This window comes from Lepeophtheirus salmonis, chromosome 12 (assembly GCF_016086655.4).
Source record: "Lepeophtheirus salmonis chromosome 12, UVic_Lsal_1.4, whole genome shotgun sequence".
NCBI lineage: Eukaryota > Metazoa > Arthropoda > Copepoda > Siphonostomatoida > Caligidae > Lepeophtheirus > Lepeophtheirus salmonis.
In genome coordinates this window covers 8,972,925-9,045,013 of record NC_052142.2, presented here as the reverse complement: position 1 = coordinate 9,045,013, position 72,089 = coordinate 8,972,925, and the positions used below count along the sequence as shown (strand labels likewise).

The window sequence follows — 72,089 nt, the reverse complement described above, 5'->3', positions numbered from 1 at the left end:
CTTATTTGGTACAGGAACAAAGTTTTTGTGGTCTTTATTGGATACTTAATTATACTCGAGTACAAATGGACAAAATTTGCTTGTGAAACATCTGACATCATTAATCATTTTCTTCGAGATAAAATATATGTATATATATTGATCATATGTTATCTGCCAACATAGATACAATCTTGAACAAAAATCAAGGAAAAGATAAAATCATAATTTATTTGTTTCCTTCATGTATAAATACATCCCAATATTTGATAGACGTATTTGAGTCAATGGTACATGGTTCTTATTTTTAAAAAATAGGACCCCTAATCTCTTGGAGATATGATGTGAACCTTTTGTAAATTCGAACTATTACATAGTTACCCCAGGGTGGTCCCCTCCGTAAGGCAGCAGAAGGATTAGTATTAATTGCTTCTGGAGTGATGATCTCGGAGAGTGACTGGCTCATAATGATGAACCCGGCAGTGGATGAAAATTTGAAATTGGAGTGCATCATAACAGACTTCCTACTTTCAATTTATGAACATAAACAGAGAAGTAGCTGTCTCATGCCCCTCTTAGTAAAAACATAAACATGATGGCCCTTCTTTGATTCACTACGCTTCTTTTAATGTCAGAATAGTTTTATATTATTTTATTTTACACCCATCCACTAGCTTTATTGTGCTTTACCAGATAATTTTTCTTATTTATTTTTGTAATGTATTAAATTATTATTGTTTTTCCACTTTTAATTGAATTATAATTGTTCTATTCTTACATTAATATTATTAATTTATTATAACTGTTTTGTATCAAGTTAAAGTTATACCTAAATAAATGATACTTAATAATGATAAACAATTACATTTTTATAAAAATAAAAACATAATTATAAAAAGTCATCGTGATTTTTATTGTTTGTCTCCTTTGTTTATACTCAACAAAAACTTAAAAATGATTCATTGATAATAAATATGTAATTTATTAATATTTTTAGACGTTTGAAGTAAAAGGATCTCCATGCCCAAAATTTATATTAATCAATTAATATTAAACTTGTTGTGAATCCACAATATGTGCAAGAATAAGAATAACAACTGAGACTAGGACTGGTTTTTGCTTGGACGAGGATTAGCAAGGATAAATGTTCGGGCCTATATTCTTTCTGTCCTTTATTCAAATTTAAATATATATTAAAATCTTATTTTTTTAGCAAAAAAAATAAGAAGCAGACCCCTAAATTATTTCTAACTTTTTTTTTTGGGTATAAATTTCACTTATTTATAACATGATATTTTTGGTTTTAGGTAATTTTGAGAAACCTGTGAGATTACAATGGGCTCTGCACAATCATTAGGCCTTGCACTTTATTACTAGAAAAATATTCGTGGCCGATAATTTTGCAACGAACATTTTCGCCTCATTTAATTTTAATTACAATGTTTGAAAAATTTTAGTAAATTTCAAACCTATAATATCAACACATAAAAGGGCAGGGGATATGTCACGTGGCAATATATATTCGAGGCAAAATTACAAGCGGCCAAAATGTCGGCAGCAAAATTACCGACGGTTAAAATATTCACAGCAAAATTATCGTTCATAGATATGTTAGTAGTGAAGCAAAGGATGAAATGGAAATGTGGTCAAAGTCAAAATTGTAAACCTTTTTAGGAGGTCCTTCTCACCTCCTAAAAAGGTCAAACCATCTCCTGGACTCAAGATAGATCCTTCCTTCTTTAGGACTATGGAATATGTACAATTGGCTCATCCTTCTTCTCTCCCATCGGCTCAAGTTATTAAGCTGAAGCTCCAATGGCAAAGCAATATGATTTCCGAGCTTACAGACCTTTCTAAAGATACAGATGTCAACGGAATCAAATTTTTAAGAAGTTAGGAAACTTGGTTGACATTCTCAAATACCTGAGGTACAAGAGAATGCTATTATAAGGGACTTTATCCATTCTTGATGCAATTTCTTATGTTCCTAAAAACCTTTTAGAAGGATGCAAATCGAAAGTAGTCTAAAGGGAAGTCGCAGTAGCTACTAATCTGAGCTCTGGGTATTTGCGTTGACATCGTCATTCTACTCGATAAAAGCAAATAGTTATGTAGGAAAAACCTCTGACTTATGCATACCAGTCAAGAAGTTTCGGACATACTTTTTCACCACCTTTTTGGATATATGCCACTGTATAAAATTAATAAGGAATACGTTTGCATCTATCAAAGTTATGGTGGATCAAGATGGTAGAAGCGTCGAATTGAGGTTTCTCGAGGAGTTGGAAAAGCTTCAATAATCCGAAAGACTTCGGGCTGGAAATAAACTTAGGAAAATACACATCAACTTCCATAATATGAAAAGGAAAGTATGAAAACATGATATATTTATTAAAAAAATGATAAACATGTATATGATATTCTAACTCCCACCATGTAGGCAAGGGAATCTAAATACGTTCATCCATGATAATTTTACTTAATTACAACGAGAGGAAAAACGTTTCTGAGATAAAGTAGATTATAATTATTATCTCTAGGGTATAAAAACGACAATTGATACTCAAATATTTGTAAGGGGCACTTGGTGAACTGTAGTACGCAGGATCATCTACGTTAGACGACAACTGATGTCGTTCAAATATATTCAATAGAATCCAAGATTGTGTTGAACTTATAATTTTAATATATAACTAGCACGAACACACTATATAAAAGATAACCAATGAAAAAATTAATGTATGCAAATATAATCAAATGTGCACCCCTTTTGACACTGTAGAAAATACTGATTTTAGTCAATATAAAGCAATTTTTTGAAATGTTTGACCTAGTGATTTATATATTGTCATTGTTAACTTGTCATGTTCTTTCTTCAACCATAATGAAGATTGAAGATAACTACTAAGATTAACTCACCCATCTTCTTCCTAATTCTCTTCTTTAATTCGTATTTAATATACGTTCTGTTAGTAGAACAATTCGCGTTTTTTTTTTTTTTTTTTACATTTTCGAATCGACAAACCATGCCCTTAAAAAAAGTTTGAGTAACGGAGTAACAGCTTTTATTTTATGTCTAAAGTCTGTTTCTGTCTACGTTTTTGAAATGAATTCGTTTTTATCATTGTTTGTCTAATTTGGACAAACATCATACACAAAAACACACAAATAAATTATTATTTTAATAATATGTAGGATATATTGATATATCATTTTTCTGAAAGGCGACCATCGCTGTCACAGGAAATTATAGAAATCAAATTTCACATGAAAAAAATATTCTAAATATCAGAAGAATTGACGGATTGAGTATTTTAACTTCGAAAATTATCTTCATTCAGATAATACTAATGTTGTTTCGACAGGTCGGGGATCATCGAATATATTACATCGGTCAATAAGTCCCGACCCTAACAACCAGATGGCGCCACTAATAAAATATTTTTCCGAAGTTCAAACATTCAAAAGGTTACTGTCAAAATTTCATGACGTTTGGTTTATCATTTATCCACTTACAATGGTTTAAGTGACGCTACTTTTGTGATTCTTAAAAAAAAATGGATTCAAAGCAATTTTGTGTGTTGATTTATCATTGCTTTTTGATGGGAAAAAAACACCGTTCAAACCCAAGATTGGCTTGAAAATTTTTTTCCGGGCTCTGTCTCATCGAAAGCAACCATTAAACGATGGTAAGAAGTAAAAGTCACAGAATTATATCATAGAATGATGAACAATGAAACAATGTAATAAATAGTTTATTCCGCGGCACATTCCAAAGTTAAATTGCCCACAGGCATGTTTTCACTGAATACATATTAAGTGAGTATTTCTAATGGGTCAAAATGAAATTAAAGCATCAATGTTACATTGTTAATTTAATTGGTTAAAGGTTTAAGGTTAAATAAAGTATAAAAGTACTTGTACAATCTGCTCTTTAAGTTATGTTTTGTAAAAAATTACTACATGTACATTATATTTTTACAATGAAGTGAGGAAGTCGCGAGTCGTTTTATAATTATTTCATTCCACTCCGTGACAGAGAAGAAAATAAGCAGTATTTGCGGCTACAGGGCAGGCTAACATTTATTACAGAGTCAAAAAGTGACAAAATACATTTTTCAGAAGCAAAAATATGATCTAACCTCCTTTTCTACAACTTTAACATTTTATGCAACGAGCAAAAAAAGACACAAAAAACTTAGCTTGTGTGTCTAAAATGAGAGTATTTACTCGTAACTTGTCAAAACTTATGAGTTATGACTCTCCCCTTTTTTTGCACAAATTATAGTGTTTAAATCCTCAAAACGTTGCTCATCTACACGAGGAAGAAAGCTACTTCATCCGAGTTGGTTAAGAATGTTAATTTATCCAATGAGGATCTTATTTTTACTGATTAAAGAAGAGAAAAACAATGGTTAAATGACAAATTTGTGATAATTAGTCTGAAAAAAGTGTTAGCGAGAGTAATGAGTATTCAGTCAATTACTGAGTATTAAGTCGAGTAATTATTATAGCATGTAATTCCCTCAAGTGTTTTTTTTTTTTTTTTAGAAACTTGAAAATACCTAGCAGCAAAATTCAGCTCGTGGCACATCACTATCATATACCTTTGTTACTACAAAAGGAGAAAAATTATCTTCGTTCATGTAAATCACTGAGGGGTATCCTCAGAATTATATATATAGGGAGGGGGAATTTTTTGAGGGAAAAAATCAAAAATCAATAGTGAGTGTAAATCAAAAAAAAAAGTATATATTAATAACTTTGATGAACGACATAATTTCTCATTATAAAAACTACAAAGATCCCAGGAAATGAAAGAAAAATAGGAGTGTGTGTATAATTAAGGAATCTAGTTTTATTAAATAAAATAGTGCTTCTTGCCTCTTAATACGTTTGATTATTCAAAATAAGGAGAAATAAGTAATAAGAGCACTAATATTTCTAATCGAATGTTACATCCCCAGCTATTAGAATCTCCCATGGGTGGTGGAGGAAACTTAATTATTTCCTTTGTAACGCCAAAGGGAGAGATATTTGAGTTGCTTAATTTCCAATCACGCTTCATAGTATTGAATTCGAAATAACAATAGTCCATGGAGTACTCAGATTTTGCATGATTTTCATCACAAGTATTGTAAATTCTTTATACCATTTTTGGTTGCAACATGTACAAAATCGCCATTTTTATAGACACATTTTACAAGTTACAATTTGTAGGTCTCCTAACTCATTATTTAATTACAAAATGAAGTTATATTTAATAAAAACCTATTAGGTATTTGATGTTATCATTTCATTTGATCTATTAAAATTACACATTTATTATGTATTTACTAGTAATATATCAGTGGGGATTTGAATTTTTAAATGTACTTCATAATTTTAATAGTAATCTCATTTTTGGTTTCAACATGTACAATGTACACAATACTCATACAAATAAAAACAAACAAAAAATGGATTAAGAAGTTGCATGAAAATTAACTTTTGCTAAAACTTCATCTAGCGTCATTTATTGTAAGTAGTTATAAAAATATGTAATCGTTTCAATATCAAATAAAATTGCGACAAGGCGCATAAATAACTTAACTTATCCATGGTTAAGGAATTTGTTTTTTATACATTTTTATATTACTAATATTTATTCATATATCATCTACATAAGATCCTAAAAAATCCATGTGATTTTTAGAAGTATAAATTTTAAAATATTATTTGATATTCCACGAATACGTAGTTGTTACAACCTATCCTTTTTCACCTTGTCCCATCATGATTTGTAAATAATGTTAATGAACGGTAACTTATGAGCAAAATAATTGAAGAGAATGAAAGATTGGGAACATGAAATTAGATACACTGATGTGACTATTGACCCAATACTTAGATGAAGCTTAACTCCTTTACTTAATGGAAATTTACTTGAGATAGATTTTCATTCAAATGGATCATGAATCAAGTAACAGATATCTAGCGTAACATTAGAGTCTAAAATCGTCTTTTACTTTTTCAAATGATAGAAGAGACTCACAAATAATAAGGAAATCGAAAGTGATACTTGAAGTGTCTAGAATTATGATAAGAATTTAGCTTTATAAATGGAATCAGTGTGGTAAATATAAATGATTTGTTTGTTATATGTATCAAGGAGAATAAGGGACTCAAATCAATGAAAGAGTTTTCTTAGTTTAATTAAGTAACAAAGTGGAGTTGACTTTTGAGAAAACATATTCGTTAAATCTAATGAAGGAGCCGTGGATAGTAACTTTTTTTCTTTCTATTCTTCATTCAGTTTCTGATTATTCAACTGTTAAAAAAGTTATTAAATTTATCATGTCTTATATGAGTATACAATGATTTCATAGAAGATCTGGAGCGATTGATATATTTTTGAGGCGGTGGGGAATGCTTCACGAGTTTTGAAGTAACTCTGACTGACTGCCATTATGGGAATCTGCACAATGAATTATATTTATTTTTCTGCTTCTATATAGTACTCACAGATGCTAGATTCAAGTTTATGTTCAGCACATTCTCAATTTTGAATATTGTTTTGTATAAAATATTAGAAAAGAATCAGCTTATTGAATGGAGAAAGAGGAGGCTAATCTTAAGTAATGATCACAACCAAACTTTTCTTGCTAAATACAATATTATATTGTATTGTTAATATTTTGTTAATTGTTCAACATTATTATTTTTTTTATTAAATTAAATATCATACGCTTTATAGCACCGATTTTCAAACTGAAGAGAGGGGGTCGCCAACCCAGAAAAAGAAATTGTAAAAATAATCACAGTTAAGAATAAGAACAAGATGTTGCATAGGGGGTGGGAGGTGTGGGTGCAGCTATTCATTTAAAATCTGAATTATCCAATTATGCTATTTACAGTACACTTCAATATTTCATGACAACACATGACAGTCACTGATAGGATGCCCATTGACCAACTTTACTCTTTTGCCCAATACTGTTTTTTTTTTTACAACCTTTTAAGAGCTACTTAGGACTTTTTACATAAATCCATGATCTTACTCAGCTTTTGTCAAGATAGAATACCTTAAAGCCACTATCACTCAGTACTGGGAAACAATGACAGAAGATTACATCCGCAGCGGGTGCCAGGCCTATATGATATCATATTTGTCAGTGTTGTGTCAGTCCTTTTAGGACTGAAGCCTTTAGTACCATCCATTTCAGTTTCGGTCCAGTCCAGCTCAGTCCTGAATATCGATACTAAAACTTATAAAGTTTGGTCCTTGATAACGTCACACAACTTTATTTCTTCTTTTTTAATCAGTTCTAGTACACATAGTTCGAAAATACTTATTTTTATAAAGCAGAGGGGAAGGAATATTTTTTTGAGAAAGTGGTTATTTATATGTGGTACGTCAAGATAAAAACAATCTGTAACAAAAATCAAGAAAAAGAGGCAATATATTTTTCTACTACATATATATTTGTGAGATGAGTTAAAATTTCCAAGAATTTGAACATTATTTTAGAAGCTTAATTTCTTTTAAGAGACATATATTAGCCCTTCAAGATACAACCTGTCAATTTAACATTATTTTATTGTGACAAACAATTTTGGTTACTTTAAAAACAATTTAAAGTGCCTGTAAAAGGTTAATAAGAATAATTTGTTATTAGAATTGACGAACACTTGTCAAAAAATACACATGTTATCCAAACTCAGGGTGGATAAAAATCATTCTAGCTTGTTTTTGTGTTCACAGACCACATACAATACATAATGTAAATATTTCTTAGTCTCTCTTCTTTTACCCCAAAGACATATTTTACTACAGGACTTGAATGGTTCACGCAACTTATTAAAAGTGCATGCTATTTTCTTTAGTTACATAGTAGGTAGGTGGCAAATCCAGAGGGTGCTAGAATAAAATGGGCATACTTACTTTTAGAAGTATTTTTTGTTTTTTTAATAAATATGTGTATTTCTTCTATCGCTAATTACTCTGCAAAAAATAAATTATATCATTTTTTTTTTCAGATAACTTTTCTTCATGAACTAAGCTAAAACTCTGTGTATTTTTTTTTTTTTTTTCAATACCTCTAACACATTAAAAATCAACTTCTTAAAATGCGTTTTTTTATAGTTAATTTTCGTTAACTTTCGGAGATCTCCAGTTAACTAAGGGTATAATACGGTATATTTAGTGTTTTCTCTATTAACTAGCAAAGTTTAAAATAAAAAAATCAGCTAACCTGGACATTATTGGACTTGCAAAATCTGGTTTCGTAATCAAAAATTTAGGAGGGTAGCAAACATGGAAAAAAAAAATTCTAGACCTTCGAATACATTTTTGTGTCATCCTTAACGTTGTGTAAAAAAATCAGTTTAAATTGCTGTAATAGATTCATAATTGACTAACTAAAAATTGTATTTTAAAAAAGGTAGTTTTTTATCAACTTTCAGACATCTCCAGTACATTAAAGTTATAATCCTGAAAACTTTATGCTTTTGCCTACAAACTGTCAAAATTTTATAAAATTATTTCAGCTGACATAGAAGTTATAGGACTTACAAAAATTTGATTCTTAATAATTTATTTATTTAGTAGGGTACGAGACATAGAGAATACATTTGTCTATGGCTACAATTAAATTTTTTTGTCCTCTACAATTCTATATAATACAAATTTGATTTTAAATAGCTGAAATACATTCGAAACATTTTTAAAATTCGTGTTTTAAAAAAGATTAATTTTTTTTCAACTTTTGGACATCTCCGGTCAAATACAAGCCTAATTTGGTAGACTTTAGATTTTGATCTATCAAGGGGCATAACTTCATCAAAATGATGACCCCATCTCCATCAAAAAAAAAAACGTGCGAGGAGAAGGGAATAAATACTGATGACATCATTGATTAAATAATATACATCTTCTTCAATAAAGAAAGTTATCATTCCCGTCTTTATTATTCAATATTAATATAATATTAGATGCTGATAGTCGATAGAGAACGGAATAAAATGCCTAAAATAACGTCGTTATCCTCATCTCATATCAAGAGTATGGATATTCATCTATAAAATCAAGTTAACGATGAATACATCATATCAGACTTTAACTTTGATCTCACAAAGATGCTTATTACATGTAATATAAACTTATCCATTGCTAATCATCCTACGTTGAAAAAATTTATGGAGAAATACACGGGTAAATTCTTCCCTTCCCGATGAACCATCATTAATTAATGGTGGATGTTGGTAATGATGTCATTTATAGAAATATCCCCATTGTAAACTGTGAATATAATTTTCAGCATGTTTAGATTCATCCACACTAAATTACAAAATGGAACTCTAAATTTTGTACCATCTAACAGTAAGTATTTTTTATTTTTTTTCAATCTAATCATAAAATATGATTCTATTGTAGTTAAAATTATCAAGAATTATGATATACAACTCAATAAATGGCAAAAACAAGTGCTTAAATGGTCAAAACAACGGGGTAAGTAGCTTTGGATGGTTCGCAACTAGTTTGTCTGACATTAGTTTCTTCACTTAAAGACTTACGTAAATATATATAATAATATAATATTACACGGTCAATAAATATTACTTTTTTATCACTTAAGGATTAGCTATAGTTGATAAGCTCCAAGAAATGGTTCTCAGAAAACCCATAAAAGTCAAAAACAACGAGGGTAGTAGCATTGGGTGTAGCATTATAATTAGTAACTGTGTGTATCCTTCATGATATGTTGTTATATAAGCATAAATAACAGGGGGAAATATTTTGGGATGCTCTTAATAAGGAGTAATATCGCCGGATATTTCAATCAAGATTTATATATTTGTAATCCCAGTACAATAAATTGATAAAATAATGAGTTTTAGTTGTCTACTTTACATGATGAACTTAAATTCATTTTTTGAATGAGTATGTCATGATGTTGTAATAAATATTTCAAGGGATTTTCAGAAAAATCCTTGATTACATGTGGTGAAATAGTCATGGATGTCTAAAATTAAATATTAAAATATATTAATTATGTTTTGCATTGATAATGCATACATGCAATACATAATTAGGGAGGAACAAATTAGCTCTTATTGAATTGAGACTTCAAACTCCACGATTTGGATTAGAAAAAAGAATTTTAAGATTTGACTAGGACTCAATATGAAAATATGAAAGACTCAAACTTGTCTATAGTTCGTCGTAAAGATCGACAAGGTTAAAATTTTAATAAGACTCAAGGCTTGAAACTTACTAACTCAGGTACTCAAAAACTCACAATTTGACTAGGAGTCGTATTATATTGGACTTTACTTTGACACTTCACTCATGCTTGTCTCTTAATTCCATTCAACACTAGTTGTACTTAGCTCTTATTAAATTATGACTTCAAACTCCACAACAACATGATTTGGAGAAGAAAAATAAAATTTAAGATTTCACTAGAACTCAATATGAAAGACTCGTAACTTGTCTAGCATTTTCGTAAAGATCGAAAAGGTTAAAAAATTTTATAAGACTTTAAAATATCTAATAAGTCCTATTATATTGGACCTGACATATGATAATTCACTCGAGTTTATCTCTCAGTTCAATTCAACTCTTATTGCACTAGATCTTATTAAATTGGTACTTCAAACTCCACAACAACTAAATTTGGAGTAGAAAAATGAAATTTAAGATTTGACAAGGAACTCATTATGAAAGACTCGTAACTCTTATAGAATTCGTCGTAAAGATAAACAAAGTTCAAATTTTTATAAGACTCAAGGCTTGAAACTCACTAACTTACGTACCCAAAAACTAGCGACTTGATTTGGAGTCGTATTATATTGGACATAACTTTTGACACTTCACTCGAGCTTATCTCTCAATTGAATTCAACACTAGGTGCACTTAGCTTTTATTAAATTGGGACTTCATACTCCACGAGGACTCAATTTGGAGTAGAAAAAAGAAATTTAAGATTACACTAGAACTCAATATGAAAGACTCTTAGCTCGTATAGATTTCGTCGTAAAGATCGACAAGGTGCAGATTTTAATAACACTCGAGGTTTGAAACGCACTAACTCTTTAACTTTTGAGACTTCATTCGACCTTATCTTCTAATTCAATTAAACACTAGCTTCACATAGCTCTTATTAAATTGGGTCTTCAAACTCCACGAGAACTTGATTTGGAGTAGAAAAAAGAAATTCATGATTTGACTTGGACTCAAATAAAAGACTTGTAACTCGTTTAGAATTCGTCGTAAAGATTGACAATGCTCATATTTTAATAAGACGAGATATCTCTTAATTCAATTCAATAGTAGTTACACGTAGTTCTTATTAAAACGGGACTTCAAACTCCACGAGGACTCAATTTGGAGAACAAAAAAGAAATTTATCATTTGACTAGGACTGGATGTAAAATACTCTTTACTTGAACAGAGCTTGTAGACAAGGTTCTGGTTTTAATAATAATCAAGGCTTGAAGTTGTCTAACTCACGTGTTCAAAGACTCTAAACTCTACTTGTTGTTTTAAAAATTACTTGTGAACAGTTACTTTTTTGAATATGAATATATTTTTCTAAAACTGGGCACGAAATGACAAATTAATTAATATGTTAATCATACCACAATAATTTACTGGATAAAAGAAGAAAATAATCCCCTTGTTATATCATTCATAATTTCCATATATAGTTTAAAGCGAAGACACAAGATAGATATGCTATATGAGAAGGTGAAACTAATCCACCTCGATTATTCATGTTCAACAAATTTTCTTTTAAATAGTTGAGCTCTACTAAATCACTCTCTATATTTGATAGATCAAAAATTGGTGGCGAATCACTGATCTTTAGTAACTTATGATATTCTTACCATTTTGTGACTTTAATAATGGGCCTTGCTATATATCCGGATCTTTAAAAGATGACTCGTCTATCATCTTCGAAAATAGTGGCGTTCATGTCAATATTTGGAAGGGCTTGCTTCACAATTTGTGCAAATTGATCTGGATCTTCAGCTTTAACAGAAGAACATATTAGTTATTTTATAGACATTTTAGAAAGTGAAAAAAGACTGAAAAGTTCTATTAATTGCTTGATTGAGATATAATAATTTGCTCCTTCAAGCTGGCGATATTTCAAAAAGCGAGCTTCGATAGGATCAGAATTAATCCTTCCTATAAGAACATAATCAGGTTAAACTCTTCTTGATAAAAGGTACAGGCATAGATTATAGTTAAAAGCTAATCCCTACGTCATTAATATTAAAAATAAATAAAAGGCTAGAATACAATACCCCCCCCCCCCGCCCCTTTAACTCAACTACTCACAAAAGACGAAGTTGATTAACGTGGCTTTTTACTAGGTATTGCAGGGTTCGAAACGACCACAGCACGTTTCAAGTATTTCATTCTCTGGTCTAACAATCTATATAGGCTTTGTTCATTTTGAATTTTCCGTTTCGTCGTGAAGAAAAAAATGGGAGGAAGACGGCAGGTATTGTGAGGATTCGCCATGCTAACAACAATTCTGCAGGCGTTTTAACACAGGTGAGCGGTATCAATCTATAAGCAAAAAGTACTTGATCCGATTATGCTTTCTAGATTAATCTTAATAGAGTCCTTAATTATTCGTGCTCCTATCTCTGTTTGACCATTCGGCTATAGATGATAGGGGGAGAAAAGGAGAAGTCTACCCTCCAGTTGGACGTCTTACATTTGAAGAAGTCGATAGTGAATTGTGCACCATTGTCCGAATGCACCCTCTTCGGGAATCCACAACGCAAAAACCACTCAAATAGTTGCATAAAAGAAGTACTGACGATGTGTTCGTTATTTTTCGTAAATGTATGTCGTTTCAATCCACTTGGACCCAGCATGTATTAGCACTGAGAAATCTTTCCGTTTAGTTTTCCATAATCGACGTGGAATCTCTCCCATTCATTGCAGGCGAATCACTCTCCTGGCATGTGCGACACTCTTCTACGAAATCTTCAATATCATTACACCAGTTGGGCCACCAAATCACACTTCGAGACAAAGACTACCTTTTTACTACGCCTTGATTCGTCAAATGCAACTCTTTAATAAACTTCTTTCTGAAGAGAAGAGGACAATGAACCAGATACCCCAAAATCACAAGCCATTCTTGAGAGACAAACTGGTCCTTCTTTGGGAGTAGGCCTTGAGGATGGCACTGTCCCACGCACCCGATTTAGCAGCCCCCATAGCGTTGTCAAGCTCTTCATCCCCTTGTAAAGCAGACAAGAGGGACAATTCAAAAGAGTATGAGCTTGTAGTCGCTCTGCATTGTAGTAAATCTGTGGGGTCATCCAGATACAGTCTTTACATGGGTCGAGACTATATTGAAGTTTTTTGTGGTCCGTCTTGATCTTGAATTGGTGCACAAGAAAATGTCTTTCAGACTTCTTCAACCCAAAAATAATTTCCGTTGTTTCTTTGTCAATTTGCGTGTACTTAGCTTCACTCTTTGATAGCTTTCTTGAAGCAAATGCCAAAGGGTGCTCCATACCATTTTCCTACTGTGCTAATATGGCCTCAAGACTTACAGGAGAGGCATCGGTTGACAACACCAACGGCTCTTTTTCAGACCAAGAGAAGACTACGTACTTCTTCGTCAGGTCGTGACGAGCAGACGCTTTTACTTATAGATGTGGTACAAAATTACCATAAAATTATACAAGGCCTAAGAATTATTTTACCTCAGCAAATGATGTAGGAACAGGAAGACCAGAACCGGTCGAATTAATTTTCCCAAAAACTTGTGACTTCACTTAGAATTGTATTATATTGGACTTTATTTTTGTGACTTCACTCGAGCTTATGCTCTAATTCAATTCAACATTATTTTCACTTATCCCTTTTTCAATTGGGACTTCAAACTCCTTGGGGATACAATTTGGAGTATAAAGAAGGAATTTAAGATTTGACTAAAATTCAATATGAAAGACTCGAAAATCGTCTACAATTTGGAGTATAAAGAAGAAATTTAAGATTTGACTAAAATTCAATATGAAAGACTCGAAAATCGTCTACAATTTGTCGTAAAGATCGACAAGGTTCAGATTTCAATAAGACTCAAGGCTTGAAACTCACTAACCCAAAACTTGCGACTTGACTTGGAGTCCTATTATATTTTACTTTACTTTTGAGACTTCGCTGGAGTTTATCTCTAAATTCAAATCAACACTAGTTACACTTAGCTCTGATTAAATTGTGACTTCAAACTCCTCAAAGACTCAATTTGGAGTAAAATAAGAAATTTAAGATTTGACTACGACTCAATATGAAAGACTCAAACTTGTCTATAGTTCGTCGTAAAGATCGACAAGGTACAGATTTTAATAAGACTTATGGCTTGAAGCTCACTAACTCAGGTACCAAAAAACTTGCAACTGTACTTTGAGTTTATTATATTGTACCTTACTTCTGAGACTTCACTCCAGCTTATCTCTCAAAGATCAACAAGGTGAAATTTTTTTATAAAACTCTTAATTATCTAATAAGTCGTATTATATTGGACCTGACATATGACAATTCACTCGAGCTTATCTCTCAATTCAAATTCAAACCTAATTATACAAGCTCTTATTAAATTGGCACTTCAAACTCCACAACAACTTAATATAGAATAGAAAAATGAAATTTAAGATTTGACAAGGAACTCATTATGAAAGACTCGTAACTCGTATATAATTTGTTGTAAAGATAAACAAGGTTCAAATTTTTATAAGAATCAAGACTTGAAACTCACTAACTCACTTACCCAAAAACTAGCGACTTGACTTGGAGTCGTATTATATTGTACATAATTTTTTATACTTCACTTGAGCTTATCTCTCTATTTAAATCAACACTAGTTGTACTTAGCTCTTATTTAATTGGGACTTCAAACTCTACGAAGACTCAATTTGGAGTATAAAAACGAAATTTAAGATCAAGAGCTCAACCATTTAAAAGAAAATAATGATATAACAAGGGGATTATTTTCTTCTTTCATCCAGTAACTTATTGTGGTATGATTAACATATTAATTAATTTGTCATTTCGTGCCCAGTTTTAGAAAAATATATTCATATTCAAAAAAGTAACTGTTCGCAAGTAATTTTTAAAACAACAAGTAGAGTTGAGAGTCTTTGAAGACATGAGTTAGACAACTTCAAGTATTGATTATTATTAAGCCCAGAACCTTGTCTACGAGCTCTGTTCAAGTAAAGAGTCTTTTACATTAGTCCTAGTCAGATGATAAATTTCATTTTTCTTCTCGTAAGTGAGTCCTTGTGGAGTTTAAAGTCCCATTTTAATAAGAACTAAGTGCAATTACTGTTGAATTGAATTGAGAGATATCTCATCTTATTAAAATATGAACATTGTCAATCTTTAAGACGAATTCTAAACGAGTTACAAATCTTTTATTTGAGTCCAAGCCAAATCATAAATTTATTTTTTCTACTTCAAATCAAGTCCTCGTGGAGTTTGAAGTCCCACTTTAGTAAGAGCTATGTGAAGCTAGTGTTGAATTGAATTAGAAGATAATCTCGAGTGAAGTCTCAAAAGTTAAAGAGTTAGTACGTTTCAAGCCTTGAGTGTTATTAAAATCTGCACCTTGTCGATCTTTATGACGAATTCTATACGAGTTAAGAGTCTTTCATATTGAGTTCTAGTGAAATGTTAAATTTCTTTTTTCTACTCCAAATTGAGTCCTCGTGGTGTTTGAAGTTCCAATTTGATAAGAACTAAGTGCAACTACTGTTAAATTGAATTGAAAGAGAAGCTCGAGTGAAGTCTCAGAAGTAAAGTGCAATATAATACAACTCCAAGTCAAGGTGCAAGTTTTTAGGTACGTGAGTTTCAAGCCTTGTGTATTATTAAAATCTGAACATTATCAATCTTTACGATAAATTCTAAACGAGTCATTTATTTAAGTCCAAGTCAAATCATAAATTTCTTTTTTTTACTCAAAATCAAGTCCTCGTGGAGTCTCAAGTTCCAATTTAATAAGAGCTAAGTGAAGCTAGTGTTGAATTGAATTGAAAGATGTGCTTAGTTATTCATAAATTAGGACTTCAAACTCCACGAGGACTCGATTTGGAGAAGAAAAAAGAAATTTATCATTTGACAAGTATCAAGTATTTCATTCTCTGGTCTAACAATCTATTTAGGCTTTGTTGATTTTGAATTTTCCCTTTCATCGTGAAGAAAAAAATGGGAGGAAGACGGTAAGTATTGTGCAGATTCGCGTGCGAACAACAATTCTGCAGGCGTTTTACCACAGGTGAGCGGTATCGATCTATAAGCGAAAAGTACTTCATCCGATTATGCTTTCTAGATTCTTCTTAATAGAGTCCTTAATTATTCGTGCTGTTATCTCTGTTTGACCATTGGCCTGCGGATGACATGGAGGAGAAAAGGAGAAGTCTACCCTCCAGTTGGGCATCTCAGATTTGAAGAATTCACTAGTGAATTGTGCTCCATTTGTGTTCCATTGTCCGAATGCACCTTCTTTGGGAATCCACAACGCAAAAACCACTCAAATAATTGCCTAAGAGTAGCTTCTGACGACCCAGCATTCAACACTAATTTCACTGATCTCTTTTTTTAACTGGGACCTCAAATTCCTTGATGGATACAATTTGGAGTATAAAGAAGAAGTTTAAGATTTGACTAAGATTCAATACTAAAGACTCATAACTCATCTATTATTTGTCGTGAAGATCGACAAGGTTCAGATTTTAAAAAGACTCACGGCTTAAAAATCACAAATCCAAAAACTTGCGACTTGACATGGACTCGTATTATTATTATATATATGACTTTACGTTCACGTTTACATCGACCAGGTGCAGATTTCAATACAACTCAAGGCTTATAACACATTATCTCACGTACCCAAAAACTTGGACTTCACTTTTGAGCCTTCTCTCGAGCGTATTTCTCAATTTAATTCAACACTAGTAACACATAGCTTTTATTAAATTGTTACTTCGAAGATAGATCAACTGAAAGGCGCTGATGACTTACATCATAACCTTAAATGGCACAACTTCCCACACCAGGTACACTACTGGCCAAGCACAAGGCATTTTGACTTCTGAATTTCTCTCACAAAACTTGCTATTGGCAACACGTCTGTCAACTTTGAACTACCACTCTCGAACACAGTTTGGTGGAGCCGTGTGGACGGCGTGATCTTGACCAATACGTAGAGAATAATTTTGTTCCGAGACATTGCAGCTTTGCCTGGTCACGCAACGTATTCATCCATAGATTCCCCGATTCCCCGAAATGGAATGGGCCACCAGTTTCTTGAAGCGAATCACGTTATCTCCATAGAAGAGATTAAGGCTCAATATCTCTCTTTAGATAATTTTCTTGCTAATATATTAATCGCAGATATTGAAAATGGACTCCTATTTGCCAGATTTCATTTTGATTCTGTTCATGGAAGAAGAGTTATAAAGCATCAATCAGAAATATTTCACGATATGACATTCCTCATGGCCATCATCGATTACCTTTCAGTAAAGAGCATCATAAAATGAGCAAGAAATGGACTATCCAATCCTTTTCTCAAGTAATAAATATCTTCCTTCTTTGAACAGCTATATAGTTGAGGAGGAAAAGAGCATGGACAAGTCTGCTCATTTCAAATTCATTTTCGATGCACTCAAAAGTGAGGCAGAATTTATACACGGGTAAAATTTTCGATGCAAAATTGAATTTTATATTTGAGATCAGAGTTAAAGTCTGACTTGATGTATTTCATCATTAACTTGATATGAGATGAGGATAATGAGTGGCGTGTAATTCTAGACAGGGGACTAAAGGCACATTTATATCGACAAATCCGACAAGTCATCTGTTTCTCATCCGGTAAGTATTTTCCAAATTCCTGGGCCTCCATTTTCATAAATCCAGGGAATCTCTCTATGAAATTTGCAAGGTTATTATATAAATCTACATTATTTTTAGTTACATAATTAATATATCTATCATAATATTCAAATATTCCATCTATATTCAAATAGTATTCAATAAATTATCCTTCATTTCAAATTATCCATCTCCTTTTTTAGTAGTAAGTTGTACAATATTATTATTGTACAAGTTACTAGCAATGTGTCATTTGCAAACGTAAGGCTCTAGGAACCGGCTCATTGAAGTTAATGAAGGGAGCCGGTTCATCCCTAGGGATTAATTTATTTCCTTTCTATTAGAATTTTTTTTTTTTTTGTCAGCATGAAAATAGGTTGAAATTTTTTTGGGGGGATTTATTTACTTAACATAGATCATTCGAATTTTTTTGTAATTTTTTCAAAAAAAAAACAACATCTGAAAAGCTGTTTGGGAGTCGAAAGAGCCAGCTTTTTTTAATGAGCCGATCCAAAAGACCCGGTTTTCTAAAAAGAGCCGGAATTCTCATCACTACAAGTTACAACTTGTAAGGCAGGGAGTACCATAGATTCTCCAAATTGTAAGTACTTCTTACCACTCAATGGCAGAGAGAGAAAGACTAGTAGAATAGAAGGGACAGTGCCAGCAAGAAGGAAAGAAGAACATAAAAGTAATTTCTGTCTTTTTTCTTAACTGGTTCCAAAAGAAGCTTTAGTGAGTAGCACTGCAGGTTAGCTCTCTACCAACACAGGTTAAAAAGATGATAGAATTATTACTTCAGAAACAGAAATGTAGCTTAAACTCCTTTTTATTAAGTTAGACACTTCCAAGAGCTGGGGTAGAAACTTAATCATATATATAGTTGATAATATTGTTGAGAAAACGCGTTCGAGGAGAAAGGGGGAGAAAGACATATGGTATCATTGTTTAAAATACTGATGTGATTCTCACTGATAATCACAAAAGTATTTATCAGTTGCCTGCTTTATTATGATTTTTGAGGGTATAACGAAAGTATTTATTAGCAAAATGTTTAATAAAGATATACTACGTATAATTGACTTAGACGGTTTTTATCCCTTACAGTAGATTTGAAACGTCACACTCCATGAAATTGTAATTCATTATGAACCATATTCTCAGAATAATAACTAATAAAACGACAAAGTAAGAGTATTTTGAAATATATTTGAAGTTCCAAGTTTAAAATAGAAGACTTAAAATAAAGATAATCTACATACTAAAAAATAAAAAATAAACCATGATACATTTAAGTTAAATATACAAAATTAAAAAATTAGAATCATATAACTAATAGTAACAATATATTATAAATACAGAATATTGAAATAATAGATTGATCCAAATAATATTTCTTTGTTCTAACATCGGAGTTCAGTTCATAACTTTAGGTTGCAAACACAAGCCAGACGTGGAATTTAATCAAAAATATCATTACCCTTTTTCCTCATGTGCAAGTTGCATATACAATTGTGCACATGATAGATATATCTCTACCGATGAGATCTTAATAATTATTAATAATAAAGTAAATGTCAAAGTCATAAAATAATATTGGATTTAAATCCATATCTTCTCCCAATCTTAGTACGAACAGCTTTTAGAATCCTACTTTCATTTATTTCATGTTTAATAAATCAATAAAAAGTTAATCCATGTAGTCAAATTTTAAACCATAATTACTTATCTCAGATATAAAAATAAGACTCCTTTATAACTAATAAGACAATTCAGGCAAACATTCTTGACTTAATGTAGTTTTCTAACATGCCATTGTAAAGATCTAGAGCAAAAGCTAGTTATGTAGTAATGTCCGGCGATATTACTCCATATTAAGACCATCAAAAAAAGATATGATGTGTATGGATGAAAAAAAGATGTTTGAAAAGTTTCAGTATTCAAAAACCGTTTCTGTGACCTATCTAGCTATTTGAAAATGAAATTTACTATTAGTTCAGGGATTGAGATGTTTTAATTTTAAATTTATAATCCTGAATTTTATAAGTCATTAAAGTTCTTTCCGCAAGTTGTAAAAAAAGATTATAATCCTCAATTTCTATTTTGAGGAAAAACAAATTATTGCACAAAGAACAATTTCGGATACATGAACGATCACAAACCCTGTACTGACCTCCAAATCGAATCAAAAAGTATTTGTGTAGGTGCATAATATACATGGATTGGCTGTCAAAAACCCCTTTCTATTTTATGATACAGTAAATTGTGATATATTCAACCTTTACTTCTACAAATAAAAAGAAGCTGGATTATATCTTTGTAAGTAAATAGCTCAATATAAATAATTTTATACAATATAAAAATTGGGGCATGATTCAGAATCATTTATTAATTCCACTTCATTTTTTATTCAACTTTCAATATCCAGAAAAAAGAATGATTCAGTTGATATTTAAAACCCCTTTATTGAATCAATATAGCCAATTATTAAAGATTAAATTGTAAATATTAGATATAAATTTATTTAATATTTATAAAATATACATTTAAAAATATGGTGCATCATTGATTACTACACCACGGTATTCATTTGTATCAAACTGTATTTAATCCAAATTAGTATTAAGGAATACAAGCTGACTTTACTTAGGCTCACTTTAACATTCCTTATAATCCTAAAACTTCATATTGCATAAATAAGGGTATAACATCTTTAACTTGTCCTCTAGTTAATCCAATATTAATATAAGCGTTCATTTTAGTTAATAAATGATTTTTAGTTAAGAAAACCTGCACAACCGGTCGGCCAGGATGTATTTTTGGGGATTTATTATGCTCAAGGAAGTGGCTGTTTAGGATTTTTTTCACTCAATAGTTAGATTAAACTTGAGTGAACTGCTACCTGAATGTACGAATAATCTATTAAGGATTAAGTTATGTTGATGATTCAGTTCTTAGTTCATTAGAGTGCACTCAAAGTAGGAAGCTAATGAACTACCGTGCAAAACATAAATATATGCTTCTTCACTTGGAGATATTGATAATAACTTAATAAAAAAGTAAAAGTAGATTACTACTTTTAAAAAGAAAATTGAAAGATGATGCTATCCCTTCCAGAGGTATCATACATGGAGAAGGATTTGAGCAAGCTCCAAGGAAAAGGAAATGAATTAAGATAGTGGACCATTTTGAAGAAGATTCTGATGAAATATATTTGGAGACATTAGTCAAAACATCCCAAACCAACGTAAAAACAATGAAAACACTTGTGTTAGGAAAGATTAACGCATCTAATCAAGAAAGTGTATCCCGGATTATACAAATTAGTAGGGCTTCTAATACCAGAAAAGATCTACTCATTCTAGAACTCGAGTCACTAAGGAAACAGAATGCAGAAGTCCTTCATTCGGAATATAGATTATTAAAATCCAAATCTAATTTTAAGGAAGCGAACTGGAAAAGAGATTTACTAAATCTCAATGAAAACTCATTATCAGTGGAAAGAGGTTTGGAAAATAGAATGAGGAGGATTTTGTTAAAGGACTGACACTTATCAAGGATAAGATCTATAGGAGAAACCCACTCCCATCCTAATGCCGTAGAGGCCATAGATCGATTTTGGATACTCTTAATAAGTGGCTCAGAAAAAATAGTTATTTATAATGCTCCTGTCAGATCTGAGAAAGACCAATGCTTTGTTTCTATGTTTCAACAAATTACAGGTTCTAGTATTACCAATCCACTAATGTATATGAACTAATCCTACATCTCCTTTTGGGCCCTATTTTGAGCGAAGCAGATTTAGAAGATAACATAGAATTTTATCAAGACGTTGATGATATAATTTATCCTCAAATCATTAAATGTGAGATTGAGGAAGATATAAACAATGATGAAATTACAATAAAACAACCATCTATTGATTTACATCTTCCTAAAAATCTGTGAAGATGAAGGATTTATTTATGTTGCTGGATATGTAGCCAAATCGTTACATCGAAAATTTCCCCCCTCTGGGGTGCAATACTTCAAGCATCCAAGTTCCTCCAAGTCCACGGCTTAAATCATTGTCATTAGGGGGACTGCTTCAACCATGATAATCTTTTTTGGAATTTTGCAAAAAAATAGAGAAGTATTTTATTAAGTTTCATGGGAATTTTTTTGATACCGAACCATATGTGATGGATCGACTCATCAGCATAATTGCGGAAAAGTATCCTAAGGAAGAATATGAAGTTATAAAAAAATTATTCGCACTTGTACATTCATTAATATTGTAAACAAAAGTAGCACAAAAAGAAAAATAGCAAGTAACGTACAAAAAATTGTTCATTTCATAAGTTAAAAAAAAAGAGATAGAAATGAGATATATTTTTTAAGCTAATTATTTAATTTTAAACAATAAACTTTCTAAATGTGAGTTTCTGTGTTCTAACTAAGTCTAAAAACATGGCCAAGCAATTCTTCGGAAATTGGATGGGCAACATTTTTTTCAAACACAACTTTAATGCTATTGGGAACGAAGTTTTCTTTTTTGTGTCAAATTGACAAAGACTGAATATGGCAACTGTTTCACTATAGATTAATCAGTAGAAAGTTTAAACAAAACATGCAAACTACTAATACACTATGACGTCACTATTAAAAGCGTGGTGGAAGTCAAAGATCAGTTATACATGCGTTATGATATAACCTTGTATTTCTATTAACCTTGATAAATTTATATATATATATCTGTTTATTAATAATACTAAGTAAAATAAACCTTCTTTCAAAGTATAAGTAAATACACGGAATGCCAGTTTACGACAATTGGCAATTGCTGTTAAAATTTAACAAATTATTTTAAAACATCTCCGAATCAACATGTGTAATTGATGTAATCAATAAAACGTAAAATGTCATTCATATCCCGTTGGGGGAAATCAAAGTTATTTGTTAGGGATTAAATTAATTTTCTAAGACAATATTTTACTTCCATCTTGATATGTACCTAAAGGTCTAACATTAGTCATTTTCTTTTTCGTGTTTCTTTAATCCTGATTTTATAACTTCAAAGTACATACTACAACAGTAAAGTTACTTGGATAGCAATAGGATTCAAACTACATGCAATTGCGTTATAGGGTTTCTCATTTACTGAAAAATTGTTGTTGATTGGTATCTCGTTATCAAATAATAAATATCGTGAAATTTAAGTAAATTTTTTAAAACTTGGAGAAGATTGAATATATTTGAAACTAGTCTTACCAAATATTATCTATTCTAATTTTATTTATTTTTATTATTATGACAAACGGTGCACGGGCTGTATTTTTAGAAGCCACGGGTCCTACATTTTGGAATTCCGTATCACGCTTTGACCTGCAAAAAAATATATATTAAGTTATGAAGGAGATAAATTTTTGTTGGAGCTTGGGGTTGTCTATTTGTGAAATACACAAACCGAACTGCAGGATAAAATCAAGTCTAGCATCCATATAATATATATAAACCTTTTGCTAATTGGACATAGTCTCATACGTGCAACAAACGTTAATAGAGGAGCGTTTTGCACATTGATCTATTAGAGTAAGTTTGCACTAAATAAATACATCACAAATACATCCTTCACAGCAATATCGAATGTTATTTCGTGATTACACATAATGTTTTCAGTTTGAATGTCATCAAGCAAGTTTTTGAGATATATATATATTGCATTTTTTAAGCTTAGAAATGAGTAGACCATTTATCAGGGATTCTATCCCAATTAAAATGGTTCAATAAAAGATACAATATCCACCATTTTAAATATTATAGCTAAGTTTATTATGTTTTCCCAAATTTCCCCTTTATTTGGAGCTCGGGCATTAATAAACCCTCCCATTAGTTCTCAATCTGACACAGCTTAGACTATTTGAACTTGACTAGGGGTTTATCAAGGGGACAGACAATATTTTGATCCAGCATGTCACAGGAGATTATATTGATAAGTTCATTAACCACAGGTCAAGTGAAAATTCTTTGTGTAATATATATTTTATATAATATATACATCTCTTTACAAATGGATCTTGTTGAGAATATGCATAGTAAAAGTGGGAGGAGATCATGGATTAGAAGAAAGGTTTGGTGTATTAAAAAAACGATTTAATGGAGGAAAAGAGTTTGCAGTAGGAAAGTAACTTGGTTCTGTATTCTTTATTTCAATGTACAAACTACAACTGTAAAGTCATTTAAATAGCAATAAGATTCGAACTACATACTATTGTATTATAGGGATTCTCATTTACTGAAAAGTTGCTGTTGAGTGGGATCTCGCTATCAAATAATAAATACTGTGAAATTTAAATAATTGTTTTAATACTTGGAGATGAATAAATATATTTTAAACCAGTCTAATCAGTATATTATCTATTCTCATTTTCTTTATTTTATCATTAACAATTGGTGTGCGGGTTGTATTTTTAGAAGCCGTGCGTCCTACATTTTGAAATTCAGTAATCCGATTCGGCCTCCAACAATAACAAAAAAAACTTGAATAGTAAGTGATGAAGTAGCTACATTTTTGGCGAAGGTTGGAGATACACAACCCGAACTGCAAGATAAAACCAACTCTCGCATCACTATTATATATGTAACTCTTTTTATAAAAATACTGCACATGGTCTCATACGTGCAACAAACATTAATAGAGGGAGTGTTTTGTACATTATTCTAGTAAAGTAAGCTTGTGTTAAATGGAGACTCATCCTTTTCCTCCTAACACTCTGTCCTAAATTGAATGAAAAATTTCGTCCTATTAAATAAATCCTTCACAGGAATATAGATGTTATTCCGTAATTGCAGAAATATCCTCACTTTAAGTAATTATAATTTTTTTTTATTTAATAATTTTAAATTTAAAAATTTAATAGATATGTATATTTTTATATTTAAAAACATATTAATAAAATGGATATTTTTTTAAACATGAATATATGATAAAAAATATAATATTATAATTAATTAAATTATGATTTATAAAATGTAATATATTTTATATATTAATGGTGTTTTTTTTTAATTATTTTAAACAACATATTTTTATGTAATGTTCATTCACAGGAATATAGATGTTATTCCGTAATTGCAGAAATATCCTCATTTTAAGTAATTATAATTTTTTTTTTTGTTTAATAATTTTTATTTAAAATATTATTAATAAAACTTAACCTCATAAAAAAATATTATTTATTAATTGCAATTTCAAAAAATTAAATTTACATAATAGATATGTATATTTTTATATTTAAAAAACCTATTAATAAAATGGATATTTTTTTAAACATGAATATACTATAAAAAATATAATATTATAATTAATTAAATTATGATATAAAAAATGTAATATATTTTATATATTAATGTTTTTTTAATTATTTTAATCAACACATTTTTATGTAATGTTCATTGGAATTATAAATATATAAATTAAATTATACAATTTTCTTTTAAATATTTATATATGTATATTCTAGATTATTATTATTTTTTTATTTTAAATACATTTAATTCAGTATAGATATCAAGCGTGAAATATTTTGATTATAACGAATAACGATGTGCTGACAACAATAGAAAAGTGCTGTAATATCGCCCATATATTATGTTTCGAATTTCCTACCCCTTAGTCCGAGGAGGAATTCTGTTCTGAGCCCCGTCATGGTGTCAAACACGAGATGTTCACAACAGGGAGCCCTTGTTACTTGCGTACTTGTCGAATAACTCCAGAGAAGGAAGCTATAGTTAAGGTGGAGATATACAAACTAATCTCAGCCGGAATTTTGTGAATGTCAAAATCAAATTGGTCGTCCCCAGTACATTTGGTGGAAAAGTAAGACCATTCCTGGGGTATGGTCGGAGACTATAGGCAATTGAACAATCTTATGCTCCCAGATCGATACCCAATACTCATATTCACTTTTTCTATGTCGAGCGAGGAAGCCCGGATAACGGCTTTTACTACATGCGCCATATTGTACGAGTTTACAAGGGTTCCCTTAGGACTTCGTTTTTCCTCTAATACATTCCAACGATTGATAGATTCGTTATTTGGAGAGATGGAGTTGGTATTTGCTTATATCGACGATATAATGGTAGTTTCACTGTCAGAATGTGTCACAATCACATCAAGAAGGTTCTTCAAGTTCTGAAGGATAATGATCTTGCTTATAATGTAGAGAAAAGTGAGTTCTGCAATGCAAAGATAGAATTTTTGGGACATGTCAACAGCGAAAACGCTATTCGTCCTACTCTTTCCAGACTAAACAACATTCTTATCAACATGGTGGATTGGGAGGAACTCTCGAAGATTCACGAGTAGGAAGGTGTTCCACTGGAGGAAAATCGCAAGCATTAAGATGTGGTTGGATTCAAAATAATAAGTGACATGCGCAATCTAGTCCCCCGACCAGTCGTCCCATCATCACTTGTGCTGAAAATCATTAGGAAAGACAATAATGAGAACCATCGAGGCGTCCAAGCCATAAGAAGAAAAATGGCCTCCTGTTATTTTTAGGAAAGTCTCAAGGATGACGTGAGGAATTTCGTTAGTAGTTGCTATACATGTGCCAAGGCAAAAATCACAACTGAACAAGAAGTCTGCGACTGTAGATGTGCCTCATAAAAAGTTTCATCGCATTACCGTGGATTTAGTAGGTGCTTTCGCCCCAGTTGATGAAATGAGTTACTTACTGACTATGATCAATAGAAGAACGCAATGGTTAGAAGCAGTGCCTCTGAAAAATATAACAGCTCCTGTGGTAGCTGAGGCTTTTCAAGTGGGACGGATATTAAGATTTGGGGTACCTACTATCGTAACCTCAGATCTTTGCAGACAGTTCATCTTCGACCTATGGAAGCGTATGTGTAGGAAAATAAAAATTGACTGCAAATACACCTCCCCCTACAACCCACAGGTCAATGGATTGGTGGAAAGGGTACATAGGACGCTAAAAGAGGCATTAAAATCTTGGCTTTCCGAAAATGACGAAAATTGGATCACAGGTCTACATATGGTATTATGGGACTTGAGTACAACTTCTCGATGTGACTCTAGAGTTACTCCCGTACAGAAGGTGAAGGTATTCGCTCTACTTTTCTTCCCGATGTATTTGGAAAGGAGAAGTTAGTTAATCATAGTATGAAAGTTAATCATCCCTCTGGCGTTGGGTGAGGAGTCTTATCAGAGGAGAGAAAGTTACAAGTTGCAAAAAAGGCCTTTATCATGAACGCTCCAATTAGGGGTTCCTGATACTCCAATTAAATTGAAGACTTATTAGTCATTACTTATTAGATATTATGTGTTAACTCTTCACCCTTGTCATTATAAGTTCTATCATTCAATCCAAGAACAATATATTCAATCCAATTATATTGTAATTATTTATAAGTTTTTTTGTATTGACTGTCGTTTGTTAGGATGGCTATAAATTATCATAAGCATTCTTCATCAAATAGAAGATACTAGATGAAGACTCCTTGGAGAATGTGTGGAGTTCAATCTAACAAAAGATCGTGTTACTTCGTCACTCCCGGCATTAAATAATAGGTCATTGTGATCAAGTGCAACATAATTACATATACTAGGGATCATGAATTTTAAAATTTTGTTATGTAATGACTTAATTAAACTTAAGTATCTTAAAACGAATATTTTATTGAAATAGAACTGATTAATCCACAGTCAAACAGTTCCCATATTGACTTTTTGTGGATTTGACACAAGAAGAAAACTTCGCTCCCAATAGCATTACAGTTGCGTATGAAAAAAAAATGTTGGCCATCCAATTTTCGAGGAATTGCTTGACAACGTTTTTAGACTTAGATAGAACACAGGCACTCACATTTCGAAAGTTTATTGTTTAAAATTAAATAATGAGCCTTATGATATACGTGGATATGAGATATATGAGGATATGGAGTTCATATATATACTTTATTCTACACGAGGAGAATACAGAATGAATCTCATATTAATATATTATTATACACAAGGCAAATTTATACATAGGTCACTAAACTTATAGCTATGAAGATATATAATCTCCCCTCTTTCCCCCACGACAATGATTACAAAATATAAATATATGGTATAGGAAATGAAATTCGCTTGTTCCCTTCTGTGGAATCCAAACGGATGGATCTCCTATTACGATGCCAAAGACGACCATTTTTCATGCGTATGAGATATCGCCTTTGAGATTCCTGTGTGTAAATTGTACCTAGATGGGTCCATCTTTTGGTTATATGATCTTGTATCCGAACCAATTCACTGATCTTCAATACGGATAACTTTTTCCAATCTCTTTTTTTTTTAAACTGGGGTTGGAACCTTACAAAGTTCTTGGCTTCTCTTTTGATGGAATTCAGGTAGCATAGGTATAACTCACTTTTCTCTACACTATAAGCAATATCATTATCCTTCAGAACTTGAAGAACCTTCTTGATGTGATTGTGACACATTCTGACAGTAAAGCTACCATTATATCGTCGATATAAGCAAATACCAACTCCATCTCTCCAAATAACGAATCTATCAATCGTTCCCGTATTCTTGATCAACTTTAACATATCCACCAGATGTTTCGGTAAAATATTCACGTTCGATCCAAGGTCGAGTAACATTTTAACTCTTCTCCCATTTATCCTAAGGAAGGCATAGGCCCTATCCCCTACTCCATCATTCAACTGGAAAGAGATGGAAGAACTAGACGGCACAGGTGACGGACAGCATACTCTAAAATGGCCCATCTTCCCACACCGGGAACACTCCTTGCCAAACGCAGGGCATTTTGTCTTCTGGAAAACATGGCTTCTTCCCCAAAACCTGCAGTTCCCTCTGTCCATCTTTGTATTAGCCTTTTTCGTCGACCACGCCCCTTTGGAGGGACGGAGACCTTTTGGCCCCTTATACTCGGATGCCATTACAGTTTCACTCGATCGCATTTATTTGGCGTGGCTGATGGAGGTTTCCAATGCTCTGGCTAATGGCAACACGTCTGTCAATTTGGCGCTACCTCTCTCGAAGACAGTTTGGAGGAGCCGTAGGGATGACGTGTTCTTAACCACCACGTCGAGAATAATTTCGTCTTCGAACGAAACTTTGCAGCTCCCACACGCAAAGCGACCAATTTTTGCCTGGCCACGCAACCGAGTCACGTAATCATCTACAGGCTCCCCGACTCCCTGTTTCATCTCAGAGAGCCGGAAGCGTTCAAACAACAGACTTTCCGTTGGGGAGAAAGCATCCCGAATTGCCCTTACCGCTGAGGTGAAGACGTCCTCCTCAGGCAAACTGTACAATCTGTATAGTGTTGAACCATTGTTGGACCTCTGTCTCAGCCCAGTGAAGCAGGAGATACTTTTTACGTTCCGGGGACAATTCCCCAAACAAGGACACGTAAATTTCGAATTTGTCCCACCATGACGACCATCTATGGCCTCTACGTGGACCATCCATCACAAATGGAGAGGGCTGCCGTACCCCAAGCTGTCCCGTCGTGCCTGAAGCACCATCTCCAGAGGCTTGAGCCCCATCGTTGAAGTCGAAGGACTTGGGATCACAACCACAACCCTCGATGTACTCTCTCACCAATGCCTGTGGGTACAATCATACACTAAAATATATATTCTGTAAGGGATTACATTTAAATGGATGTACATACTATGACTATTAAAATATACAAACTCGTAAAAACACAACCTATCTATTTAAAACAAATCCCTACGTCATGATTTAAAAGTAAATAATAGACAATACATAACAATAAGGCAACGATGTAATTTAATAGGAACACGTATATATTATTATTAATACATAATCATTACTCCTCTGACAAACATACACAATGTACAGCTATTTATAAGAAGAATAATGAGGAATGTACTTTATACATATATAAAATAATAACAATAACTAAAAGATGAGAAGGTAGGAAAGGAGTCACGAATACATAACATAATACATATTTTTTCATACCTAATTTAATTCATAGCTATAGTTGATAATATTGTAGAGAAAAACGCGTGCGAGGAGGAGGGGGGGAAAAAGACATATGGTATCATTGTTTAAAATACTGATGTGATTATCATCTGCCTGCTTTATTATGATTTTTGAGGGTATAACGAAAGTATTTATTAGCAAAATGTTTAATAAAGATATACTACGTATAATTGACTTAGACGGTTTTTATCCCTTACAGTAGATTTGAAACGTCACACTCCATGAAATTGTAATTCATTATGAACCATATTCTCAGAATAATAACTAATAAAACGACAAAGTAAGAGTATTTTGAAATATATTTGAAGTTCCAAGTTTAAAAAAGAAGGCTTTAATTAAATATAATCTACATACTAAAAAATAAACCATTAAACATTTAAGTTAAATATACAAAATTAAACAATTAAAACTATTAATAATAATAAATTATAAATACAGAATATTGAAATAATAGATTGATCCAAATAATATTTTCTTGTTCTGACATCGGAATTCAGTTAAATATGTCATAACTTTAGGTTGCAATACACAAGCGAGACGTGGAGTTTAATCAAAAAGATAATCACCCCTCTTCTTCATGTGGAAGTTGCTATATACAATTGTGCACAGGATTGATATATCTCTACCGATGAGATCTAACTAATTATTAATAATAAAGTAAATGTCAAAATCATAAAATTAGACAATAAATATACTAATAAAAAGATTTTATAAATAAATTCATCGTAAAGATTTAGAGCAAAAAGCTAATTATGTAGTAATGTCCGGCGATATTACTCCCTATTAAGAGCATAAAAAAAGATTTTTCCCCGTTATTTAGGTATGCTTATATAACAACATACTATTATCATGATGGATATACACAATTGTTAATTATAATGCAACACCCAATGTAACTACCCTCGTTGTTGTGACCATTTAAACAGTTGTTTTTGCCTTTTATGAGTTTTCTGAACACCATTTCTTGGAGCCCATCAACCATAGCTAAGCCTTAGTGATAAAAAAGTAATATTTATTGACTATGTAATATTGGAAAACCTAATTATCATACCCAAGTCTTAAAGCGAAGTAAGTAGTCTCAGACAAACTAGTTGCAACCCATCCAAAGCTACTACCCCCGTTGTTGTAACCATTTAAGCAGTTGTTTTTGCCCTTTACTGAGTTGTGTATCATAATTCTTGATATGTTTAGCTAAAATAGAATCATATTTTATGGTTAGATTTAAAAAAATTGAATACTTACTGTGAGATATTACAAAATTCAGAGTTCCATTTCGATATTCGTAAATACTTTTTATTGATAACTTGATCATCATTTGGTGTGGATGACTCAAAACATTTTTATATGTATTTCTATATATGACATCAGTACCAACATCCTCCATTAATTTAATGATGGTTCCTCGGGAAGGGATATGTTTACCCTTGTAATACTCCATAAATTTTTTGAACGTAGATGATTAGCAATGGATAATGTTATATTACATGCAATAAGCATCGTTGTGAGATCAAAGTTAAAGTCTGACTTGATGTATTCATCGTTAAATTGATTTTATAGATGATTATCCATACTCTTGTTATGAGATGAGGATAATGAGTGGCGTGTAATTCTAGACAGGGGACTAAAGGCACATTTATATCGACAAATCCGACAAACCATCTGTTTCTCATCCGGTAAGTATTTTCCAAATTCCTGGGCCTCCATTTTCATAAATCCAGACAGAAGGCGACGTCATTTTGGGGATTTTATTCAGTTCTCTATCGACTATCACCATCTCATATTATATTAATATTGAATAATAAAGGCGGGAATGATGACGTTCATGATTGATAGAAGAAGAGGTATATTATTTAATCAATGATGCCATAAGTAATTCTTCTTTTCTCCTCGTACGCTTTTCTATTCTTACCAAAATTATCACCCTTATTCATAGCTCACTTAAATGTTCGGGTTTAGTATATTTTTCTTAAAATTGGCTGTAATGGCTAAAACGCACATAAATTGGGAGGTTGGAGAGAGCGGAGCAATCAATATTCTTCTTCAGGAAAAAAAAAGAACTTATAATCTCCCCGGAAACAATTAATAAGGAAGTGAATAATTTTAAAAGAAAAGGTTGCGCGATTATTGATAAAAATATGTAATTAATTAAAATTAAGTCAATAAAATTATTAATTGTTTAAATTTAAGGATACATTTTGAATATGACGTGTCTATGTTATCTACAAGCTGCGGCTGTATTGGCTAACTCACAAATTTATGTGAATAAAGGGAAAGAAACAAGCTACATACTACATCATTCACATATAAAAAAAACTATCGGAGGACCGAATAATTGAATTTATAATGAAAGACGGTACTTAGAATGAAGATAATGCAATAATAGTATATTTCATAAATGATTGACATATTAATACCATATTTATTTTTTTTCTATTTTGATACAAATTACTAAAATATAATTTATATGTCACACATAATAAAGTTCAAATACCCACTATAACTTTGGCTACTTTAAGTGCAATTTGTGAAACACCCAAAGGATTAATTTGATGATAGAAATTGAGGATAATTCGCCGAAGAATACAAATGTATTCCAAGCTCAATTTTGAGAAAAAATGTTATTGCTTGCTTTTGTGTTGACGGCCCACACATAACCAGTATATAAGAAAACATTCAGGATACAATATCCTTAATAGGTACGGAAATGATCAACATCAATGATATCTCTGAATATATAGAATATGCAACTCCATCTAAGACCATATAGATAGGTTGAGCTTATCCAATACAACGAAAGTAGTCATCCATCAAAAAATGATGTAGTTTTTCACAGGTCCAAAGATGATCGACGTCTATGATATCACTAAAAATGCATTCATATCAGATTCCTTTCCTGAGTATATAGATAGGTAAAGCTGAATCCCTTCGATTATGATGATAGTACATAATTAAAATGGTGAAACGCTTTCTGAAATTAATAAGTCGATAATTATTATTATTTCAAAGGTGTAGAAACGCCGATAGATACTCACAGATTTGGAATGGCCGAATAATGAACTGTAACGAGAAGAATTGCCTTCGTTTAGAGACACATGATGTTGTTTACATATCTACTATACAACCCAAGATAGTGTTGAGCTTATAATATAAATATATGATAATTAGAAGATTCTTTTTTCTTACTACTTATTCGTCTTTATTTTCCAGAATGGAGATGAAAGTAATTATACCAATAAATATATAGATTGTAAGATTTTCTCTAATACAATGTAGATACATGTAGCTTAGTTTCTTCGTTAATGATGATTGACCTAATCTAATATCACGAATTCAACTATAACGACAATAGTTTTCATCATTCAGAGAGTGCTGGTATAACATCGACAGGTCTAAAGAGGATCTATATCCAAGATACCACTAAATATATTGAGTACGATATCCCTACTCCCACCATGTATATAGGTGAAGCTGAATCCCTACATCCAAGAACATTACACTCAATAACGAAGCCGCTCATAATTATTATCTTGATACTCAAAGATTTTTTGGGGTCACACGGTGAACTGTAATACGCAGAATCTTATACTTTTAAGAGACACTTGATTTCGTTCACATATCTTCAGACTGTGTGGAGCATATAATTTGAATATATCATTTTCTTTATTTGAAAGTTTAAATTTTGAAGAACATTGGATTCCTTTTCCGACCATATACATGGATGTAAGAAACTAAATCACATCGTCCATGATGATTGAATTATTTTATAACGACAAAATCAACAGTTACGACAAGAATTATCATTATTTAGATACTGTTGATGAAAGTTATAAATGTGTGGGGATGATCGACGTCCATGCTATCTCTAAACATGTAGAATGAGAGATTCGTTTCACGACCATATAGATAGGATAATCTTAATTCCTTCGTACATTAAAATTGTTCTTCATTACAATAAAATAAACTTTTCTAAAATGAATAAATAATTGAAAGTTATTATCTCAAAGGTATGGAAACATCGATAGGTACTCACAGATTTCGAATGTTTGCAATACCTACGTTTATTTAGGAAATATTACTACACTACTTAAAATAGGTAAACTATTACATTAATAACGATGAAAAACCTATTTTTGTAGAGACAACTGATGTTGTAGACATAAACTAATATACATTTCAATTAGTTGAATAACCATATTATTGTACCTTGTAACAGCAAAATCAACTGTAGCGACAAGAATGCTTATATAGTATATACATATCTGGAAATGACATCAATTATTATATTGAATATGTAAAATATACGATTCCGCCTAAAACCATATAGATAAGTCATGCTTCATCCCTTCGTCTAGAATGATTGAGTTTATCCAATACAATGAGTATAGTTGTCATTCAGAGAATGCTTATATAACTTTCACAGGCCTGGAGAGGATCGGCATTCAAGATACCACAAAATATGCTGAGTATGATATTCTAACTCCCATCATGTAGAGAGGTGAAGCTAAATACCATAATCCATGATAATTATACTTCATTACATCGAGAGAGAACAGCTTATAACTATTATTTTAAACGTCGATTGATACTCACAGATTTGTGAGATTACATGGTGAACTGTAATAAGCAGAATCCTCTACGTCTAGAGACACTTGATGTCGTTCACATATCTTCTATACAATCCAAGATTGTCCTGAGCATGTAATGTTAATATTGAATATATTGATATTTCATTTTTCTTAAATCCGAACATCACTGTCACAGAAAATATTAGACATCAAATATAAAATTAAAGAAATATCCTAAATATCAGGAATTGACGGTTTGAGTATTATACCGAATTTTTTTTTCTTCATTCAGATAATGTTGATGTTGTTTCGGCAGCTCTGGGGATGATTGAAGTCCATAATATCATTAATATGTAAAACAGGAGATACTAATTCCGAACAAGTAAATATCTGAAGCTTCATTTGTTGCTCTAAATTGTTTTAACTACTTAGAGAGATTCGATTGTCATGTTAAAGAAAGTTAAAGAAATTTAAAATCTTAAATGAAGAGTTTTAATGGTATTAACATAAGTCAAAAAGATGATCCAAGTCCATATTACTAAATAGTTAAATATGAGATTATAACTCCCACCATGCAGATAAGTGAAGTTCCTTCATGCTAATTGAAATAATTCTAACGACAGGAAATCAATTCATTCAGAGAATGCTTCTATTGATTAAGAAAGGAATAGAGATTATCAACGTCATCACTAAATATGTATTCGAGAGCTTCATCCTCGGACTAAAAAATAGGTGAACTATAATTTATTTGTCTATGATGATTCAACAACTTTATAAGGACGAGTTTTAAATATAAAATTGCAGATATTCTTCGTTACGAGAATGCTGATGCTATTTAGACAAATTTGGAGATGATTGAAGGTTATGATATCACTGTATATGTACAGTATAAGCTTGATACTCAAATCACGAAGATGATTTTAGCTAAATTATTTCGTTTTTGATGATTGAATAACTTCAGTTCGACGAAATCTTCTATAACAATTAACATTATCTCCATTCAGGGAATGATAATGTCCTTGGCCCAGGTCTGCAGACGAGTGACGTTCACAATATCCCTTAAGTACAACAAAGCAACGTTTCTGGAATAAATTTGAAATAGATAGTTATTCATTTGAATCTGAAAAGTTATGTGAACGATATGCTCACAGACTTGAAATAGTCGCATAATGAATCCTCTTTGTTTAGAGAAGCCTCTCGCCATTGAAAAAAATTATGGAATTATGAAATATATTATAGTTCTTCAACTTTCAAACATTATTTGGATAAGCATTTGAAGGACATATTATTCTAACTGCAATATTGCAATATGAATTTGATTTGACAATATGTATTTTTCTTCTCTTGCTTATATTTAGACACAACAGAAATATGATGAAATAAAATGGTCATTCTAGCATTCATGAAAACTTCAGTCTTAAAATGGTTTTCTTTTGACTAGATGAAATCAGTTTTATCATATCAGAAGTAGCATTTTAGTCTCAAACACTGTGACTTGACTACAAAGCCAGAAATGAAGAATAGAATGTCAGTTTTACTTGAATCCAAGTGTTCTCACAACTCTTCCTCTTCTATGATTGATATAATTGTATTAGAAATGACAAACTATATTATATATGTATGTAGTTACATTTTGAACTGATCTCCTTGTAGATATCCTTGCTTTGAAATTTGATCTTTGAGGTTTCCGTGTCTGAGTGGAGAAAAATATCGGAAGATTTGGAAATAAGTGGCGACAAATAACTTTTTTCTTCTGTTTTTGTAGTTTCGAAAATCTCTTCTCTTGAAAATGACTTCATAGAAGAAATCCCCGTCCTGAAAAAGGAGTGAGCAAAGTCTTGACTGCTTCAAATTGGTCATAGGCAGGCACTTTTGAAGTATTGCTCCTGGGGAAAAGAAATGAGTGAGCAAGAGATTCCATATTTATAATCAAAATAGTCATAACGCTGAGGAACAACGCATTTGTTTGGCATGATTATGATTAACGATTACGGCTGAGATAATACGGAACATACCAGAACTTTCAGTCTTGAATCTCTTCACTCCTAGTTCTCACTAAATGAGTACACCGATATAAGGATTATTTATTTTAACTGGGGTCATTGTGTTATTGCGTCACCTTGTGTTAATTTTTATTTTATTGATGAGCTAAGGAGGAGAGAGAGGAACTAAGAAGGCAGGACTCGAACCAGCCACCTTGGAATTAGGCGGGTCATCAACAATTTGGCAGGCATGTTACTCCATTCAAATACAAGCTCGCCCAATCAGTGAAAAGTAATTCTACCAGCGACGTCTTCGGAACACAAATTCCTTAACAATGCGAACCATGGACGTCCGTGATGCGAACACTGAGGAAGGTACAGAGGGGGAAATGAGAATATTACTACATCTCTTACTGTTTACCATAGGCAAAATGAACACTTTTCAGAACCCCATAGGGAAGAAGAAAACCTGCTTGAGGGCTGTGGATGTGTAGAAGATTAAGTTCATACCTTGATCCAGCATCCATGAGTAATAAATAGTAAATAATCTTTTTTAGCCAATGACTCCATAATCTCTTTACCCTTTCTCCATTCCCTTGCAGATATGAACGATATAAATACATTCTCCTGGCATCTTCCAGACGACCATGCAAGTTCTTCGATTGAACAATAAGTCATCCCTCTTAGTCTTTCCTAGAATAGACTTAATCTTTATAACACCTAGATGCGTAAAAAGTTAAACCACAATGAAGAATACTAATCAATTCCTCAGGGATGCACTGTCCTCTCTCTGTCACGCCATTTAGCATATCCAATAGCCATAAATCCACTTCAAAGTTCGTTATTCCTCTTTTGAGTAGGGAAGAAAGAAGATTCCGAGGAGCACGGCCATGTGATAGCTCTAGAGTGTCTCTACTGAAGTCACATCTTATTTTGAGGCTTCACAAGGCCGTGCTGTGATTTAGAATTCTCAATGTAATTACATAGCATAATTCCAGATGAAACAAAGCTGATGACAATATTTTCCTGAATATTGTCAGATCTGGAAAATGTTAGAAATGAAGTTTTGATTGGCAATTTAAGTGTTGACGAAGTTATTTTATTTCGATCTATTCAAAGTACCTATGGGGAAGAATACGAAGCTACTCAATATCAAAGGTGATAAAATCCCAATAGTTGAAATGCTTCAAATTTTTAATGCACATGAGTCTGTTAAAATCATAAACAGGCAACTCAGGAAGATGGTACTGTCTATCAAAATAACAGTAATTTTCGTTGGGACAATATTAATAGTTATAAGAAGCAGAGTTATCAAAATACCCTAAATAATTATATGAAAATTATACTAAATGCCATGGATGTAACAATACGAGGTATTTAGCACCTGATTGTAAAATTAAGAGAAAAACATGTAATTACTATGCAAAAGTTGATTATTTGGAACATAAGTGCCTCAAGAAGGATAAGGTTCAAAGTAGTCAAAATAGTCTAATTTCAAAGAAGAGATAAGTAAAAAAGAATGGAGAATTAGCGAAGGTTACTAGCGATATCGTGATGCAGATAGTTTGTAAATCTACTCAACGAGCCGAAGTAATAGTTTATCAAGCCAAGACTAGTTTTCCATTTAAAATAAATTACGCTAATTTCTTAGTCTCTCTAATCAATTGGTATATTTCTGTCCATAATTGATAAAATTTATAACCCCTTTTAGGAACCTTGTTACTGATTGAATATTTTACTTATTGTTATTCGATCATCAAAAATCGTTTGAAGAAGTTAAAAAATTATTAATTCTCATGCAGGCTTGATTCTTTTCGATATTAAGAAAATAACATAATTACTGACAGATACGTCGATTTTAAAGTAACATGGGTCCTAGGAAACATACATTTTATTTTTGATGTGTTGTCAAAAACCAATCTCAAAACTGATACTGCTATGATCACTACAATTAAGTATAGTGATTCGATGTTAAATGAATTATAAGATGCCGCGTTCAAAGATCCTGAATATTTACTTGTAAAGAGAATAAGCCAATTAAGGAGTGATAAAAACTCATGTTGCTCGTTTATACAAGATAAGTTGGAGATAAATATGATTAGGTCAATTATTGATTTATAAAGATGGTGGTATTATTATTTCCGGGAATTATAGATAATATATTCTTACTAAATTATATGTTGCTCATGTGGGAATGGCTGTAACCTAAAAGTTGGCAAAAGATAGAAATTGTTGGCTAGGAATGTCAAATGAAATCGATCAATGTATCAAATCTTGCGTTGTACGTTTTAAATTTCGACCTTAGAAACCTTTACCTACCAAACTGAACATTATACTTTTTGAATTACCCCATTCAAATGGTATCTACAGACTTATTCAAATGTGGTAGAAGCGGTATCTACTTACGATGGATCGTTATTCACATTTTACTCAACTTACAAGTATATCTACCAATAGTATTACTGCGTGTTTGGATCATATATTCATGTATTTAAAAATTATTTCGTTTTCATTTGAAGAATTATTGTGACGAAGATGATATTATTAATGAGTTAAGTTTTGCATACAATTCAAATGGCCATGTCGAATCTCACGTTTAAAATATGGATTATTTACTACAGCAAGCTGGATATAATTTGATAAAAGTTACGAACAGCCTTGATGGAATTTAGAAACACACTTGGTGCTGAAAATGATTCATCCCATTATTTATGTTTGGTAACTGAATCCATACTGATTTACCTACCAATGAGTGGACTATTTCCTCGCTATCTTTTGTCGAAGGGAATATGGCATGGTCCATAATCCAGGATTGTTCGAAAAATATGAACATGGGAACTCGTACAAAATTAATATTAAAGGACTTTCGTCTCGTTGCTACGCAAGATTTATTCGTACCTACCACAAGAAAGTCAATGAGCCTAAGACAAAGAATCTATGTTGACACATGCTTCACTAGAACTTGGATAAAGCTCTTGACTAGGAAACAGAAATCACAAGAGGTGAATCCCCTTCTCTTCCAGATTTTCATAATAATAGTTCACATTTTATGTTATTTTGAGATTGTCATTTAATTAATTATTAATCAAATTATAATCTGGAGGGCGATGTGTTGTGCTCGATATCTACTACTCGATTCATTTTATATTTATTATATATTGACAAGTAGGGTACAGAGATACTTATGAAAATATATTAGTTCTATCAAAGTATTCAATCAGAGTAACGAGACGTCTAGATATTATTTCTTGAGTAGTTGGTTGGGGTTAGGAGTAATTATTAAGGGGTTGTAAATATCGTATACGATACAACTCCAAAAGATAATTTGACTTCTATATCCTATGGGATTGTTATCTTTAAAGCCAACAAAGTACATTCAACTCCGCTATTACATACTTAACTTGTTTTTGGAAAACTTTATTATAACTGATCTCATAACTTCAGTAGACTTTAATGCGAAAATCTCAACACCATTGTACCTATTTCAAAAGATTGAGTTTGGATTCCTATTCTGAATTACAAAATGGATAGTCAACATATTGGAATATCACCTTCATGAGAATCTAAGATCTGCACATATATAGATAAATTACAGAGTTATGGTACTAAATGATTTTATTGAAGAAAATAATTAAAATGTGACAAAACTTTATATTAACAATCATTGTTTTTGTATTCATTGAATAGTAATTGAATATAATACTCTTCAAGTGTTTTGGATAAGCCCGGAGTTAACTTTGAAATTCATATGACACCGAACGAAGAGCCAATTCATTTGAACATTAATAGAGAACTCCATTTCAATTAATTCTAGAGATAATTATTACTTATTAGAGACAGTAAAACTTAGGAAAGTCTTGTTTTTTTTAATGACAGGGTTTAATTGGCAATTTGTGTATGAATGACACATACCTTTCGGACACAAGCTTGTTATGGAAATAGATCTGTGAGGTTTTCGTGTCTGAGTGAAGAGAGATTTCCAAAGATTTGTAAATAAGTTGGGAACAGCAGAAGAAGTAATATAAAGTAACTCTTAGGAAAACACCCTAGAATTTTTGAGAATCATTTTTAGGAAAATCTTTATAAAAGGGGTTTAAAGGTGAACTGCTGGGTTTCAAAATTAAATTGAAAGAAGATGCTATCCCTTCCTGTGGTTGCATACCTGGATAAGGATTTGAGGCAAACGAAATGAATTAAGATAGTGGGCCATTTTGAAGAAGATTCTAATGAAATATATTTGGAGACATTAGACAAATCATCCCAAACCAACATAAAATCAACTCAAACAATTGTGTTAGAAAAGGTTAACCCATCTAATCAAGCATGTGTATCCAGGATTATACAAATTAGTAGGGCTTCTAATACCAGAAAAGATCCACTCATTCTAGAACTCAAGTCACTAAGGAAACAGAATGCAGATTTACACAAAAAGGGAAAATCCTTCAATCGGAAAATAGATGATTAAAATCCAAATCTAATTTTAAGGAAGCGATGAAAGGAGAACTGGAAAAGAGATTTACTAAATCTCAATGTAAACTCATTATCAGTGGAAGAGGTTTGGAAAATGGAATGAGGAGGATTTTGTTAAAGGACTGATACTGAAGTATCTTTCCTCAAACCCCTACCGTTACATTCAATCTAGTGGTCTACTTCCAGTTTCTAGTGTAACAATCCTCAAACAGTGGATCCGAAATTTTAAAACAGCTCCTGGAATACAATCAAATATTATTAAAATTAACGCTCAACAAATCAAATCCAACGAAACTCCAAATCGAAACTTAGCTGTCTTGTGCTTTGATGAGATGAAGCTCCGACTATTATCAACAAAGCATGATAAATCTGATTGTAATAATGAAGCAAATTAAGGGAAATAAAAATGGTGTTGCCTAAGTTATCTGCTTTGATACCCTACCAAAGTACATAAGTATTTCTTCAAAATCTTTGATACCATTGTATCAATACATAAATAATGAAATTGGCCTTCCATATATATTTGCATTTCGTTTAAATCAAGATTAGCTTAAAAACTTTTTTTCAAGAATAAGATATATTGGATGACCCCACTCTCATACTAGTGGGGTAGAGCCCATGGACCGATTTCGGATACTCGTAATAAGTGGTTCATAAGAAAAAGTTGTAGAAGATGCTCCCGTCAGATCTGAAGAAGACCAATGTTTTGTTTCTATGTTTCAACAAATTACAGGTTGTAGTATCGCTGTAGTCCACTGAGACTTAGCTTCGTATGCTTGACTATGACGGGGAAGATCCTCAATGGGTTTGAATGTCTTTGAATAAAGAGACTACCTTGTGAAATTGTAGAATCAAGAATGTAGATTGTTTCTTTTTTTATATGATGGAAAATGTAAACAAAACACGCAACTACTTATACACTATGACGTCACTATTAAAAGCGTGGTGGAAGTCAAACATCAGTCGTAAAATACGTTATGGTATAACCTTGTATTTCTATTAACCTTGTTCATTACTATTTTTTCCAAAGATTACTATAATCTTTGAGAATCCCTAAAATGAAATAATTATATTTAAAAAATTATGGTTTTCATATTGTATGTACAATTATTAATGCCTATGTAAATTGATTACTTTTTATGAAATTGTATTATATGAAATAGGTATTCTAGGTTAACATTCTACATACCAATCCATTTCTTATTTCTAAAAACTTTAATAAAATTCGAATTATATTTAAGACACAATGACGAATGTAATATAAAATCGAAACATATTCATAGGAATACTTTTTAATATGTAAGATAGTAATTTTTTTTGTGCCCCGAAAGGATTGGTGTCAGATTATGTATCACAAGGGAAGTAATGTTAGGACCAACTAGGACGTTATCTTTGCTTTAATTTAAACTCTGTCTGTGATGTCCATACCAAATTTATTAACTGGAGTGTTACTTGGAGAATTATAATTCATTCATCCTAGTCTTAAGGTGGTAGATGATTACTTAGACTTAGGAATGTACATCTCTTGGGATTTGAGATTTAAGAGGCATATACATTACATTATAAAGAAGGTCCTATATAACTTTGGGATTATTTATTAGAAGTTTCAAAACTCGTTATCCATTGTTCATGGATAAACTTTATGTCCTCCCTATTTTAATGTACGGATCTGAGATCTGAAAGCCTTCCAGAAACTAACAGATTAAGTCCTTAGAAAAGGTGAAAACTAGGTTTGTGTCATTTTTCCCTTCATTTGGAGATAACGACAACTATCAATGCAAAATCAAAGGACTTGACCTCATAATTTGTATCATAGACGTGCTATTAAGGATCTTATTACGCTCCACCGATTTTTAAACAAAAAGATAAACCTAAGACATCGAAATTTTTTTTAAATAATTTCATATATTATTTTTGATTATTTCCGCTCTTATTTGACTGGCTGATTGAAAGGCTGATTTTTTTTAAAAGAAGGGACCCCCAAATCTATAAAAAAAAGTAGAAGTTACAGCAAAGTTTCCTCTAGAGTAAGTTTAATCTTTGGTATATACCGAAATGCCACATTATCAGGGGAATAATACCATTTCAGCAAAAATATCTTATATTTCAACTATCAAGCCGTACTTATTATGAACAAAATCCTCATCAACAGATGCCCCAGAACGCAAATGTATATATATTTTAAGGGAAACCCTATCACTAGGGTTCTATCTTTAATTTTAATACTTTCGATATTAAAATTAAGCAAGGTTTGTCCGTCTCTATGACTATGAAGGACATATTTTGACTAACGTGTGTTGCTAACGGTCAACGCCTCATATTAAAAAGAAAAGGGAAGTACATATTTGATACGTCAACATTAAAATAAGCTTTAACAAAAATCAAGAAAAAGAAAAAATAACAATTTATTTTTTTTACATCATATATACACTGCCTAATATTTTATTGATATATACGAGTCAAATATAAGCATTGATTTCAAATTTATGGCATAAGTTAAAATGACCAAGAATGTAAACTATAGTTTAGAACCTTTGTTTGATTTAAAAGACTTTTGTTGGCCTACTTGTTGTCTTTCAAATAAAATCTATCAATTTTTGATTCGTTTAATATGGCAATCAATTTAAGCTACTTTAATTACAATTATCGGGACACAAAAAATTAATAAGAATAATTTGATAATAGAAATGGATGATAAATTGTCATATATATATAAATGAAATCCCTGCTCAATTTTGAGAAAATTCATATTAGGTTGCTTTTATCTTGGTGGGCTACATATATAAAATTAAAAAAATTAATGTGACTTTATATTTTGTTTGGCAACGAGTATGTGTAGCTGAACCCCAGCACATCATATTAAATTAAAAGAAAGGGAGGACTGGTACATATCTACATTAAGCAAATTTTATGGATGCTTAATAACTCCGATCAATGCAGAGTAGTGATGTGTCTTTTGCGAACGTAACGGCTCTATGAGCCGGCTGACCCTAAATGATGGATTTCTCGCTTTTTTATTATTATCATTTTTCGTCTGGATGAAATTTGAAGCGAAAATAGGAGGAAATTTTATTATGAGGATTTGTTTTCTATCAAAAAAGTAATTCAAAAGTTTTTCTAAAAAAAAATAAATCTGAAGAGCCGTTTGGGAGCCGAAAGAGCCGGTTCTTTAAAAAGAGCCGGAATTCCCATCACTAATGCCACTAAGTACTCTCTCTAGTTCATTTACATTGACAAGCTCTGACTTTCCTGGATTTGTTGCCATGTCGTGGGAAAATTAGTTTTTATCGTTCCCACATAACTTTATTCTTCCTTTTTTTTTTTCATAAATTTTAAAATGAACAGGAAAAAAAGTAAAGGAATTAATGACGAAGGAAATTTTTTTAGAAAATGAACAAATAAACTGAAAAAGGGTGAACGGGTCCAAGCCTGACCATAATACATATTTTATCGTTCCCACAAAACTTCATTCTTCCATTTTTATTTTTACACTTCAAAAATTAACAAATGAACGACGACCGGAAACTTTTCAGAAAATGAATGAATGATCGGAAAAACGGTGAACGGGTCCAAGTCTGGTCAAATTTATACTTTTACGTTAAATAAAAGACTATACTGAACGTTACATTAGGAATGAAACTACAAACATATCAAAGAGGAGGATTACAGAGGAGAAAGAAGGGAATAAGATAAAATATTCTTCTGAATGCCACAGAAAGTTTTGATTGACGTCATAAATTGCATCATTATTGAAGGAGACACCATCTTAAGGGCTCAAAGTATATATTTCATACATAAAATTGATAAATTTCTAATAAATCTTGATTCAACTTCAACGAATAGGTTTTAAAAAAAAAATAAGTATCACCTGCTTGAATAGTAATTGATGCCAATAATAAACTATGATGTTTGAACTAAATCAAAGTATTATGTACTGGAAATTGATCAATTAGGGACGAGCAAAGTATGATAATTATAGAAAATATCATATTCTTTCCACTTAAGGAACACGCGTTATGGTATAACCTTGTATTTCTAATAACCTTGCAAGTAAGGACATATCAAAGAATTAATCCGTTTTCAATCCTCAATTCTACTTTGAGTACAAAAAGGAATTATCCTTAGTGCTCCCGGAGAGAGGGTAGTGTACCTTTCCAGGGGCGTCCACAGGGGGGGCTGTAGCCCCCTCCAAATGGAGAAATTAAAAATGACTTTTATGGAGAAAAAAAAAATCGCATCCAAAATCAATTTGAAGGATTTGTTTTATTAAAAAAAAAGGTTATTGAAGTAAGGAAATTTTTTTTAAGGACTTTTAAAAAAAAATTTTTTTTTTTAGGATTTATTTTCTAAAAAAAGTTATTCGTTGTGGTAAAAATAATAAATCCTGCGGACACCCCTGTTTTTCGTCATAAATAATTGCACACACTCGTATTTACACATTCTTAAAGATAATTTTATTGTAATTGAAAGACAATAACGTATAATGTATCAATAATTTAACATGTAATTTATTCATAAATTCAAAACAAATGAAAGTTTTCATAAGTGTACTAGCCAAGCATTATTAGTCTTGGAAATCTCCAATGCCCTGAGCAGTGATGGCAAAGATGGCTTCCCCTTCTGCAAGACGTGGAGAACCGTAGATTTTGCAAATTCTCTGTTCTCCTCTTCCTTTTCTGAGATAGAGCCTTGTAGTTGATGCATGAGCCAAGGTATGACCCCCAATAGGTTTTTTGTGATCATTAGAGGACATGGCAGCCCCATCTACTTGAGCAACCACTTGATTAGTTATAACAACACTTACTCTAAATTTATCCGCCAAACGGTGCAGTCTCCCAAGAAATCGAGCTAAATGCATTTGTCGAGCACAGATTTCGCTTGTGCCCGAATAGTCTGTTCTATAAAGTGCAGTAGAACTGTCAACAATGATGAGAGCGTAGCGTGTCTCCGCCATCATGGCATAAGCTTGAATGAGCAATTGAGATTGATGATCCGTATTGTATGCACGAGCGTAGACTACATTGTCCAGAACGTCCCTTCCAGAGAGATTGTATCTCTCTGCCACAGCCAGTAATCGTTCTGTACAGAATGTGCCCTCCGTGTCGATGAAGAGACACTTACCCTCCGCACCTCCCTCATCAATGGACATTTGGCAAGTGACTGCCAGAGTGTAGCACAGCTGGGATTTTCCAGTTCTAAACTCTCCAAAGAGCTCCGTCAGAGATCCAGTTTCGATTCCTCCTTTGAGAAGTTTGTTCAGCTCCTTGGACCCTGTCGTGATTTGAATGTTCTGTGATTGTTGCATGAGCATTTCTGTGACCGTGGTGAAGCCAAGTGGAATAAGCTTCTTTGTTTCTGCTAGTGAGGAGGGGGAAGCCACCTCCATCATCTCATCTCCGTCTTCTTGCTCCATTTTTAACTTCCAACTAAGAAATTTAAGTTTACCTTGAGTATGAGTAGCTAAGGCTCAGAATATCCTATTAAAATAAAAAATAAAAGAGTAGTACATATTTTAATTTTTAATGCAAGTTCAACTACGTTTAATAACTCTGACCAATGCAGAGTACTCTCTCTAGTAGTAAATATATTGTATTGACAGGCTCTTACTTTACTGGATTTGTTGTCTTGTCATGGGAACATTAATTTTTATTGTTCCCACAAAACATTATTCTTCCATGTTTTTTGGTTTTTTTCACAGTTCAGAAATGAACAAATGAACGACGAATGGAAGCTTTTCAGAAAATGCACGAAAGAACGGGAAGGGGGTGAACGGGTCCAAGTCTAGTGCAGGCACGATATTATAATTATAATTTAACACATTTGTAAAAGCAGGATTTTTTTTGCCAAGATCGATGCAAAAATTTGTTAAATACTTCTTGATGTCTATATTTATTGATTTTGAACATTTTAAAATAAATTTATAGTTTGTCAGAATTACAAATAAAGGTATGCCTTTGGGCCTTAAAAATAATATATATAAATTTACTAACTCTATTAAAAAATGCCGTAAAGAAATGAAATAACGGAAGACATTAGACTTAAGGAAGCAGTTTGAAAAAGATTGCATTAAAATACTTGATGAAAGCCTTCTAAAAGTAAATTTGCGTTGATCAATTTTTTCAAAAATGGGAATATTCAAAGGCTTGACTATTGTAAGAAAAGAAGAACGACGAACATGTCTAGGGATACATAAATTTTGGGATTTCAGGGCAATTGATTGGAAAAATTACTTTGTCTTCACAGTTAATAAGATTTGAATAAGGCGACAAATTTATTTCAACTGATTATCAGCTGACGTCAGGCAGTTTGCTGGGTGTCGTAACTCTGTTTATAGGGCTCTGAGAGTAACTTATTACTTTGTTTATTTATAGAAAATATTGAATTATGAAATAGCCATGACTTATCAAGTGAGATGAGTGAATCAACAGCTGACAACATAATACATTAGGTATTTTTCTGTTAGCAAGGTATGCCCGGATTAACAGGCAAAGTGAACTATCGAACGTTTTACGTGACGTCAACGTTGTTGATATTGCCCATTTTAAGGGCATAACCAACCAAGTTTTATAACAATAAAAACTCTTTTTTCATTCATATAAAGGAAAGTAGACAACCTTTGGATGTCAAAATGGTATCGACAAAAAAAAAAGGACATAACCTTACTACATATAAAAAAATATCCTAAATACAGCTCAGCTCATGGGTAGTGCAAGTGAACTAAGCGTAAAGGCAGGTTAAATTCTTCTGCGGGGCGCAAGAAAAATAAATTGAAAAGCTTTTTTTTTTTAAATATTATAAATATCGAATACCAAATATTGGATTTATCCTTGGACCCCAGCGGTTCACCTGCACAGCCCGTAAGCTGGAATGTATTTAGTGATATTAGAATGAGTCCTTGATGCTCAGAAAGGTGGATGTGACAGAATTTAAACTTTCATGGGATCCAGTAGTTCACCCGAGGCTCGACCTATAACTTAAATTTTATTGGGGAAGAAATGTCACATTTTTTCTTTAATGATATTTTTCTCGTAATCAAGCGCGGGCCCAAAAGTAAGTGTGGCGTCCATTGGGAAGACATAGGTTGCACTGCCCAACCCGGTTCTCAGAGATGCATTAGAAACAAATTGGTCATTTAATCTTATATGCAGAACAAGAGGGCAGAAATAAAATAATAAATCTCGTCTGCAATGTCTATCTTACAAATTCAGCGAAGAGAGGGGGAAGCAATGTCGTATTACAAAAGAAGAAGGAGAAAAAAATTCTTAAAGGCAGGTAGGAAAGAAAATAAAATATAAATAAAAAATTATAGGACGAGATGGGAGTAAGGTAGAGCTTTTTTTTTCTTGATTGGTCGTAAATAAACGATTGATAAGAGAATCCATCAATAACGTTGCATGGTTTTATATACATCTACATTATTTTGGGTGTATTGTAATATGATACTAATATCGTCATACCTCCTGAGATGAGATGGAATAATACTTTTTTCAATACTTTTAGAAAGGAAATATAGAAACATTAATTCTTAATAATATATTTAAAAAATGTTTGGAATTATCTACTAAAGTCATAAGTGAAATTAACTAAAAATATATATTATGTGTCATTTCAGCATAAAATTAAGAGCCCCATAAATGAATTACATAAATAGTTATATCACTAAACAAATTATTTAACATTAGTAAAACCTTGGCCAATTAAAGAAAAGAAAAACACGCTTACATAGGTAGCAAAAAGAAACGGAAAATTCGGCTGAAATGGCTAACTCATATTAGATAAAGACAAAAAAATTTCTGTGATAGGAAGGGAGATGAAACAAAGTACTTAATTAAATCAAACAAAGAAAAAATATCTTTAGCTAGGAAGGAATCGCGAAAATTATTAAAGGAGGCTGTAGCATTCGAATCTGGAGCTAGCTCACCCCCAAATCATGGATTTCTTGCCTTTATATTACAAAAAAAAATCGTCAAGAAAAATAGAAGGGAAATTTATTTTTTTGGGATTTATTTTCAAAATAAGAAAAGGTCATTCGCACAAAAAAGATTGAAGAGCCGTTGGGGAGCTGGTTTTTTTTAAGCAAGCCAAGCCGAAAGAGCCGTTTCTCTAAAATAGAGCCGGAATTCCTATCACAAATTATTTCCCCACAGAGATTTTAGAGTGTCAGGCGTGCTTCATCTATCTTTAATCTCTTTATTATATCGCAGTCAACGTCAGTAAGAATAATAACAGAGTGACATCTTATCAAAAGCGACGTCATTCTGAGAAATGGTAAAACGCTGCACCATTATATCTCCTCAAGCTTACGTTGCGTTTCGTTATGTTATTTTAGAGATTTAATTCCACTCAGTTGCTGAGTTACTGTGCGAGAAAAAGGAGGAGAAAAAGAAGAAATAAAATAAAATTAATGTCTTCTTCTTAACTGGTTTTGAAAAAAGTATTAGTGAATAGCACTCCAGGCTGCCACGACCAACACAGGTAAAAGAAATGATAGACTTATTTTTTCTGAAATCAAAATGTAGATTAAACTCCTATTCCTAAGTTAGACTCTTCCAAAAGCGGGGGAGGAAACTTAGTGGTGCGTTAACCGAAAAGCAATCTTGAACACAATTCTAAAAAAAAAGAAAATCCTAATTTGTTTTCTATACTTCATATATACATACAACCTAATATTTTTTAAACATATGTGTGTCAATTATGATTGGGAGGGGGGGGGGTATGGGGGTTGGGGGGAGTACGAATCATAATTTTTGTATATTACATTTTTGTATTGCAACTTGTACAGTACTTTTAATAAATAAATATTCAGGGGCTCTGGGGTCTGACTAAGTTGGAGAAAGTATCTAATTCATCTAAATGGAGTATTTCTCGTTGTTTTTTAGTTTCTCTAAGAGGTCATTATCAGTTTTTTTCTAAGCAAAATTCATTAAAATATCTGGATTTATCTTTTTGTACACAAATTTTTATGGACTATAATCCATCAGATTCTCTTTATAATATTAGATTTATATTATACTTTAATATCAATCCTTTATCAGGTAACTCAATCAATAATAAAGGTTTTCCTCTTAATATGAAAAATTTAAAATCTGTCAAAACTTTAACTTTACATAGATGTACCTAATTCCATGGCATTTAACTCCATAACACAGATTTTAAAGAAATTTGTTCAACTTGAACTCAAAATGTGAAATAACTGAGAAAATATAATCTTAATTTCAAGTATATTTAAGTTGAAAATTCTTAAATTAAGTAGATATCAGATCAAATTGTGTATATTCAAAGTTGTGTGAAAATAATTTTTTCTACAGTTTAGAAGATTTGTATCTAGATTTTAAGTCAATAGAATCTGTCAAAGTATTGAAATATCTTTGTAGATTTCTAACATCGAAGATTTTGTGTTTAGGAAATGGCAAGTTCTTTTCTGGAATTACTTTAAACTTGTTAATATTTTGTTATCTTCAACAAATAATATGATAAATATCTTAATTCATCAACCAAAATTATTAACTCATATTCTCCAGGACATGCCTCAAATAAATAATGAAGTAATTCAAAGCATTATTATCTTTATTGAAATATTTAAAGTAAATTGATTTATCCGATTGGAAAATATTGATGGAGATTGTTTAAATCATGTTTTAAAAGGAAATTGAAAAGATTGAGAATTTTAAACGGAATAAAATCGTTGAAAAATATGATGTTATATGAATAAAATCACTAAACCCATATGCTTATCTTTTTAAATGATAAAAATTAATGATTAGACGAATCCAAAAAAATCCCGATGCCGATTCTTAAAAAATTTTTTTTTGGAAAAAAGTTCAAATACTTAATTTTTGATAAAAAGTTTTAAAGATACAATTTGATTTTTAATTTTTGATAAAAAGTTTAAATATACAATTTTATATTTAATTTTTTGATAAAAAGTCTAAAAATATAATTTGATATTTATTGATATAATCCGTGGGTATTTTCAAAAAATTAAATTTTTTGGAAAGAAAATCTCAAAACATTAATTTTTGGGGGAAAAAATACAAAAAATTAAATTTCTTATGTATAATTTTAGTAAACAAAATAAAGTATTACATTTACAGGAGAAAAATTTGAAATAATAAATTTTTTTAAAGAAGAATTTTTATAATACATAGTTTTTCACATAAAATTAATTTTTAGAAATTTTAAATTTTCTATTAAAAAACAAAAATTCCTTTATTTTTTTTTGGGGGGGTGGGGGTAATTTTATTTATAACTTAAAAAAGTAATAAATAGTTAAATACCAGTAATACATTAATTTGAATCGGAATTCCAAATTAAATTTTATTTTCCCGATGCCGATTCCAGGAAAAACACTTCCGATTTATCATCCTATCACTAATAAAAACTAACATATTTTATGTTCAGTTGAAGAATCACCTTAATTAGAGTTTTGATGAAATAAAATTATACTAATTTTAAATAGTATTCATGTTTTATGTTTCTTTTTCAAACAGAATGGAGGTATTAGAGAAAGTAAAATGCGAATCTGGAATGGAATATAGGGAACGATTGCTGTCAAGAATATCTACCACTCCATTGTTTGAGAGATGTCCATATTTAGATTATCAAAATAAACATAAGAAGGAACGAATTATTATTGCTATCCGTGGAAATGCAAGGATACTACTTCTTCGACAAATAATAGCAGACTTATCTCCCAAAAATGAAGATAATTTTGAAATATTGGTTATGATTAACTCTAAAATGTTAAATCCCTTTCTGTTACCCTCTTCAGATGGTACCCTTTTGATTATTCCAATTAATGACAAAGATCGTTACTATCGTATAAGTGGTTTAAAGGATCTTTTGGTATCTCGTTGTAGAATAAAATGCATAATTATCGAGGGACTCGGGGGAAATAAATTCAGAAATAAGGGTATTTATGCCGTCACAATGAATTCCATCATATCTAATTCTGAATTCACATCCATTCCAATTATCTATACCACTGAAGAATATGATGACAATTCTCGTAACATAATTCGTATCAATTCTTATTTCTCTGACAGGGATAATTTAATTTATTTGAAACACCAACAAAAAACTGTGGCTTTAAGGACAAGATTACATTGATATTATAGAACTATTGATGGTATACTGTTTGAATTGATTAATAATATTATTTTATATGTTTTTTTTTGACAAATGAAGTTTCTTCCGCTGCGCTTCTCAATGAAACTTTTTTCTCAAAATTATTATAGAAGCTAATATTAATATTAATTTAAGTGGAACACATTGTCTCCACTTTTATGTATTCATATTATTAATTACTAATTATTATGAATGTTTTTTTGAAATAAACATGAAAATAAATTAAAAGCTTTCGTTTATTGATATTGTAACATTATGATATAAAAAGTCACAATTCATAAGTAACTCATAGTGCATAGGTTGCCTTAGTTTTAAGTATGTTGAAATATTTGACAATTTTGATTCTGTGTCGTTCGCAAACGTTAGAGCTCTATGAGCCGGCTCTTTGAAGTAAACGACGGGAGCTGGCTCAGAGCGTCCACAAGGGGGATTATAATTAAGTCATTCAATTTATTAATTATAGAAATTTGAGGCTATAATTCGATTATTATGTTTCTATGTTGTCTACAACCTGCAATTTTGTATGCGTTGTAACTTGTACTAACAGATTGTACAAGTTACAATTTGTACCCCTCATAACATATAATGAAGCCATTTGATGGGATGTTATCAAGGTTTATTCGAAATTTGTCCATCATTACTCATTAATATTAGGTATAGTGTCTATATAATCAATGGACAAACACGTTTTGATAAAAGGAATATTCCCTCTGATGCAAAAAAATGAAAATATTTGAAAGACTACTTTGTTGTTTAATCTTGGAAAAAGACAAAAATAAATTTAATCGTAGGAAACAGTTCAGAGATTAATAGCTGGCAGCCATTAGTAAAGAAAGATAGAAAAAGAAAACTCGACTGTATTGCCTAACTGATAAATTTATTTGGATAAATGTAGAGAGACAAACTACCTACTACATACATCACACAAATATCACAAAAAAAAACAACAACTATATGATAAATAATTGAATTTAGAAGGAAGGGAATACTTAGGGTAATGGAATAATTGAATGTTCCATGGATGATTGACATATTAATAGCGTAATTGTTGATTATTTTAATACACATTATTAAAATATAAGGATCATGTGGTACATTATAAAGTTTAACAGCCCACATTTATATTATTTATAATTACATAATAACCATAAAACCATTAAATTCAGGATCGAAATTAAATGAAAGCATCAATTTATCGTTGATAATTGACCCATGTTGTAATTAAATAATGAATTTTAAGGCGAAGAAATTCCAACTTGTACAGCTTACTCATACAAGTTGCAACTTGTACATAACATTTATATATGTACATGTCCATATTTCATAGACTCATTTGAGTCAAGTATAGGCGTTGTTTTCAATTTTATGTGCTGAATTATGATAACCAAGTATTTTAACTATAGTTTAGAACGGTAATTTCAGTCTAGAGTATTATAGTGGCTCTGATCTGGCCAAGACAAACTCTAGCTTCCGTGGGAGGAAAAGCATTTCGGCGTTTGAAACGAGATGCAGTCCCATCTCTTTTTCCTTGGTCACAAGTAAGCAAAAATGTAGTTGATAAATTTTGTTCTTTTGATCAAAATTAAAAATGGGGCAAGATTAAGGTATTTAAATCTTCCTATGAAATTTTATTTGATAAACCCATACTTTTTTTTATAGAATGGTAACATAATTAATATTGATGACAACAGCATGATCATAACTCCTGATCAATACTTGGATGTGTTAGTGGAGGAGGTAAAGACTGAAAACATCAATGAGGGGTATTTTAACTCCAACAAAAGACAAAGATGACAAATCAGAAACTTTGACCACAAAGGATCAATATGTTAAAACTACTTCTAACAAAGAAGAACTCCTTCGACCTATGTTCTCTATCTAAAACTTTGTTAACAATCCATCAGGTAGATATGAATAAAATACTATATACCCTATAGAAGGATACTAAAGTTGCATTTTAAATCAGCATCTGTGGTTTGTTAAAGAAAAGTTGTAAAATGCATTTTTTCTTATATAACTTTATTCATATATTTCAAGAGGAATATTTATCCATCTTTAAAATATTAATGACTATTCTTATAGACTAATGTTAATTTGACTGTAAACAATTGAATTTATTTCAGCAATCGCCTACTACACAGGAATGAGTAACTACAGTCACTTCAAATGTTTGTATTTTTCTCTTGGACCGGCTGTTGATCATCTAAACTATAAAAATAAAACAAGGATGATATTGAGATTGGCATTATGTTTAAAATACACCGTACATCTGTCTTTAGAACATGGTTAAACTTTATGTACTATCAATTTAAAGAAATGGATCTGTTCTTGACCAATGATATTATAGACATGTACATGCCCGAACACTTTAAGTCGAAATTCCCAAATACAAGAATTGCTTTTGATGCCACTGAGGTCAAAATCAACAAGCCAAGTAACTTAGCAGATCAAAGAGCGACCTGGAGTTACTACAAGAACAGTAATATGGTAAAAGTTATGGTAGGAATTAGTCCTAGAGGTGTGGTCACCTACATATCACCTGTGTATGGTGGATCCTGTAGTGATCGCCAAATAATCGAAATATCAGACCTATTAAAGAAAAAACGACTGACTTCAGGAGATGCAATCATGACAGATAGACGGATTCTGGTGCAGGACTTATTTGCCAATCAAAATGTCAAAGTGAATACTCCAACCCCTATGAGAAGGATTTATCAATTTCAGGGGGCAACTGCCATTAATGAGAGAAAAATTTATTCGAAAAGAATACATGTTGAGAGGATCATTGGACTGGCCAAGACCTATAAAATCCTTCAAGGGGAACACGACCGCCATAAAACTCACTTGGTAGGACGGATTATTTATGTATGTTTCATTTTTTGTAACTTTACAAAAAACATTGTATCTCAAAGTGCATGAAATTTATTTTTAAGCTGAAAGTTCACCGTGGGAAAGTTAATTATGTAACTTTAAAAATGTTTACAACTTAATCTAGCGGTATTTTTGAACAAAATAATTGTTATTAGTTAAATAATGGAACCAATATTAAATTAGGGAATATATAATTTAAAAAAATATTCATAAAGTAATGTCTCAATTTTTTTTTACAAATTAAGGTCTCTTCGTAGTATAATTTATCATAAAAAACTTTCCTCATAGTAAAGTTAGTATTGTAAAGTGTCTGTAAGTAAAATTTCCTGTAATCAAGTTTATCAAACTTGCTGAAATAAAATAAGTTAGTAAAATAATAATTTCAATAAGACGCAGTGTGATATAAAATATTTATTCTTAGGGACTATAAACATATGACAGCAGAAAATAATATGTAAGAATGTGTAAACATAACAAAAAGGACCAGGTGTATCCTTTTTGATTACCTCTTCCGATGAAGTTGTGAAAGAATACTCAACCTTTGAGATGAAATTACCCTACTTAGAAAGTTATGCAACTATTACCACCTACACGAAAGAAATCAAAATATTTAGTCATAGCTGATTTGATATGTATTTTACATAATAATCATTATAAAATTTGATGAGAGGAGACAGTATGTCCTCATTAAAGAATTTATTACTTAATATAATTTCTTCAATATAAGTATATTCAAATGTGAAGACTAAAAAAAAACATTTTGATTTCGTTGCTGCTCGTAGCTGACCCTGAATTTGGTAGTAATAACCGTTATTTATTTTTAACTTAATATCAGATATATGGATATCATCATGTATGTATTAAATATTAACATAAAAAAAAAGTCGAAGTGATAATTATTAGTCCTGAGTATCTAATTCAAAAATACTATAAAATTTACAGCAAAATATTAAAACATAGTTATTTATTTCCATTGCATAAGAGATCAAAGGGATCCAATAAACATACTAGTATTTAGATTTCTATCAATTGTATGAAGATAAATTCTTAATAGATGTTGAATAAAAATTATCTTGAATTTCATGAGAAGAAATGTTGGTCCCTTTTCTCAGCTTCATGAGAATGAGTAATTCATGAATGGACTATATTCGTATTATTTTGAAAGATCCTGATCCAAAAGGATGATAGCTCTTCGTTATCTTGGTCAGTCAGTCCTCCCTCACTAAAGAAATAGATTCCGAAGATTGAACTTATTTGCCAGTAGCATCAAAATGAGAAGAGGCAGTCCATACTAGTCTAAAAACAATTTCCGAAGAGAAAAGGCCATTTTCTTGTTGCCTAACCTTGTAATAGTAACACTGACTAATAGATGGATTAGTTTTAATAGATTTAAATCCAAATAGTAATTCAAGGACTACTAGCGAGAAGGACTTCATATTTTTCTTATTTCTTGAAAAGAATAGATTCTTGAAATTAAGTTCTTGGGTTGTAGAACTCATTTTTGGAAAAACCACTTTGAGTCAAGAATACTTTTTATTTGATTTTCATTTAATAAAATCACTTTCATAAAGTCTTAAGTAATAATAATCATAAAGAGTAATGAAATACTTTTGTCAACAGGTGCCTCAAATTCGTCTAAAGTCTTTCTCTAGCTAGTAGCTAGTGTTCTTTGGCCGGATATCATAATTATTATACAAGGAGGTTTATTATTTTTCCACAATGTGGAGTTACTCACTGGTGATGTGTTCACATACGAATTTAAGTAAACAACGTTCTTGTCTCATTAAAATGTACATTGCAAGGACTATATTAAGAAGGGAAAAAATTGGTTAAGAAGTTGTGTGAAAATCAATATGTAATACTAAAACGTCACCTACCGTTATTTATTGAAAGTAGTTAAAAAATGTACACAATCGTTACGTATAACAGAGTTGGTTATAATCTTTTTTATATTTTTAATAGCTATCATCGATGTTGACCTTGTTTAGACCTGACATTCGACCCAGTGATACTTCATGTCATTCCTAGAAGTTGTTAAAATTAAACTTTGATGTATTTTCCCTACAGAGTGTTAATTTTCCGTTCGAAAATTATTTTAAATACGCGACAACGTATACCAGAAGGGGGGGGTTGGTTGCCATAGTAAAATTTAATAGACTGCAGGGGAACTATAATTAGACTCTCATGGCCAATTTGGCAACAATAACTATATTTATTGTTTAGTCTCTATCAATTCATGTTTATTTATTGATTGAAATGCAAGATTTGGTCTTTTTTCCCCCTATGATTGTGTTTTCTCTAAGGACATTTGGCCTCTTAATTTTAATGATACGTTTCTCATTAGTATAGTTGATAATATTGCAGAGAAAAATGCGTGCAAGGAGGAAGGGGGAAAAAAGACATATGGTATCATTGTTTAAAATACTGATGTGATTATCATCTGCCTGCTTTATTATGATTTTTGAGGGTATAACGAATGTATTTATTAGCAAAATGTTTAATGAAGATATACTACGTATAATTGACTTCGACGTTTTTTTATCCGTTATAGTAGATTTGAAAACGTCATACTCCATGAAATTGTAATTCATTATGAACCTTATTCTCAGAATAATAGCTAATGAAACGACAAAGTAGAGTATTTGAAATATATTTGAAGCTCAAAGTTTAAAAAGAAGGCTTTAATTAAATATAATCTACATACTAAAAAATAAACCATTAAACATTTAAGTTAAATATATAAAATTAAACAATTAAAATCATATAACTATTAATAATAATAAATTATAAATACAGAATATTGAAATAATAGATTGATTCAGATAATTTTTTCTTGTTTTAACATCGGAATTCAGTTAAATATGTCATAACTTTAGGTTGCAATACACAAGCGAGACGTGGAGTTTAATCAAAAAGATAATCACCCCTCTTCTTCATGTGGAAGTTGCTATATACAATTGTGCACAGGATAGATATATCTCTACCGATGAGATCTAACTAATTATTAATAATAAAGTAAATGTCAAAATCATAAAATTAGACAATAAATATATTAATAAAAAAATGTTAGAAATAAATTAATCGTAAAGATTTAGAGCAAAAGCTAATTATGCAGTAATGTCCGACGATATTACTCCCTATTAAGAGCATCAAAAAAGATTTTTCCCCGTTATTTAGGTATGCTTATATAACAACATACTATTATCATGAAAGATATACACAATTGTTAATTATAATGCAACACCCAATGTAACTACCCTCGTTGTTGTCACCATTTAAACAGTTGTTTTTGCCTTTTATGAGTTTTCTGAACACCACTTCTTGGAGCCCATCAACCATAGCTAAGCCTTAAGTGATAAAAAAGTAATATTTATTGACCATGTAATATTGGAAAACCTAATTATCATACCCAAGTCTTAAAGAGAAGAAACTAGTATCAGACAAACTAGTTGCAAACCATCCAAAGCTACTACCCCCGTTGTTGTGACCATTTAAACAGTTGTTTTTGCCCTTTACTGAGTTGTGTATCATAATTCTTGATATGTTTAGCTAAAATAGAATCATATTTTATGGTTAGATTTAAAAAAAAATTGAATACTTACTGTGAGATAGTACAAAATTCAGAGTTCCATTTCGATATTCGTAAATACTTTTTACTGATAACTTGATCGTCATTTGGTGTCGATGACTCAAAACATTTTTATATGTATTTCTATAAATGACATCAGTAACAACATCCTCCATTAATTTAATGATGGTTTCTCGGGAAGGGATATGTTTACCCTTGTATTTCTCCATAAATTTGTTGAACGTAGATGATTAGCAATGGATAAGGTTATATTACATGCAATAAGCATCGTTGTAAGATCAGAGTTAAAGTCTGACTTGATGTATTCATCGTTAAATTGATTTTATAGATGAATATCGATACTCTTATTATGAGATGAGGATAATGAGTGGCGTGTAATTCTAGACAGGGGACTAAAGGCACATTTATATCGACAAATCCGACAAACCATCTGTTTCTCATCCGGTAAGTATTTTCCAAATTCCTAGGCCTCCATTTTCAGAAATCCAGACAGAAGGCGACGTTAATTTTTGCATTTTATTCAGTTCTCTATCGACTATCCCCATCTAATATTATTATATTAATATTGAATAATAAAGGCGGGAATGATAACGTTCATGATTGATAGAAGAAGATGTATATTATTTAATCAATGATGCCATAAGTATTTCTTCTCTTCTCCTCGCACGCTTTTCTATTCTTACCAAAATTATCACCCTTACACATTAGCTTCAAATTAGTTGCTAACCTAACGGGATAGTGAACTTTTTGGTTTTTATTTCATTATAATCTTCTTATAAAGATATGGACATAAATACACTTTCTGACGTAATATTTATTGAGTTCATTTTGCGACAAGGACTCAATAAAGTCCATTAAAAAAGGAAACACCGCAGTCATTCATTCTTGGAATAATTTATTTATATTAGATGAATTAATATTAATTTATCTTTCATTTACTTTTATTTATTGTATAACATTCATCAACTCAAGATCCTAGATTGAAAAAATACTCGATATAAAGATTTTATACTTAGTCATTCATCAATAAGTAGGCCAAAATTACGTCATTTCAGGATATCTTTTTATAAATAAAAGATTAGTTGTAGCTTTATATTATTCTTAATTATACTTTGTGATAATTGTGACAACCTACCCCATCTCAGCTTCTCTCATCATGATTTACAAATATCAAATCGATTTAATAACCTTTGTTTTTTCTACAGAATGAATGATTAGAATCTAAGCTGTAAATTTAGTTCGATAATAACACAGTAATGTTATAAATCTTTTATTTACAAGATTACTCAAGCAGAGAAAAAATATATAAAGTAGAGATATATAATATCTGAATAACAGATCACAGAGTCAGAATTTGAGTACACAATTGTGGATATAGTAGGTAGAAAGAAAACTATTTCTTCAATAAATTGTTTATGAAAATTAAACAAGTCTTCCTAAAATCATAGTACCTTAAGTTCTTATTTAAAAATTGGTGTTTTAGAATAGCAATTTAAATTTTAATAAATTGTTAAATACAAAATATAATCATAAAGGAATACCACATAGAACCTATAGAGCAGATAAATCGGGGTTTAAGAGTAAGTTTATTACCTTAATAAACGTAATTAAATAGTAGAAGTAATTATAAAAAAAACACATTTGTATTAAAGATTTAGACTTGTGTAATAACAATGAAAGTTAGAGAAGTTCAATTGAAATAATAAGTGTTTATAATGTAACAGTTAAGCATTAAATATATAGACAATTAATAAATCAAAATATGTACACATCTTTCATTAGTAGTTCAAGAATAAAATAGGTAAAATGAGTTGAATTTAACTTCATAATGAAAATTATACTTCGAAAAAAAATCATTGAAATGATAGAAACACTAAATCTAAATTGAACATAACCAAAATTTAAGAAAACATATATATATATATCTTTGACAAGTCTGGAGATAATCAACATCTATGATATCATTAAATATGTAATTCAATCTACGAACATATAGATGTGTCATGCATAATCCCTTTCGTCAGTCATGATTGAGCTAATCTAATACGACGAGAGTTGCTATAAGTTGATGAATGTTTATTAGTTTGCCAGGTTCGGATATGATAGACGTCTATGACATCACTAAAAATGAAGAGTATGCAATTCCATCGAGAACCATATATATGGATCATACTTAATCACTTCGTCCATCATAATTGAGTTAATCTAATGAGACGAGAATTGGCATCATTTAAAGTGTTGATGTAAATTAGGTAAACCCGGAGATGATAGACATACAAGGTAATTACGTAGAGTGTGAGATTCCTACTCTCACCCAGTAGATAGAAGAAACTGAATTCCTTCGTCCATTTATAAAATTAAGTAGTTTTTAATTATTATCTTAAAGATATATTGAAACGTTTATATACTCACAGATTTGTAAGTCACATGGTGAAATGTAACACGTAAAATCTTCCACGTTTAGAGACACTTGATGTCGTTCACGTATCTTCCATTCAATCCCAGATTATGTAGAGACGTGCATGGGCCCTTCGCCGAAAAAAATAATTAACATATTTGATTATGATTCCCATTTATGTTAGAGCAATTTAAAAAAATAAAATGTTTAACTATCTACCAGGAATTGGAATGATTAAGTGTTGATTAATTAATAATTGAATTATTTCATTATGAAGATGTTTCAAGAGTTGGCTCGAACCGCTATTAAAACCGTTGTAACAATAATCATGACAACTCTCAATAAAAAAATTAAAAAGATAAAAAATGTTTTAAGAAGAGAAGGAGTTTATCAATCAATGATTCCGTCCCAATAAATAAATCAATCGTTTGGATCAAATGTGTTGTCTGGAATCTATAATTATCAAGATGTGTTCGTCATTGTTTACTAGATAATTACTTAGTATTGCAGTATGAATCATCATCAAATATATTTATTATTTTTTTCGGCAATGTGTCCGTTCGGAAAAATGACATTCGGCGAAGTGTCCTAGAACCGTGTAGAGCATATAATTGAAATATATCAGAGTTGTAAGATTTTTTTTTCTTACTCGTCATTTTTCTTTAATTCAAAGTTTAAATTTGTAGAATATGAGATTTCTTTCCCGACCATATAAATTGAAAAACCTTAATTACATCGTCCATGATGATTGAATTATTTCATAACAACGGAATCAGTAATTAATACAAGAATTATAATTATTCAGATAATGTTGATTTAATTAAAAAAGGTATGGAGATGATTGACGCCCATGATATCTATATCTTTTCACAGCCATAGACATAAGTGAAGCTTAATCACTGCGTACATTAAGATTGTTCTCCATTACAACAAAATAAAATTTCCTGAAACGAAGAAATAGTTGAAAGTTGTTATCTTAATGGTATGGAAACACCTATAGATACTCACAAATTTGGAATGGATGCATAATGAAATATTAATAACAATGAAAAGCTTCTTTCTTTAGAGACGCCTGATGTCATTATGAAATCTTCTGCTAAGGTGTTATATATTATGAGATATTTATATAACCATTATTAATATTTCACATAGAACCCGGAAAAATGTGATGAACATATATAGGATAAAATATCTCCCTTTAGAGGATGTTAATGTTGTTTTAACAGGTCTAGTGATGATTTACGTCCATGATGTCTCTAAATATGTAAGATATGATATTCATTCGATAGCAATACAGATATATGAAGCAAAATGCTTTCGTCCATGACTTCATTATAACCAAATAAACGTTTATGAAATGAATAAATCATGTGAAGATATTATCTTGAAATTGAGAAACGTTATAGATACTTACGGATTTAGAATATCCACATTGTGAAATGTAAGGAGGAAAATATTGCCATGATTGTAATGAGCTTATAATTTGAAGATGATATTAAATTTGGAATATTTGTTTCCATTTTTCTTTCGTTACTTATCGGAAGATGATCGACATCCATGATGATTGTACCTTGTAACAGCAAAATCAACTGTAACGACAAGAATACTTATATAGTATATACATATCTGGAAATGACATCAATTATTATGCAACATATGTAAAATATACAATTTCTCCTACGGTCATAAAGATAAGTCATGCTTAATCCCTTCGTCCGGCATGATTGAGTTAATTCAATACGACGATAATTGTTGTCATTCAGAGTGTGCTTAGGTAACTTTGAGATGATTGACATCCAAAATACCACTAAATATTTAGATTATAATATTCTAACTCTTACTATGTAGGGAGGTGAAGCTAAATATCTTTATCCATGATAATTATACTTCATTACTTCGAAAGAGAAACATCTCTGGAATGAAACAGCTTATAACTATTATTTCAAATGTATCAAAAGGTTGATAGATACTCACAGATTTGTAAGGCCACATGGTGAACTGTAATGAGTAGAATCATCTATTTCTAGAGACACCTGATGTCATTCACATATCTTCTATACAATCCAAGATTGTGCTGAGCATATAATGTTAATATTGAATATATTTATATCTCATTTTTCTTAAATTGTAAAATTGCAGTCACAGAAAATAATATAAATCAAATTTAATATGAAATAAAAATAATAAATATCAGGAATTGACGGATTGAGTATTGTACCGTAGAAATTTTTCTTTATTCAGATAATGTTGATGTTGTTTTGACAGGTCTGGAGATAATTGAATGGGAGATTCTAATTCCAACTACGTAAATATGTGAAGTTTCATCGCTTGGTCTAAATTGTTTTACATACTTAATGAGATTCGATTTTCAACTTTAAGAAGAAAAAATCTTATTCCGAAGAATTCCAATTGTATTAACACAAGTCAAAAAGATGATCCACGTCTTTTTGTTTTCACTAAATTAGTTGAATATAAGATTAAAATTCTCACCATGTAGATAAGTTAAATTCGTCCGTGCTAATTGAACTAATTCATAACGATAGGAACTTACTTCATTCAGAGAATGCTTATATTGTTTAAGAAAAGAATAGAGATTATTAACGCCGTCACTAAATAAGTAGTGTAGAGCTTCATACTCCGACTAAAAAAATAGGTGATCCATAATTCCTTAGTCTAAAATGATTCAACGACTTTATGACGAGTTTTAAATTTAACAATGCAGATTTCCTTCATTCACTGTTTAGACACGTTTGAAGATGATCGCTGTCTATGATATCAATACATATGTAGAGTATAAGCTTCATACTCAGACCATCAATATCATTTGAGATAAATTCCTTCATCTATGATGATTGAACAACTACAGTTGTACGATATCCCCTATAACGACGATCATTATCTTCATTTAGGGAATGCTAATGTTCTTAACACAGTTATGTAATCGATCAATGTTCATGATATCCCTCAAGTACAACGTAATAAACCTTTCTGAAATGGATAGTTACTAATTTGGATCTGTAAAGCTATGCGAACGTAGATATATGCTCATAGATTTGAAGTGGTCGCAACGTGAATTCTCTTCGTTTTAGAGACGCATGTTGTCGTTGACAAAAATTATGGAATGATAAAATAGATTATGTGTCTTCAACTTTCAGTTATTATTTGAATAACCATATGAAGGAGATATTATTATAACCATTCAAAAATATTGCAATTTGAATATGATATGACAATTTTTTCTTCTTTCGCTTATATTCAAAAATTGAATAAAAATATGATGAAATAGAATGCCCATTCAAGGATTTATGAGCAGTTTAGTCTAAAAATGGTTTTCTTTTGAATAGTTAAAATCAGCTCTGTCACTTCAGAAGTTATAATAGTTTCTCGAAGACTGTGACTCGACTACATAACCAGAAATAATGAATAGAATGAAAGTTTTACTAGAATCCAAGTCTTCCCACAACTCTTCCTCTTCTATGCTATATATAATTGTATTAAAAGTGACAATATCTTATGATTGTTGTTTTCCTATGCAACGGGTAGATTAACTTGGAGCTTATTTCGAAGTTCTTATGACATTGAATGGATAAAAAGAATTTTTTTAAACACTAATAGGGAATTCCATTTAAATGAATTCTTCGGATAATTCACAAAGGCAATGAAACTGAAGAAAGTGAGATTCATTGAAATTTTTTCGGAAATCATTTGAATTAAATTATTTTAACTATGTCTTTTTTGGCTTTGCTTGAATGATGGGTTCATTTCCCTTGATCTCCTAGTAGACTTCCTTGCTTTGGAAGTTGATCATTCAGATTTCTGTGTCTGAGGTGAGAGAGATTTGGGAAGATATGGAATTAAGCGGAGAAAAATCACATTTTTAAAGTTTTTATCATGTTTTTGTATTTCCGAAACGTTTGTGGAAGACCTCACAGAAGAATTCCTTGTCCTGAAAGTGGAAAGAGAATGCTGCAGCTTTGTTGTAATCAGGGTGTATTGATCATTGAGTGAGAGCTAGGAGTGAGAAGGTTGAAAGTTCTGGAATTTATTCTTCGTATTATCTCTGCCAAGATCATTTATCATCAAAGATTAAAAACACAATACCGTTTTACTCAACCAAGACAACGAGTTCGACACTTGGTGGATCCTGAATATATATATTCTTAATAATTATATGGAAATTTAGATGCAGCAAAATTTAGTTGATTGTTCTGGTTTTCTGGCTTTAATCCTATATCAGTGTTTTCTTTCACTTGTTTTATATTGTCTATAATACGTTCTTTTATTGATTTTTATAATCTCATATTTTTAGTATTTGATGTACCAGCTTTTCAATTCGATTGAAAATAAATTCTGATTATGAAAAAAAGATAATATTTCTTCCTTCTTGCAACTGAGTACAAATGGAAATTGGAAGTTTTTCTAGGGGGCACCAATTAACTTTTGATGGGGGCTTGCTACGGCCCGGGCAAAAGTTGGTCGTGGGTTCCTTTAATAGCATCATTCGTTATTGGTAGCAGTTTCCTTGCTATGTATTATCCCCTTTTATTTACTTTTATTATTAATGACGTAGGGATTAGCTTTTAACAATAGTCAATTCATGTACCTTTTATCAAGAAGAGCTAAACTTATATATATATTATTATCAATCTATGTACATCCTTTAAATAATTAATCCCTTATAAATATAATTCAGTTTATAGTTGTACCCCTAATCTAATCGTCTCCTTTATTAGCTTTGCCTCTAGCCTTTACTTTCGTATTTAGGTAGCGTTCGTACAACACTACATTTTAGATAGGATAATATATTGTAAAAAATTAGTTTTAGTAGTCTCTATTAGATTATATTAGATTTATTCTCCACCTAAAATTTCTTCCTTGCAAACTTTTCAACCATATTTGCTACGGCTAGGATTGAGTTGTAATATTTTCTGCCTAAAGTTGCTATAAAATTTTGTTAATACTAGAAAAAAAATTCAAAAAATTTAACTATTAAAAGGACAAATTAATATTTATGTAAGATTTTCCGCAATCAAAATTTTTCTTCGATGATTAATTGTATTTTGAGCTTATGTACATCTAAAGCAGTGGTGCTTGCCAACCTTTGAAATATAGCGACCCATTTTTAAACAAGCAATCAGGAAACGATTCTTAAAATATCTTATATATACATTCACTTTTTCCAGGGAGGACAAAAGTACTCCTTAGAATAGTAGTAGAACTGACGGCTGGAGTGCAGACCAACATCATGACGACTTGTTACTAAATAGCTAGTGCTTAACAGAACCCTATAATCCCTATACTTACAGGGCTTTGGTACTTAATAGTCATTTATTACACATATATATATATAGAAATGGATAATTTTTAGATAGTAACAAGGCAGGTAAAAAGAACTAATACAGTTATTAATATTATTTCTATTAACATAATTATTAGTAATAATCAAGAACTCTTTGTTGAATTCGTGATGACAGGAGCTGAAAGTTGATCAGGATAAAAAAATGAAATAGATAATATTGGATCTAATAAATAGAGGTTCGAAGGACTAGGATCCTGCTGTATAAAAAGGGGACGAAATCCTGAGATGTACATCCTTTTCATATGCCGTTGAAGAGGAAGATCATGATAAAATAGGTGTCAGGAGAACTTGCATACGGAAAATTTGTATAGGGAAAGTTTGTACTGGGATAACTTGTACTGGGAAAATTCGTATAAGATAAAGCTCGCCGGGGTGGGGGGGAAGACTTGCCTTCTTTTATTTAATGTTAATAATGATATCACTTATGTGATGACTAATGTGTTCGAACCAGAGACATAATCAGTAGTATTAATAAATATATGATTGAAGAAAACTAAACAAACATGACAGCAATTCGAATGGAAGAAGTGTTAATCACTTAATAATACGTTATCAATTATCATTAGACATGAAGGATCATTCATATTGGAAGACTCATGGTGGGACGAACAAGCATAACATCAAATTAGGCAAGAGTCGTAATTTCCTCTTCATTATGAGCTAGGATGTACCAGTAGAAGAGGTGGTTGGATGTGGCGAGGCAAATTACTGAGAGGATTGGAGGAAGCACTCAAAGGTTGGATCGTAGGAGAGCACGAGGAAATGAGAGATGTAAGGGAGAAAAAATGTACAGCTCAGTACATTTGGAGCAACATAGAATTAAAATAGATAGATGAGAACGATGTTCTTCGTCTCTTCACTAATCTTATTTCTTATTTGTAGAGTAAGAAGCAGGCTGTACTACTAGTCACTCAAGGGACTTCAATCACCAGAGTTATATGTCTAGAACTGGGAATTCATCCCTCTAATGGATCTCAAGCCAAGTTATGAGAACCTTAACAAGTGACTTATAGACTCTTTCATCGAACTTTTGAGTGTATTCTATAATATGATACAATGAAATTTCAGAATATTTAACTTCATTTGTAATAGTAGACTTCAGCGATATTTATCAAACAATATTAATAATACAACTTTATATATTCATTCATTCCAATTCAGAATGATAATCCTAATATTAATGTCTATGCCTTTGTCAATGTTTAATTCCATTAGTTAATTTATTTGTTTTAATAAATGTAAATATATATTTAAACACTACTGAAACGGCTATAGAAAAAATTATTCGACACTTTATGAAATTATCTAATATGGTTAATTATGGTACGTATGGACGGAGAATGTTCCAGTCCCTACAACATATATTTATCTTAATGTTATAATATTTCAAATTATACTAATTCTATGCCTACGAAAGCAATATCTTATAATTAGATATAGAGAATCATCGTATACTTCTACATATAAGGTAGAGGTCTAACTTCTAATAGTACTCAAGGTAACTCTTAAGTGACCTTGGTAGTATTATTGACAGTATTAAGGAATGGTCCAAGGGCTGATAAGACCGGTCCTAAGACTGGACTGGGCCGAATAAATGAAGACTGATACAACACTAGTCATTATACTATAAGTCGAATCTCAAGTGGGAAAGGGGGGGGGGCTTAGCCCCAAAAGTTATCAACACTGTAATATAAATATGTTTATTTTATATATATGTTGTGTACAAGCTGGGACTATATGCAGAGGGACTTACAACTTCTTTTTGACTCACAAAACGTATAGATCCTAGTAGGCACGACTTTGAATTCCATTACAAAGTAGTCAGCAGAAGGAGGGAGGTGTGAGAAGTGAAGAATTGGAACTGTGGGGAAAACATTTCATTCATGGTCATTTGGATGGATCGTTTCTACGCAGCAATAAGATATATTGATCCACATCCCGTTGATAGGAATATCCAATTCACACGCCTTCTGGTCTCGACTCTTAAGGGGAGATCTCTTGACTAAACAAGTGTTTCACTAGTTGGATCTCATCTACTTTAATGGAAGGATCGTTAATTGTGCAAGTGGCTCTGAATGTCAAGGTTAATGATAGTGACTTCGGATCTCGTTAATCATTGTCTTTAATCATAAATTACTCAAGATCTTCTACGGAATCATGGTATACTTCTACATATAAAACTATAGAGTTCCATAAAACCAGAGCCCTATAAGTACAGTTACGTCACCGGGCTATCCGCTTTGACGATGGCTGACTTCCTCATATGTTTGAGTAACGGCCCAAAATATTAAAATTTATTATTATATTTTAGGTAAAGAACTCTACAAAGGCGATATATTTTGTTAAAATACCCCAAGTATGCCTTCTTGTAGTGCCGTGGATTGCAGGAATCGCTCCAGAGCTGAGGGGAGGACATTTTTTTTCATTTCCAAGGGACAAATTCCTTGGAAGGCAATGGGTCCAAAAAAATGAAATGAAATCTTTGAAAACCATAATATAATTCTGGATTATGCTATAAACATTTTGAAGAAATAAGGAATTCCAACTCTCAAGCCATTCCAACATTGTTTCAACATCTAAAACCTAAAGGCTCACCAAAAACACTAACAACCCCATTTTCATTCGGTAGAACAATGCTGATGCTAAGAAAATGTAATAATTAAAGAAATCTTAAGTAACTTTTTTATTTCGAATTTCAAGTAAAAAAAATCTCCACAATTTCAGGATCATACATACTTTACTCTTTATTTGGAACCTCCTTCTTCCGAAAATAGAGCATTAGACTAAGTGGACATGAATCTAATTTCATCGACAATAGAAGATGAAACTTCTAAAAATAATATACATATTTATTTATTTTCCATTAATTAATTTATCCTTAGAAAATAATAATTGTATGTATTACGGATATTTCTCCTGATGTAAAAAATCTAAAGGCAATAAATACCAACATAGAAATCCAACTTGGAGTCTATGAAGCAGAAAAATGTTAAAATTAAGTTTAAGTCCTTAAAAATGCGCCTCTCTTCGGTATTTAATTCAAACAATACAAAAATTTTAAGTTGCAAGTCTTCACATTCCAAAATCTGCATTTGGTCCAATAAAACCATCGATAATTCACTTCAGTTAAGATTCGTTGAAGAACTTTATGTCGGCCAATTAATCTATTACGCCAAGAACTGTTTGGATCAATTTGCAAAAATAGAGGCTTTATTCAAATCTTATATAAATCAATTCAAAAAAAATGAAAAAAATTGTAAAATCAATAGCCGATGTAACAGTTCCATTAATGAAGTCGTCTATTACTGTCATAAAATTTTATTTTTTACTGTGTCTAAGTATGATAATATAAGAATGCAAACTGTGATTATCAAAGAAAATAGAATAGCTTCTTCTACTTTTGGAAGACGAAGAATGTGTATGCAAAATTAAGTAAGTTAAATAAATTATTATTAAAGTAGTTATACCATTTTTTCATAATAATTAAGCTCAATAAAATTATATTTTAAGTATTCATTTATTGTATTAAGTTCTCTTTGGGCCATTTGATATCTGTCACAAGGGGGCATTGAAATATCGTGACGTAACTCTTCTTATAGGGGTCTGTATAAAACGACAAAAATACTCAGTGAGAAACAAAGAGAGCTCTTATCCTCCACCCACAGCTCCTTCTTTGAAATTCTTGAAGGTCAACTCTACTTCGTCTCCTACTCTAAGAAAACTATTTTATTAATAAGAATCCTTCAGTATTCTTGATGTATTTAACGGAGAAATCACTCATCTCAATCCCATTTATATCAATTCCATTTATAAGTTGGACTTAGTATACGGTCTTTACGGATAATTATAGAACCGGAACACTTCAATCTCACGCTTGATTTCTGTATTACTACTGAGTCTCTTTTTTCATTAGAAAGCAAGGGAAAGAGGATTCTAGACTCGTAAAGATAATGTGTGTCGATATTTTGGTGTACAAAGCGTTCTCTATTCTGATATTACATATAAATAGTTCTTTGCAACTGGAAAGTTCCACAAAAAGAAATAATTCCCAAATAAATTACATAGTGAGGAACAAAGAGTTATAATTTCTCATCCACATACTCTTCGTTGAAACTCTTGAAGCGTGTTCCTTCCAAAGTCGACTTTTTTTCATCTCTTATTCTGAAAAAAATATTTAATTGTAAAGAATCCTTCCGTTTCCTTGATGTATGTATGGCAGAAATCCCTTGGAAAAAAGTAAAAGTAAATCTTAGACTCTTAATGAATATGCAGCCTTTTTTCTCTATACTTTGTCTGCAATGCTTATAATATTTTGCAGATATATGCATAAATAGATTTTGTTAATTATGAGTGCTAAGTGATTATTTGATAACAAATTATAAGTTACCTGTTAACTTCTATAGACTTGAAATTTCAAAACTTAGTTAGTCTTAATCATCTTCTAAATGACCAAAGACGAGATCAGCTAGAAATGAAGGAATGAGGTCTTAATTCTTCTTAAGATTCAATTAGCTTTATAATAAAGCATGGTACATTAGAAATAATTTTTGAAAGAGTTGATCTATCAGTATGGAAAACTTGATAATTCTCCCCAAAGTTGCCAAAAAAGTCAGTAGGAAATTTATTCAAATCTTCTTGGTCAGGGCAATTTTCACACCTGCCAAGCATACAGTCCTTGCTATCAATGGAGCAAACTAATTGTTTCAGCAAATTTTTGTATGTGAAGTTAGCATGCAGTACATCAACAAGAAGTTTGGTATTCTGATGGTATTTAAAAACACAAACAGAATAAGTTCCACTTGCTCCTTGGAGAATACACCATTTTGGTCGCAAATAACATAACTTTGAATATCTAACCTGAAGATTTGGGTAGATAGTCTTAAATGACTGATACAATTCTTTAAGGTTGCTCAAGACCAATTGTTTTTGCTTATGAACGTTCTTACAAATGCTGACATAGTCCTTTTTTCCTGGCATGAAACGTGAGACTCGTCATTTTCATAAATGAGGATACTTTGTCTTGTTTAACCGCTTCGTTTTATTGTGATACATTGTCTTTTCATTTCTGATGATGATGAGCATATCCAGTTACATCTGCATAATGGCATCATTTGCATTTAAATTGATAAAAAATTTTCTTCTGATTCTGATTGAAAATTGACTTTATATTTATAGCATGAAGGTTACAGGAAAACGAGTAAATTAAGGGTGAATTTAATAATAATTAAGGATTGCATAGTTAAAACTAAGTAAAACTTTCTACTACTATTATTTTCAAAATGTAACATGGAGTAACATTATATGTAAAATATAATTTCTAGGCATAATATATTAATTAAAATAGATAATTTAATATATGTATATCCTATAACAAGATCTTAAATACGTGCATGACAAGTTCATAATTTAGGTCTCAACTTTAATCTTGAATTATGTAATAACTACACATTTCTCCTTCATAATATTTTCCAGACAGCTACTTTTGGCTTTTAAAATAAAAATTTCATAAAAAAAAATGATTTTTTTTTTTTTTAATGTTTTGAGATAATGACCACAAAAGGGGTTGCGGTCAATAAATCCGATATCTTTAATTATCAATTACTTCTTTTCCTTTATAAGGGTAATAATGTAATTTTTCGAAATCTGCATCAAAAACTGATTAAACATACTTATTTTTATTTTTTATGACTATTCCTTGACACAATAATGTCACTTTTAGTTTTCGGCATACGGTGTAGTCATACCATAATATTGGAAACCGGGCCTTAACAAAAACATCAATATCTTTAGAACCGTTCTCGCATATGAACTAAAAACTTGGCTCAGTTTTC

At 31.3% G+C, this 72,089-nt stretch overlaps 1 protein-coding gene and 9 long non-coding RNA genes across 12 annotated transcripts; 4 read left to right on the top strand and 6 right to left on the bottom strand.

The window, feature by feature from the left end:
- Positions 1–9,176: 9,176 nt before the first annotated feature.
- On the top strand, positions 9,177–9,820 carry LOC139906666 (uncharacterized). The gene is made up of 3 exons (XR_011782368.1): positions 9,177–9,340; positions 9,395–9,534; positions 9,597–9,820. It is a non-coding gene; the product is annotated as an uncharacterized lncRNA (long non-coding RNA).
- An 11,966-nt stretch (positions 9,821–21,786) lies between these two features.
- LOC121127202 (uncharacterized) lies at positions 21,787–22,416 on the bottom strand. The gene is made up of 2 exons (XR_005867637.1): positions 22,189–22,416; positions 21,787–22,087 (listed from the first exon to the last, which is right to left on the bottom strand). It is a non-coding gene; the product is annotated as an uncharacterized lncRNA (long non-coding RNA).
- A 2,107-nt stretch (positions 22,417–24,523) lies between these two features.
- On the top strand, positions 24,524–55,284 carry LOC139906670 (uncharacterized). Of its 2 annotated transcripts, XR_011782374.1 has the most exons (3): positions 24,534–24,717; positions 53,701–53,945; positions 54,165–55,284. It is a non-coding gene; the product is annotated as an uncharacterized lncRNA (long non-coding RNA). The 2 variants fall into 2 exon arrangements; XR_011782375.1 differs by lacking the exons at positions 53,701–53,945; positions 54,165–55,284 and adding an exon at positions 25,411–27,583 and having other exon boundaries at positions 24,524–24,717.
- Positions 27,931–32,397, top strand: LOC139906667 (uncharacterized). Of its 2 annotated transcripts, XR_011782371.1 has the most exons (4): positions 27,931–28,482; positions 28,547–29,825; positions 31,831–32,034; positions 32,085–32,397. It is a non-coding gene; the product is annotated as an uncharacterized lncRNA (long non-coding RNA). The 2 variants fall into 2 exon arrangements; XR_011782370.1 differs by having other exon boundaries at positions 27,940–28,482; positions 31,831–32,397.
- On the bottom strand, positions 30,645–31,798 carry LOC139906668 (uncharacterized). The gene is made up of 3 exons (XR_011782372.1): positions 31,140–31,798; positions 30,949–31,088; positions 30,645–30,887 (listed from the first exon to the last, which is right to left on the bottom strand). It is a non-coding gene; the product is annotated as an uncharacterized lncRNA (long non-coding RNA).
- Positions 45,352–46,421, bottom strand: LOC121126760 (DNA repair protein RAD51 homolog A). The gene has a single exon (XM_040722087.2). It carries the CDS (start codon positions 46,325–46,327, stop codon positions 45,479–45,481), a length of 849 nt encoding a protein of 282 aa, XP_040578021.1. The 5' UTR covers positions 46,328–46,421; the 3' UTR covers positions 45,352–45,478.
- On the top strand, positions 47,719–52,269 carry LOC121126761 (uncharacterized). The gene is made up of 2 exons (XR_011782369.1): positions 47,719–49,389; positions 51,405–52,269. It is a non-coding gene; the product is annotated as an uncharacterized lncRNA (long non-coding RNA).
- Positions 55,285–57,943: 2,659 nt separating the features above from the next.
- LOC139906669 (uncharacterized) lies at positions 57,944–59,219 on the bottom strand. The gene is made up of 3 exons (XR_011782373.1): positions 58,515–59,219; positions 58,322–58,461; positions 57,944–58,259 (listed from the first exon to the last, which is right to left on the bottom strand). It is a non-coding gene; the product is annotated as an uncharacterized lncRNA (long non-coding RNA).
- An 849-nt stretch (positions 59,220–60,068) lies between these two features.
- LOC139906681 (uncharacterized) lies at positions 60,069–61,050 on the bottom strand. Its single transcript, XR_011782418.1, has 2 exons — positions 60,914–61,050; positions 60,069–60,840 (listed from the first exon to the last, which is right to left on the bottom strand). It is a non-coding gene; the product is annotated as an uncharacterized lncRNA (long non-coding RNA).
- Positions 61,051–61,345: 295 nt separating this feature from the next.
- Positions 61,346–64,386, bottom strand: LOC121127076 (uncharacterized). The gene is made up of 9 exons (XR_011782417.1): positions 63,451–64,386; positions 63,251–63,355; positions 63,118–63,200; positions 62,874–62,973; positions 62,581–62,812; positions 62,314–62,525; positions 61,908–62,226; positions 61,549–61,843; positions 61,346–61,487 (listed from the first exon to the last, which is right to left on the bottom strand). It is a non-coding gene; the product is annotated as an uncharacterized lncRNA (long non-coding RNA).
- Between the last annotated feature and the right edge of the window lie 7,703 nt (positions 64,387–72,089).

Excerpts from the sequence above, each read along its gene's own strand:
- LOC121126760 (XM_040722087.2), bottom strand. The coding sequence starts at position 46,327 with ATGGAGCAAGAAGACGGAGATGAGATGATGGAGGTGGCTTCCCCCTCC.